At 43.7% G+C, this 60,810-nt stretch overlaps 1 protein-coding gene across 1 annotated transcript; it reads left to right on the plus strand.

Annotated features, from left to right (window-relative positions):
- Positions 1-10,138: 10,138 nt before the first annotated feature.
- Positions 10,139-46,720, plus strand: CTSO (cathepsin O). Its single transcript, XM_044300162.1, has 8 exons — positions 10,139-10,420; positions 12,413-12,518; positions 24,086-24,225; positions 28,188-28,355; positions 28,505-28,626; positions 41,367-41,530; positions 42,611-42,703; positions 45,617-46,720. The coding sequence occupies exons 1-8, from the start codon at positions 10,178-10,180 to the stop codon at positions 45,649-45,651; spliced, it is 1,071 nt and encodes a 356-aa protein (XP_044156097.1). The 5' UTR covers positions 10,139-10,177; the 3' UTR covers positions 45,652-46,720.
- Positions 46,721-60,810: the final 14,090 nt, after the last annotated feature.

A 60,810-nucleotide genomic window follows, 5' to 3' on the forward strand; every position in this document is an offset into this window, starting at 1 on the left:
AATGGCCGGACTGGAAGGGGGGAGAAAGGGGGGCCCCTAAGGGTAGGCCCACATGACGGGGGGTTTGGTTAGGGAGCCCAGGGAGATTAGGATTGGGGTAGCAGGGGGTGGGGTGGATGCAGGGGGGGTCGTATTGGTGGGTTTGAGCAGGAGGGGAGGGGCGTAGGGGTTAAATAGAGTAGGGGGAAAGTGGACGGTAGCCATTTTGGTTACCTGAGAAAGCTCCCTCTCACCCTCCCTTTTAAGTTTGGCTGGGGGGGGCGAGGCGATGTGTGCGTGTGGAGAAGAGAGCGGTCTTGTCACAGTGGCGTTGGCGGTGGGGGGTCCTTGGAGTTGGTTACGGTGGAGCTGGAGGACATTGGGAGGGCCCCCACGGTTGGGGCTGGACTCCCATGGTGGCCCAGCTGTTGAGGGGGGGCCATTCTGTGGTGCTTCCGAGCTGGGGGTCACGGCTGGAGGCAAAATGGCTCACCCCGGGTCAGCAGCTGGGGGGTTTTGGGGCTCCAAGGACCTCCCCCGTTAGGAGGAGTCATTGTTGGGAATTTTCATGGTTTATGTTATGTTGTATTTATATTAATAAACGGCTGCTGTGGCCAATATATTCCAACAGGTGTCTGAGTCTTTTTGGGGATGGTTGGGTATATTGGTATATGTTGTGGGCTGAACAGGTGAGAACAGGTGGTGGTAGTAGGGGCGAACAAAATATAACCAATACCCCCGTCATGCGGCTCCCAAGGAGTCACGGCCATAAACATGGTAGTGACACTTCTATGCTTTGGGTCGTTGTCTTGTTGCAACACCCATCTTCTGTTGAGCTTCAGCTGGTGGACAGATGGCCTTAAAGGGACACTGACAGGCCTTCTGAACATAATTAGCTCTTTATATGCCCCCCTAGGTCTTATAATAAGTTTCCAATTCATATAAGTATTATCCCTCTGCGCATTGTAAAACGTTAAAAATAATCTTTATAATCACCTGTCCTTTCTGCCCAAGGGGCGTTCTTTGTGCTGCATTTGTGCCCAGCCGCGTCCCAACTGCCGGATCCTTAGACAAGCCCATCTCATTAGTATTCACTTCGCTGTGCGGTATTTTCCTGTCCCCGACGATGGAACTCTATGCCGGAAGACAAGAACGCAGGTGTGAAAGAGCCCTAAGTCTTTAGCTGACACTCTAGGATTCTTTTTCACCTCATTGAGCAGTCTGCACTGTGCTCTTGCAGTCATCTTTACAGGACAGTCACTCCTAGGGAGAGCAGCAGCAGGGCTGAACTTTCTCCATTTATACACAATTTGTCTCACCGTGGACTGATGAACAGCAAGGCTTTAGGAGATACTTTTATAACCCTTTCCAGCTTTATGCAAGTCAACAATTCTTAATAGTAGGTCTTCTAAGAGCTCTTTTGTGCGAGGCATCATTTACATCAGGCAATACTTCTTGTGAAAAGCAAACCCAGAACTGGTGTGTGTTTTTTATAGGGCAGGGCAGCTGTAACCAACACCTCCAATCTCATCTCATTGATTGGACTCCAATTGGCTGACACCTCACTCCAATTAGCTCTTGGAGATGTCATTAGTCTAGGGGTTCACATACTTTTTCCACCTGCACTGTGAATGTTTACATGGTGTGTTCAATAAAAACATGGTAACATTTAATTATTTGTGTGTTATAAGTTTAAGCAGACTGTGATTGTCTATTGTTGTGACTTAGATGAAGATCAGATCACATTTAATGATCAATTTGTGCAGAAATCCATAACATTCCAAAGGGTTCACATACTTTTTCTTGCAACTGTATGAATTTAAAGGGGTTGTCCACTTAATTTATATTGATGACCTTTCCTCAGGATAGGTCATCAATATCAGATCGGCGGGGGTCCGTCTCCCAGCACCCCCCTGCCGATCGGCTATTTTAAGAGAAGACTGCCTTTATGCAAGTGCTGCCTTCTCTTTATTGTTTACCTGCTCGCTGTCGCAACCAGCCACGTGATACCCCCAGTATGTGGTGACGTCATCAGGTACTTCTGCAGGTCTTTTTCAATCAGGAGAAAAAGAATGGATGAAGTGAGCATTTTTTTTTCTGTTCTTTCTAAGACAACTCCAGCCACCATTTTAGGAAAAATGATTCATTACCATGAAGCTCAAGGAAATTCAGCTTCATTTACAATGACATTTTTCCTAAAATTTGGACCAAATTCCAATTTGAATGCTTCGCTCAAGACTAACTATGACATCCAGGGCGGTCCACAACTTGTCCCCTCAACACATCTGTGACCTGACCTCTCGATAGCTTCCCACACACAGTCTCTACTCTTCTCTTATCTCCTCTTCTCACAGTCGCCTCCAAGATACCACACTCTGGAACTCTTTACCCCAACACATCAGACTCTCACCTACAGTGGAAAGTGGAAACCTTTTAAAGAAACCTGACAAACCTACAACCTATAGTAACCCTGCTGCCGCTATACCGCCATCTGACCAGCTTTACCCTTACCCACTGTATACTTCCCATATTCCTTGTAGATTGTAAGCCCTCGCGGGCAGGGCCCTCTCTCCTTCTGTATCAGTTTGTAACTCGTCTTGTTCATGTTTAGTGCAATTGTCTGTATTATGTATGGAAACCCCTTTTCATATGTACAGCGCCATGGAATGAATTAATAATAATACTTTTACAAATCTTAGTCTACTTTCAGATATGTTAAATGTGATGTAAATTTGTGATGCAGAACTGTAAAGTACAGACCCCATGCTGGGTATAATGACCTCTGACCCCACGCTGGGTATAATTACCAGATGTAGATTCAGTTACATATTTATTCCCAGAGTTTTTGTACAGTCACTCAGAACTGAGAAAGCTCGTTGGAAGAACGAGTGAAACGTTTTCAAGAAATCTACAGTACATCCAGTTGCCTTGATTCATTCTTTATAGATATACCATGACCTGGATAAATGAGAACCTTCACAGATGTAAAGTACAGAGGAATACATATGAACCCCCTTGACACACAGTGGATATTCTCCCTGCAGATGTGGGGGCATGCTGTGCATCAGCATGCTTATTATGTGCTGGATTTACTGCCACAGACAGCAGCACCCAAAAAGGGGGGGGGGGGGGACTCTGCATGTACTTGATATAAGAGGGGTTGTAGGGGTTAATAATGGAGCACAGAATGACTGCAGAGGTGAGAAAAAGAGTCTCCTTCCACACATAGCCGCCCCTCCAAAGTGACATTGGGAATGGAGAGATGCAGCTGCCAGCAAACATCACGCAAGACTCAAAATAGGGGGCTACATATTTTCAGGTATTTTAGGATACCTATTCCGGTGTAATTTTTATGAATCAATTTATTTGACATTTAAAAATTTCTGTGGTCATTTATCAATCTGGTGTAAAATAGAACTGGCTTAGTTGCCCATAGCAACTAATCAGATTCCACCTTTCAATTTTGACAGATCCTTTGGAAAATGAAAGGTGTTATGGGCAACTAAGCCAGTTCTACTTTACCCCAGTTTGATAAATGACCCCGATTGGTTTCTATGCCAGCCCTACCAAATGTACAGAGGATGCCCTCACAGCGGCAGGCAGAAAAACACAGGGGAAGGTTTATCAAAAATGCTGTAAAAGAAAGTGGTTTAGTCGCCCACAACAACCATCAGATTCCATCTTTCATTTTTAAGAGATCCTTTGGATAATGAAAGGTAGAATCTGATTGGTTGCTGTGGGCGACTAGGCCAGTTTTCCTTTACACCAGTTTTGGTAAAATCTCCCCCACTGAGGCAGATTTACGAAACTGTCTTTGTTATCCATAGCAACTGATCAAAGCACAGTTTATATTTTGCAATCTGCTCTTCAATTTCTCTTTAAGACAGTTTTCATAAATCTGCCCCAATGGAGCAGATTTACTAATTCTATCAATGGCGTGAATGGAGTCCACAAAGTACAGGAGGGCGCACCAGGCATGCGCTGCCGCCCCCCATTCATTTCTATGGGACTGCCAAAAATAGCTGAGCTCGCCGCTCCAAGTATAGGTGCGAGTCCCAGCACCTATCAGACATTGGGAGCATATCCTAGTGATATGCCCACAATGTCCAAGATAGGAATACCCCTTCTAGTTTAAAGGATAACTGTCATATTTTCACTCAAAATTCAATATTCATATATGTTGTTGCTGCTGTGGTGAGAATCCATAATCACTAATTATTGTGTTCACATACCACTTGTTTAATAAGATTCCGTCCATAGCAACCTGCTCCTCACAAGACTTCTTTCTGACTATCTTCTCAAGATGGCCACCGATGCCCTTACCCTGAGGCTAAGACCTCCCTCCCTAACTACCCAGAATAGCGGGAAACTTGTGTGGGACCTTATGCACCCACTGCTAGATAATTATTATCACCTGTACGTGGATAACATTTATACTAGTATCCCCTTGGTACAGTCCCTCGACGCCAGACCCACGTCCGCTTGTGGGACCGTGGGGAACAATCAACACGGCCTCCCTACCAACCCCCTCCAGGTACCTATCCCCAGGGGTGAGACCCGTGCCCTTATCAGTGGAAACCTGTTGCTGGTCAGATATAAGGACAAGAGGGATGTCCTTGTACTGTCCACAATTCACGTTAATGGCATCACCCCTGTCCCTGTGCGAGGTACCGTGGCAACGGTCCTCAAGCCCGATTGTATTGTCGACTACAATCGGTATATGGAGTTTGTATGTTCTCTCTGTGTTTGCGTGTGTTTCGTCCGGGTACTCCGGTTTCCTCCCACACTCCAAAGACATACTGATAGGGACCTCAGATTGTGAGCCCCATTGGGGACAGTTGGATGATAATGTCTGTAAAGCGCTGCGGAATATAGTAGTGCTATATAAGTGCATAAAATAAAAAATAAAAATATGGGAGGAGTTGATCTCTCTGATCAAGTCCTCAAGCCATATAACACCATGCGCAAAACCCGGGCAAGGTACAAAAAAATTGCGGTCTACTTGGTGCAGGTTGCCTTGTACAACTCTTTTGTGCTGTCCCGGAGCGCTGGCAACACAGGGAAATTCCTGCAGTTCTATGAGGCAGTCCTCAAGGCCCTGATCTTTTCTGACCGGGAAAGAGCAGGCTGGAGTACCTTGGGAACTGGAGGGCCCGGATCGTCCTTGGCCAACACTTTCCAGGTGTGGTCCCCCATACTGGAAAGAAGGGACGGTCCCCAAAAAAGTGCAGATTGTGTCACAGGAGCGGGATACGAAAGGACACCATTCCTCAGTGTGACATGTGCCCCGATCATCTGGGCCTCTGCATTGACGGTTGCTTCAGGGAGTACCACACTTCCATGGAGTACTAAATTTATAATCCCCTTCCCCAATTTTAATTCTACTGAGACTTTGGAGACACTTAAACCCCCCAAAAGTTTTTTCAAAAATGATATTCTTTTGTAAAACTAAAATAAATTAAAAAAAGTATACATATTAGGTTTCGCCTTGTCCATAAGAACCTGAACTATAAAAATAACACATGTTTACAGCAACATATGGGGTGTTTCTATAAACTACAGAATCAGGGCAATAAATATTGAGTTTTGTTTGGTTGTTAGGCTACTTTCACACTTGTGTTCGGTGCGGATCCGTCTGTTATTCGCACCTATAATGCAAACGATGGTATCCGTTCAGAACGGATCTGTCTGCATAACAACTTTTTCAGATCCGACAGTATATTCTAACACAGAGGGGTTCCCATGGTGACGAGGACGCTTCAAGTTAGAATATACTAAGAACTGTGTACATAACTGCCCCCTGCTGCCTGGCACCACCCGATCTCTTACAGGGGGCTGTGATCCGCACAATTAACCCCTCAGGTGCCGCACCGAGAGGTTAATTGTGCGGATCTCAGCTCCCTGATCGGGTGCTGCCAGGCAGCAGGGGCCAGACCCCCCTCCCTCCCCAGTATTAAAAGCATTGGTGGCCAGTGTGGCCCCCCCCCTCCCCAGTATCAAAAGCATTGGTGGCCAGTGCGGCCCCCCCTCCCTCCCCAGTATTAAAAGCATTGGTGGCCAGTGCGGCCCCCCCTCCCTCCCTCCCCAGTATTAAAAGCATTAGTGGCAGTGGCCACAGGCTAACAACCCCCCTCACCCCCCCATCGTTGGTACCAGCGGATCTGCATTTCCGATCAGTGTCCCAGTTAATCGCTGGGGCTTCGATCGGTTACCATGGCAGCCATGACGCTACTGCAGTCCTGGCTGCCATGGTTACTTAGCTTATACTTACCTGCGCTGTCTGTGGCCGGTCGGCGCTCCTCCTACTGGTAAGTGACAGGCCTGTGCGATGCGCCGCACAGACCTGTCACTTACAAGTAGGAGGAGCGCCGGCCGCCGAGCAGACAGCGCAGGTAAGTATAAGCTAAGTAACCATGGCAGCCAGGACTGTTAGCCTGTGGCCACTGCCACCAATGCTTTTAATACTGGGGAGGGAGGGAGGGGGGGCCGCACTGGCCACCAATGCTTTTTATACTGGGGAAAGAGGGGGGGCCGCACTGGCCACTAATGCTTTTAATACTGGGGAGGGAGGGGGGGGGGCTGCACTGGCCACCAATGTTTTTTATACGAGGGAGGGAGGGGGGGCCGCACTGGCCACCAATGCTTTTAATACTGGGGAGGGAGGGAGGGGGGTCTGCACTGGCCACCAATGCTTTTAATACTGGGAAGGGAGGAGGGGTTTGGCCCCTGCTACCTGGCAGCCCCCGATCAGGGGGCTGAGATCCGCACAATTAACCCCTCAGGTGCAGCACCTGAGGGGTTAATTATGCGGATCACAAGCCCCCTGTAAGAGATCGGGTGGTGCCAGGCAGCAGGGGGCAGTTATGTACACAGTTCTTAGTATATTCTAACTTGAATGGTCCCCATCACTATGGGAACGCCTCTGTGTTAGAATATACTGTCGGATCTGAATTTCAAGATCTAACTCAAATCCGATGGTATATTCTAACATAGAGGCGTTCCCATGGTGATGGGGACGCTTCAAGTTAAAATATACCATCGGATTGGAGAAAACTCTGATCCGATTGTATATTAATAGGGACTTTACATTGAAAGTCAATGGGGGACGGATCCGTTTGCAATTGCACCATATTGTGTCAACGTCAAACGGATCCATCCCCATTGACTTTCATTGTAAGTCAGGACGGATCCGTTTGGCTCCGCACGGCCAGGCGGACACCAAAACGCTGCAAGCAGCGTTTGGGTGTCCGTCTCCTGAGCGGAATGGAGGCGGAACGGAAGCAAACTGATGCATTCTGAACGGATCCTTATCCATTCAGAATGCATTGGGGATGAACGGAGCCGTTCGGGGCCGCTTGTGAGAGCCGTCAAACGGATCTCACAGGCGAACCCCAAATGCAAATGTGAAAGTAGCATTAACCCTTGCTTTGTTACTGGAAAAAATTGATTAAAATTGAAAATTTGCCCAAAAACTTTAATTCGGAAATTCCATCTCCATTTGCCAATAACTCTTGTGGAACACCTAGAGGGTTAACAAAGTTTGTAAAATCAGTTTTAAATACATTGAGGGTGTAGTTTCTAAAATGGGGTCATTTTTGGGTGGTTTCTATTATGTAAGCATCACAAAGTGACTTCAGACCTGAACTGGTCCTTAAAGAGGACCTTTCACCTGGGAAACAATTGTGAACTAAGTATCATGATCTGTACAGCGGCGCCAGGGGATCTCACTGCACTTACTATTATCCCTGGGCACCACTCCGTTCTCCCACTATGCCCTCTCAGGCTGTGAGCTCTGCGCTGCGATTGGCCAGCGCTACAGCCTGGGAGAAGAAGACGCCCAGGAGAACAAGGGCAATCTCCTCCTACTATAACCAAGTCCCCTAAGTCTCCGCCTACTATAACCAAGTGACCGAAAATACCGGAGGGCATAGCAGGAGAATGGAGCGGCGCCCAGGGATAATAGTAAGTGCAGTGAGATCCCTGGGCGCTGCTGTACAGATCATGACACTTAGTTCAGAATTTTTTGCCAAATGAAAGGTCCTCTTAAGTGGGTTTTGGAAAATTTCTGAAAAATTTCAAGATTTGCTTCTAAACTTCTAAGCCTTGTAACGTCCCGAAAAAATTAAATATCATTCCCAAAATGATCCAAACATGAAGTAGACATATGGGGAATGTAAAGTCATAACTATTTTGGAGGTATTACTATGTATTATAGAAGTAGAGAAATAGAAACTTGGAAATTTCCTAATTTTTCCAAATTTTTGGTAAATTTTGTATTTTTTTATAAATAAAACAAATGTTGACTCTATTTCACCAGTGTCATGAAGTACAATATGTGACGAAAAAACAATCTCAGAACGGCCTGGGTAAGTCAAAGCGTTTTAAAGTTATCACCACATAAAGTGACACTGGTCAGATTTGCAAAAAATGGCCTGGTCCTTAAAGAGGACCTTTCACCGATTATGACACTGTGAACTAAGTATACAGACATGGAGAGCGGCGCCCGGCGATCTCACTGCACTTACTATTATCCCTGGGCGCCGCTCCGTTCTTCCGCTATGCCCTCCGGTATCTCCGGCCACTAAGTTATAGTAGGCAGAGATTTCAGTCACTAAGTTATGGTAGGCGGAGTCTGCCCTTGTTCTGCTGTAGCGCTGGCCAATCGCAGCGCAGAGCTCACAGCCTGGGAGGTTATTTTCTCCCAGGCTGTGAGCTCTGCAATGCGATTGGCCAGCGCTACAGAAGAACAAGGGCAGACTCCGCCTACCATAACTTTGTGACCGGAGATACCGCAGGGCATAGCAGGAGAACAGAGCGGCGCCCAGGGAGAATAGTAAGTGCAGTGAGATCCCCGGACGCCGCTCTCCATGTCTGTATTCTTAGTTCACAATGTCAGGATTGGTGAAAGGTCCTCTTTAAGGACCAGGCCATTCATTTTTGCAAATCTGACCAGTGTCACTTTAAGTGGTGATAACTTTAAAACGCTTTAACTTATCCAGGCCATTCTGAGAATAAAAAAATCGAAACTAACTATACAGACTTGGAAAGCGGATCTCCCTGCACTTACTGTTATACCTGGGCCCTGCTCCGTTCTCCCGGTATAGCCTCCGGTATCTTCATAGTTAGGCTCCACCCAGTGGAACCTGCCGGCGTCTCCTTCTCCCATGCTGCAGTGCTGGGCAATCGCAGCGCTCCGCTCATAGCCTGAGAAGTTTTTTTTTCTCTCAGGCTATGAGCTGAGCGCTGTGATTGGCCAGCGCTACAGCATGGGAGAAGGAGCTGAAAATAGGAAGATACCGGAGGCTATACTGGGAGAACAGAGCGGCGCCCAGGGATAACAGTAAGTGCAGGGAGATCCCTGGGCGCCGCTCTACATGTCTCTATAGTTAGTTTAGATGTTTTATTGTAGTGAGAGGTCCTCTTTAATCTTTTAGACAGGCAGTCTACACATATGACAGCTTTATCAGATGTTCTGAGCCACTAGGGTAATTATGGCACACGTTAAGACTCCCTACACCTAGCCCTTCTGCTGCCTGAGGCGAAAACTGAAATGCCCCCCCCCCCATGCTAATTTCTTAACTTCTTAACCTAACCACTTTGCCCCAATGAAAGCACTTATTCCCCATGGCCCTTTCGCTGCCCCCCTCTTGCCCCTACCTGGTGCTGCCTGAGGTGATCGCCTCACCTGGCCTCATTGGTGGTGCACCCCTGCCTGAGGGAATGTTTTAAGGAAACTAGAGTACAAAAGTTGCACATTTTAAGTGCCGTTTTGTACCAAAATTTGTGACTTTTTGACATTTTATGCCACCCTCACTTTTGAAAAACGGATCGGAAAGCAGCACGTTTAGGTATGAGGATCTATTTAATCCCTCATCCATCAATGTAACTTTTTCAAATATCCAGTAGGTGGATGGCATAGAAAAATGGGAGTAGTGTTTCTGCACAGAAGTATTAGGTTTCTAGATGCAACACATGTATGTGACTTTTGATAAAGTTGGTTGAGCTTTAAAGCAAAACTGCAAACAGTCCAGTCATGGTAAATGGCCGCACTGTCTACCCTGTTTGTGCTACAGCGGTGAACGGGTGCCTGCAGTGACGCTGGTCTACCACAAGGTGGCGCTCAAGCTTCTCTTACTGAGACAAGGAAATACAGCAAGCGGTCAGTCACTTCCTGTGTGCTCGGGCCGTGCGGAGCGGCATGCTGTGGCTGGGTGTCCTGTGCCTTGTGTGTGTCGGCTCCTCGCCGCCTGTGTGTGCCGGGGAGAAGCAGCAGCCTCCATGTAACGCAGGCAGCACCATGTGCAATGGGAGTAGCAGCGGCGCCCCCGCCATTCCTCCCATGGCAGACTCCTTTTCCTCTTTCCTTTTCTTTATGGAGAAATGGGGCAGGAAGTACCCGGCGGGCAGTCTGCCGTCTCAGGAGAGATACCAAGTGTTCCTGGTACTAGTGCATGTCTGTCTTGTGTCTGTTGTCCGCTGGCCAGTCGTGTGGGGCAGGGGGCACGGTGTCTGCATGTGGGTCACACTCATCAACACCTGGCAAGTTGCCCCCTTCCTGACCAGACGCATGGTAGTTTATTTTTAGTACATATGCCTTCGAAAAGCCATAACCTTTAAGGATACTTTCACACTAGAGTTTATACTGGATCCGGCAGGGTTCAGCAAAAACGCTTCCGTTACTGATAATACAACCGTCTGCGTCCGTTATGAACGAATCCGGTTGTATTATCTTGGACATAGCAAAGACGGATCCGTCATGAACTCCATTGAAAGTCAATGGGGGACGGATCCGTTTTCTATTGTGTCAGATTGTGTCAAACAGATTCGCCCCCATTGACTTGCATTGGGGGTCATGACTGATCTGTTTTTCACAGAACGGAAAGCTAAATACAACGTGTTGCGTTTTTCTCTCCGGTCTGCGAACGCAACTAAACTGAACGGAACGCATTTTGGAGCATTCAGTTCTGTTCAGTTCAGTTTTGTCCCCATTGACAATGAATGGTGACAAAACTGAAGCAGTAATTTTTTTCCGGTATTGAGACCCTATGATAGAATTCAATACCGGAAAGCTTTAACACTAGTATTCTAATTTAAGTTTTTATTTTTGTGTCATTAAATAAATTTATTTAGTCGTTTTTATCTTAGTTTTTTTTTTTTTTTTTTTTTTTTTTTATACCATGGAAAGTGTAAAAAATAAAATAAAAAATAGGGAAAAATAACATTTTCACATTTTATCCATATTATACGCCGGGAATTGTATGGTGCGGACTGCTGCGGTGGGCCCACTCCATACGCGGCGGACAGAGAACTGTGATCATGCCGAACACAGTCATTTAACTCTTAAGATGCCACGTTGAAAAGCGATTGCAGCATCTGTGAGGTTAGGCAGAAGATGTCGCTCGATCTGCCTTCAGAAATCGCAGGGCTCCGATCAGTTACAATGACAGCCTAGGGCAGTGATGGCCAACCTCCGGCACTCCAGCTGTGGTGAAACTACGACTCCCAGCATGCTCTATTCATTTCTATAGAGTTCTGAGAACAGCCAAGGGTGAGTGGGACAAGGGATCAAAAGATCCCAGATTCTAGTTTAAAAAGAAAAAAATTAAAAGTTGAAATCACCCCTCTTTCCCACTTTTGCTTATATAAATAATAAATAAAAAAAAACATATCTGGTATTGCCGTGTCTGAACAATTAAAATAAACATTTCCTGCGCGGTGAACATCGTAACAGAGAAAATAAAAAACACGATTAGCAATTTTCTTCTTTTCTTTTCCTACTAAAAAAAAAATTAATAACTGATCAAAAAGTCATAAATACCCCAAAAATGGTTCTAATAAAAATTACATTTTGTTCTGCAAAAAACAAGCCCTCATACAGCTCTGTAGACCGAAACATAAAAAAGTTATGGCGGTCAAAAAATGGCGATGCAAAGAAGAAAGAAAAATTCAATTTTTTTTTTTTAAAGTAATTTTTAGCGCACGTTAAACACCTTAATGTCAAAACCCCAAAAACCTTAGCATAATTTTCTTTCAATTTTACCCCACAAAGATTTTTTTTTTTCCATTTTCCAAGACATAGCAAATTAAATGGTGCCATTAAAAAATGCTTCTTGTCCCCCCCCCTCAAAAAAAAAAAAAAAAGCCATCACATGGCTACGTGAATGTAAAAGATAAAAAAAAAAGTCATGGCTATTGGAATATGAGAAGGAAAAATAAAAAATGGAAAATAGGCTCAGTCCTTAAGGGGTTAAAGACTCTACCTGTAACTTATCAGGTTGAAAGCCAACTGAATCTAAGATGTAAGCCATTGCTGATTGGTCCGTCTTACTTAAAATTATTCTAAATGATATTATATTATAATATTCTTTTTCTGATGCTCAGTGAGGATGATGAGGTTACACTGCTTCATGTGCTGTCACTTTTTCTTTTCCAGAAAAGCCTGGAGCGGCACAGGTTTCTGAACAGTGACGCACGGAACACCAGTGATGCACATTATGGAATAAATCAATTTTCTGATTTGTCAGTTGAAGAATTTACCAGTAAGTTAACATCAATTATCCACCAATCTGTTATTGATGACCTATTCAGACCTCTGGATAGGTCATCAATATTAATACCTGGATAACCCCTTTAAATGAGTGCATTTCACTAACATCAGAAGCAACGCAGAGACACCAATAGCACGGCATGTGGGTGAATGCCATGATGGCAGAAGGGAAGCGGTCAAATTCCAAGGTATCGAATATGTTAAACGACCTCAATGAGGAGGTCATGTGGATTTAACTTTGCTACGAAAGGAGGCACAATGGAACTTTAGGCTGCAAATGTTGAAACCGATGGGCCTGAATGATGCCATCTCTTATACCTGCTTTATTTGATCATCATCTCCTTGTATCAAGTAAAGTACCGTCTAACCGCTATACCACTATACCGGGAACCATCTTGGGCCCTATCATTCTAAATGTGGCTGCATTATGGTTTCATATTATCAGAAATGTGGCTGCTTTAGTACACAGTAATTACGCATATACAGCAAGTAGACAATAATGTTTGCCCCTGGCAACAAAATATAGATTTAATATTCATGTCTGATACATGAGAGCATGCCTACAATGATAGAGGGTAATCATTGATGGAAGTTCAATGTCCATCCTAAGCTGCTATCTATTTAAAATACTGTAACTTATGCATATACAGCAAGTGGACAATGTGGGGTGTCCTTGGCAACAAAATACCAGTTTGATGTGACTACTAGCATTCATGTTTGATGCATGAGACCAAGTCTGAAGAATTAAAGGGAATCATCTTGGATAACTCAATATCCATCTTGGACTGCTTTCTTAAAAGGCACCCATGCGACGAGCTGAGCCCTATTATGTTGGCAATATATCCTAACCTTAACTCACATGCAGGGACTGTTGTCAAAATGATGTGCCCTTTACCCGTAGAGGACCCGTGCCGTACATGCGCGGCGCAGATGTCCGTGACTTAAGGACCAGCGCCGTACATGTACTGCGCTGTGATTGGGCGGGTGCAGGAGATGCGCCCGCCCGATTCACAGCAGGGGTCCGGCAGTCACTGATAGCCGGATCCCTATTGCATGCGCCAGCATCTGTGAAATCACCGATGCAGACGCATTAACCCTTGATGTGCCGCGGTCAGCGCTGACTGCGGCACATTCGATGTCCTTTCGGGTATTGGAAATGCCATTGAGTCCCCGTGATGCTGGGGACCCGATGGCATGGAAGGCAGCCCAATGCCTTCTGTGAGAGCATGTGAGATCCAGCCCCCTGGATCTCACAAGTAGGAAGCTGTAAGTGTAATACACTTACAGCCAATGCATGCCAATACAGAAGTAAATAAACCATTTTTGGTCACAGTGCAACACCAAGCGATCAAAGAGGCGTATATCCCTCAAAATAGTACCAATCTAACAGTCACCTCATCCCACAAAAAAAAATGAGCTCCTACCTAAGACAATTGGCCAAAAAAATAAAAAATATGGCTCAGAATATGGAAACACTAAAACCTCTCTTTTTTTTTTTTGTTTCAAAAATGCTATTATTGTGTAAAACTTAAGTAAATAAAAATGTTTTTTTATACGTATTAGGTATTGCCGCGTCGGTAACAACCTGCTCTATAAAAATACCACATGACCTAACCCCTCATGTGACCACCATAAAAAGTGTCAAAAAAGCAATTTTTCCCTTTCGCCCATGACAGCACCCTTGAGAGACCGCCTCCATCCAGGACAGGAAACAGGAACTTTCGTGGAGAGCTCATAAGGAGGAGCATGGCCCCGAGACCACCAGTTCCTGTTTCCTGTCCTAGACAGAGGACGGTTCGTGGAGAGAGGAAAAGAAAAGCTAGGCTGCAGGGCCCCGGAGGAATTGTTCTAAAGTGGGGTTACCTGTTCCGGCATAAGTCTCCTCTAGGAGCCGCCGGCCGGAGTCTGGTGTCTGCTGCTGGGGTCTGGCTTACGCTGCGCTGGCGATACTCTGCAGTCCCGGGCTCACCGAGAGGTGCGTTCGGCACGCCGGTCCTGCCCGACAGTGCTCAGGCGGGCCGGGGCCTTCTTCTTTGCCGCGCGCAGGGGGAACTAAAATCTCGCGATGCCAGCGAGATCCGGGTCTCGGTAGAGACTTCCGGTTTTTGGAACGCACGCAGCGTGCGTTCCGGAAGTAGGAAGAGCCTTCTCCTACTTAGGCCGCAGAGGATTTCCAGCAGGACCCGACCGAGGAGATCGGACCCACAGGCGCACGGTCAGCAGCAGCCCAGCCAGCCAGCCAGCCTTACAGGAAGCCAGATTTCCTTTGGATCCGGGGAGTCACTCTCTATCCCACAGCAGTATGGAGGAGGAGAGTGCCCTACGCGCCGATCAACAGGAGGGTCATGAGATCAGACCGGTACTCCTGGTGGGGTAAGGGGGATCATTCCCCACCATTTATTTCATTTTTTAAGCTAAATCTCCTTTCCCTCTTGTTTCTTCCTGCATTTAGACTACAAAAGAGGGCCCTAGAAAGGCAATTTCAAAGACCAGAGGGAAGGAGTGTGCCGTCTGTAAAAAGAAACTGGCCCCCTCTTGGTTGAAAAAGCTATGCCAAAGTTGTATTGAGAAACTAGTGGAGGAGGAGTCCCCATCCCTTCTACAGAGTATTAGGGAGATGGTAAAGACGGAGGTCTCGGATTCCCTGAAAGATTTCAAAAAGAGCTTTCCCGCTGTAGCCTCTACCTCCCTGGGAACCAGATCAAGCACGGCTAATAGATCTGACTCAGATCCTTTAGAGGAAAGCGATACGGGAGAAATCCTAGATAGCCCAGACTCGTCCCAGGATGAAGAATCCACGGGCAGGCCACTTTTTTCCCCCGATGATACGGAAGCTTTACTAAAAGCAGTTAGTGCGACTATGAAAGTAGACGAACCCAAAGACCCAAGATCCGTTCAGGATATCATGTTTGGTGATCTCGGGCAGAAAAAATCTAGAGTATTTCCCGTTAACGAGAATATAAAGTTTTTAATACAGAGGGAATGGAAAAGACCCGATAAAAAGTTTTTTGTGCCAAAAAATGTAAAAAGGAAATATCCCTTTGACGAGGCAGACTCAGTAAACTGGGACAGACCCCCTAAATTGGATGCACCTGTTGCAAAAATTTCAAAAAAATCGGCCCTTCCGTTCGAGGACTTAGGTTCTCTTAAAGACCCTATGGATAAGCGAGCAGAGGTTTACTTGAAAAAAGTTTGGGAGACCTCAGCCCAAGCATTCAAACCAAATATTGCCGCCACATCCACTGCTAGGTCTCTGAAATTATGGCTAGAGGAGTTAGAATCTCACATTCAGAACAAGACCCCGAGAGATCAATTGTTAACCGTTTTCCCCACTCTACTTAAAGCAGTAGACTTTATTTCTGATGCATCAGCCGATGCTTTAAAATTAAATGCTAGGTCAGCTGCTCTTTCAAATTCAGCCAGACGAGCTATTTGGCTAAAAGGTTGGTCGGGAGACACGGGATCTAAAAATAAGCTTTGTGCAATTCCTTGTCAGGGCGATTATCTTTTTGGATCCGTCTTAGACGACCTTTTGGATAAAGCCTCGGACAATAAAAAAGGATTCCCTGTCTCCAGACCCCCGAAAAAACAACGTTTTTTTCGCAAAAACAAGAAAGATTTTTTTAGGGGGCAGAGGAAAGACTTCAGAGCTGACAACAAGAATAGGAAAAGCAAGGGGTTTCTCTTCAGTTCCCAATCCTCCTCAACCTCTAAACCATCACAGCAATGACGGTTTCTCTCCCGTGGGGGGCAGACTTTCTCTCTTCCTCTACGCCTGGGAGAAAATCTCCTCAAGTCCCTGGATTTTAGGCGTTATAAAGGAGGGGTTTGGTCTAGAGTTTGTCTCCCGCCCACCGGACAGATTCAAAATCACGAATTTTCTAGGAAACCCGGGGAAAAATCTAGCCTTACAACAAGAGATTGTATCCCTACTTCGGAAAAATGTTCTAATTCCGGTGCCGGAGGCAGAGAAGGGCGAGGGTTTTTACTCCTCCCTTTTTCTGGTCCCCAAACCGGATGGAACATTCAGAACTATTATAAATCTAAAGGATTTAAATCAATTCCTCTCTTACAAAAAATTCAGAATGGAGTCGATCCAATCAGTCATAAAACATCTATTCAGGGGCTGCTTCATGGCTACGATAGACGTAAGAGATGCGTACTACCACATTCCCATTCGCGGTTTCTATAGGAGGTCACATCCAGCACTTACAATACACAGCCCTTCCCTTTGGGATTTCTCAAGCTCCCAGACTTTTCACGAAAGTCATGGCAGAAGTCATGGCTCATGTAAGGGAAAAAGACATTTTACTAATACCTTACTTAGACGATCTCCTGGTGGTAGCAGAGTCAAAATCCATTCTAGAAGCGCACCTCAAAAAAGTAGTGCAGATCCTAGAAGACCTCGGCTGGCAAATAAACGGAGAAAAATCCCATTTAATTCCTTCCCAAGTTTGCATCTTTTTAGGGATGATGCTGGACTCAAAGAAACTACTCTGTATTCTACCCCAGGACAAGATTCAGAGATTAATACAACAGGTTCAGTCCCTGATATCGGCAGAGAACCCTACTATCAGACAAGCAATGGCGGTCTTGGGCAGAATGACCTCAACCATACCAGCGGTCAGTTGGAGCCATCTTCACTCCAGACCCCTACAGTGGCAAATTCTGAAGGAGTGGCAGGGCTCCCTCCGCCCATTAGATACACCTTTCACACTCACCCCCCAAGTGATCCAGTCCCTTCACTGGTGGCTGAACCCCGTAAACCTGTCCCAGGGGCTCCCTTGGTTCCAACAAGACTTTGTTACCCTTACCACCGACGCAAGTCCTTCCGGGTGGGGGGCCTGTTGCCAAGGGTACTTAAGACAAGGTGTTTGGGAAAGAGAGCAGAGTCTAGACTCCCAAAACATGAGGGAACTGAGGGCGGTCTTTTTCGCCTTAAAAGAGTTTCTTCCTTTACTACAGGGAAAGTCTATAAAAGTTTTTTCAGACAACGCCACAGTGGTCTCCTATCTGAACAAACAAGGAGGAACCAGATCAGAAAATCTTATGCGGTTAACAACGGATATCTTTTCCCTTATAATTCCTTCTGTGCCGTCCCTTATGGCAATACATCTAAAAGGTTCAGAAAACAAAGTGGCAGATTTCTTAAGTCGAAATACACTAGACCAGGGGGAATGGTGTCTGAACCAAATGGTGTTCGATCAAATAATTCGACTTTGGGGTCGTCCTCATCTGGACTTGTTCGCCACCAGAGAAAACAGAAAGTGTCATCGTTTCTTTTCCCTCAGCACGAGAGATTCACCAACAGGGATAGATGCCTTCTCCCTTCCCTGGCCGAACCAGCTCCTCTACGCCTTTCCTCCATTAAGGCTTCTTCCAAGATTCTTACAGAAGCTGAGACAAGAAAGAACAACAGTGATCTTAATTGCTCCTTTCTGGCCCAGAAGAACCTGGTTCACCTGGTTGAGGAAGCTATCCTTGACGGACCCTTGGATTCTCCCGGAGTGGCAAGATCTTCTATCCCAAGGACCAGTCAATCATCCGAGTGTGAAGCAGCTACACCTAACAGCATGGCTCTTGAGGGGGAAATCCTAGAAAGTAGAGGACTCTCCAAGAGCGTAGTTTCCACTTTACTATCCTGCAGAAAGGATGTCACCTCCTCTATTTATCTCAGGATTTGGAACACCTTCCAGAAGTTTGCCAAGGATCCAGTGAATCCTTTAAATCCCCCACCTATGTGTAGGATTTTAGATTTTTTGCAAGCTGGACATGAAAAAAATTTGAGGCCAAGTACTCTTAGAGTACAGGTATCCGCTTTGAGTGCGTTCTTTGATTCTCCCATCGCTAGCCACCCGTGGGTCCGAAGATTCTTTAAAGCCATCAGCAGGCTTAGGCCTATACCTGGACCTTCAATTCCCCCCTGGGACCTCAACTTGGTCCTTACTAGCCTCACAGAACCTCCCTTTGAGCCACTTAAACAGTTACCTATAAAGATTTTGTCTTTCAAAACAGCGTTTCTTGTGGCAATTACCTCAGCAAGGAGGGTTGGTGAGATTTCAGCCTTCTCTACCTCGCCTCCGTACACTAACATCTTAGATGATAGGGTTCTCATTAAACCAGACCCTTCCTTCTTACCGAAAGTGGTTTCTATGTTTCATAGAACGCAGGACATTATCCTTCCTTCCCTGTGCCAAGATCCGAGAAATGAAAAAGAGGAAAAACTGCACTGTTTAGATGTAAAAAGATGCCTATCTCATTATCTGGAGGTTACTAGTCAGTGGAGGAAAACCTCAAAACTCTTCATTCAGTTTAGTAGGAAAAATAAGGGCCTCCCAGCCTCTTCTAAAACCCTTTCCAGATGGATCGTAAGAGCCATTAATTTGGCCTATTCTTCAGCTGGAAAGGCGCCCCCGGGGGGCTTTGGTGCTTATTCTACAAGATCAGTCTCCACCACTTGGGCAGAAAGGGCTGACGCTACCCTAGAACAAATTTGTAGAGCAGCCACATGGCAGTCGCCTAGCACCTTCTTCCGTCACTACAGATTGGACCTAGGCAATAGAGAACAGCTAGCCTTCGGTAGGAAAGTCCTCCAGGCGGTAGTCCCACCCTAAGAAATAAAGGGATTTCTATTCTAATCGTCTCTCAAGGGTGCTGTCATGGGCGAAAGGGAAATTTAAGATTACACTTACCGGTAATCACTTTTCCATAAGCCCATGACAGCACCCGGGTTTATTCCCACCCTGATATTCATATAAAAAAAAAAAAATATATATATAGGAAAAAAAAAAATATATATAAATATATATATACAAAAAAAAAAAAAAAAAGAGAAGAGTGTGGTCTAGGACAAGTTCTTGCGATTAACTGGTGGTCTCGGGGCCATGCTCCTCCTTATGAGCTCTCCACGAAAGTTCCTGTTTCCTGTCCTGGATGGAGGCGGTCTCTCAAGGGTGCTGTCATGGGCTTATGGAAAAGTGATTACCGGTAAGTGTAATCTTAAATTTTGGGTCACTTTACATCACAAAGGGTTTAACATCAAAAAGTCATATGCACCCCAAAATAGTGCCAATCAAACCATCATCTCATCCTGTAAAAATCATACCCTAAGGCCTCATGCACACAATCGTTCCATTTTTTGCGGTCCGCAAACCGCGGATCCGCAAAAAAACGGAAGAATAGGACATGTTATATTTTTTTTTTGCAGTGCTACGGAACAGATGAATGTTGTTTGGAGCAATCCTAGATGCCATGGACAGAGGAACAAGAACTGACATTTAAACAAAAGCATTACACTAGAAAAAAAACAAAAAAACATTGCACTAGAAGGCATTACTATTCACAGTTCACAGCATATATATAGCAAGAGCAAAGTAGGAAGCGCTTGTGAGTATATATACACACTGATTCAGACACCACTGCAGACAAGAGGTCATCATGGGTTCATGAATGCAGCAGTCACTTTCAGTCTGGTAGTTTTTATCCTAGGAAGGGGCAATAATCTCAGAGCATTTAGGAGACTGATTGCTTTGGGGTAAAAGCTGTTCTTCAGCCTGCGGGCATGTAGGGCTCTAAGACGCCTATGCACCCTATAATAGTACAAATCAAACCATCATCTCATCCCGAAAAAAAATTATCCCCTACACAAGACAGTCGCCCAAAAAATAAATAAAACTACGGCTTTCAGAATGTGGAGACACTATTTTTCCAAATTCATATTTGGTATTGTCGCGTCGGTAACAACCTGCTTTATAAAAATGCCACATGATCTAACCTGTCAGATGACTGCTGTAAATAGCAAAAAATAAAAACTGTGTCAAAACAGCTATTTCTTGTTACCTTGCCTCACAAAAAGTGTAATATAGAGCAACCAAAAGTCATATGTACCCTAAAATAAAACTGCCACCTTATCCCGTAGTTTCCAAAATGGGGTCACTTTTTTGGAGTTTCTACTCTAGTGGTGCATCAGGGGGGCTTCAAAAGGGGACATGGTGTAAAAAAAAAAACAGCCCATCAAAATCTGCCTTCCAAAAACCGTATGGCGTTTCTTTCCTTCTGCGCCCTGCCGTCTGCCCGTACAGCAGTTTATGACCACATGTGGGGTGTTTTTGTAAACTACAGAATCAGGGCCATAAATATTGAGTTTTGTTTGGCTGTTTACCCTTGCTTTGTAACTGGAAAAAAATTATAAAATTTTGAAATTTCATCTCTATTTTCCATTAATTCGTGTGGTACACCCAAAGGCTTAACAAAGTTTATTAAATAAGTTTTGTATATCATGAGGGGTGTAATTTCTAAAATGGGGTCATTTTTTGGTGGTTTCTATTCTGTAAGCCTCACAAACTGACTTCAGACCTGAACTGGTCCTTAAAAAGTAGGTTTTGGAAATTTTCTGAAAAATGTCAAGATTTGCTTCTAAACTTCTAAGCCTTCTAACGTCCCCAAAATTCAAAATGGCATTCACAAAATGATCTAAACATGAAGTAGACATATGGGGAATGTAAAGTAATAACTATTTTTGGAGGTATTACTATCTAGTATAAAAGTAAATAAATCAAAATTTGCAAATTTTTTTTTGTGTAAATTTGGCATGAAAAAAATAAAATTTATATTTATATTATTTTTTTTACTCAATTTTACCACTATCATGAAGTACAATATGTGACAAGAAAACATGGTGAAAATGGCAGGGTCCTGAAGGGGTTAATAAAGACAAGCTACCTATGTATCTAGGGCGAAATGTCACTAACAATAAAAATGAATATAGAGTTATAACATGTTGGATCCGGAATGGACAGATCTCCATCCATATGTGGAAACACTCAGTGATGCTATAAGTTCCCCCGATACCATAGTGTAGGGCTGTATCTCGCATAATGCTGGCGGCGAGCGGTGGGAGTTGACAAGTGACGCGCCCCCAATGGGATTGGCTTGAGCGGTGGCTGCACCTGCGGAGGCAGAGCTTGGGGCCATTTAATGCCGGTGTTTGAGCGGCTGGGCACAGCCGTCGCAGTGCCAGTATTTGCACTACTGCACTCCACTATGTGCTGTGATTCTATTCCACATGCTACCAGCATCTACTCTTAGACCTTGAACCTGCTCCTAATGAACTGCGGTTTTAAACCTGCATAGAAACGTGTTGAGCGGGGTAGATTGATATAGAGACAGCCAGCAGAGGTGTCGGGTACCAGCACTTTGCTTTAGCGCACCCATATTAAAGGAGGGTTCTTACTCTTTGTATGTGCAGTCTTAGGGAAGGCTTCCTGAGATATTGCATATAGTAGCCAGCCTGTCCAGACTATTAGGCAGACTACTTTATGTGGCAGAGGTGTCACTGCCGTATAATATTCAACTACAGTGGCGCTATCCATTGGGGTACTATAGTTAGAGGGGCTTATTGTATTCTTATTTATGGAGTAACAACAACTTTGAGAATTTAGGTGGGGTCTAACATCCATATTGACTCCCCTTCCCTCAACTATAGTGCACCTTCTAGTCTGACTAGATATATATACCCATTGAGTTTTTGAGCTCCTCATTTTAGTAAGGAAATACAATAAAGAATTGTTATTTTATATTAGCGTTCCATTCAGGCTTGATATTATGCAACACCATGAGGAGGCCTTCACATGGGAACGTCACAATGGTCCTACTCCTAGGATTATGGTATTGAGTGGCATTATGTATGGTAGCCGGACCCTCTAGTCTTCATTTCTGGTATTCTAACAGCTCGGCGTTACATTGATTTGGTTGTGGAACCTGTGGTCTAGCCATTTTTCAACAGTACAACGCCAGGCCACTGTTGCTTGTGCTAATGTGAGCAGCCTTCATGGCCTAAATGTGCGACCATGGCCTGTAGCTTCTCCCATCGAGCACAACTGTAACATTATTGGTAAGCAATTGCAATGGGAGCTGCCAGCAGAAGATATTGATTATTTGCGTGCCAAAGTGCATTCAGCCTGGCAGAACATTCTTCTGACCAACCTTATTGATAGCATGGCAAGGCTTGTGGCACACAAGAAGGCAGAGTTGTGCTTGAGGCATCTGCCTCTTAATTAACTTAGGTGCATCTCACACCAGTTCAGGAAGATCAAGACTGGCGGATGGATACACCAGTCTTGATAAATGTCCCTCAATGTTTGCATTTTTTATAATTTGCAAATCATTAGCCCCTTCCGGACCGCAATCCGTGCAGATCAGAACCTGAAATCACAGTGTCCTCGTGCCCCCCCCCCCCGATCTGTGCAGGCCCCCCTCCATCTGTGCCCCATCTTGTGTCCACAGACAGTGCCCCTCCTTGAGTCCGCCCCTCCATTCCTCCTGCTGGCCATGCCCCCTGTTCGGTCTGCCCCCCTGCTGTGTTTGATGGCGGCGGCTCCATTCCTGAGCCGCCGCCATCATCAGAGTGTCAGCTCTATGCTGACACTCTGCTGTAACCCCATAGAGGCGCTCGGCACCCATAGCTTTCTATTGGGCATGCGCCAGATCTCGGAAGGTCGGGGACTGCAGAAGCCGCCCAGCTAAGTGAATATTGATGAGCTGGGCGACGCTTCAAAAACGGCGGTTGGGCTGATGCTGGCTGGGCGCAAGAGAAGCTGAAAACCCAGAACAGCGATTAGTTCAGGTTATAAAACGTGAGTTAACTGTATACATAATGTGGACAGGGGGGATACTTATGTTTTTAATGCACATTAGAAGACCTGTGCATGGATATGTACAGCTAATTATGGTTATTGGGCCCTGGTCAGTGTCCCTTTAAAGGGGTTACCCAGTCATTTTTATTTATTTGCAAAAAATTTGGTAAAATAATAAATCTAATGCTTCCCATATCTATCCGCCGGCCTGTTCTGATGTTTCCCAGGTCCCCTGCCAGTCTATGTACTTTGTGGTTTCTCTTAACAAGAACATATGACCAGCCAATGCCATCTTTAAAGGCTATGTACACCTTTGGGGGCAATTTTTATTATTATTGCATTGTACTTATTTTGAGCTAGAAATTTAACAATATGGAATCCTTTTTTCTGTACAGAGCTGACATGCTCTACTAGTTGCCTGTGGATTCTTTGTCTTTTCTGTCAGCTTGTAATCTGAGCAGCTGACAGGCTCCTTATCTTTGCTCTCTGACATTATAAACACCCATTATAGCTCAGTTCTTATCTTACTGATAAGAATGTGGCCTAAATAAGTGTTTATTACCTCTTAGTAGTTTAGAGATGAGGGTTATTAGATGACTGCAGAAAGTGAAAGTACCAGTCACACAGTTAGAAAAACAGTTAACCCTTTGTGACAGAATGGCTCAAATGTTTTAATAAAGGTCAATTGAAAATATGATTTTTAGCCCAAAATGAGTAGAATGCAATAAACAAAAATTGCCTCCAAAGGTGTACATAGCCTTTAACTATTGTACACCACTGTGAGCATTTTTATTTTTTAAATGAAGTGGCAGAACCCCTTTCAACACGTGCAATACACTTCTGTTGTTTATAGATATTTACTGTATAATTTGATTTCTGCAGTTTTATATTTAATGAAATTATTACTTATTTTATTATTGTGCAGATACCTATCTGAGGAGTCACCCTCCCAGGAATAAGGATTATTATGTGCCTAAAAAGAAAGCCTTTGGAGAAAAGTCTTTGCCTTTGCAGTTTGACTGGAGAGATAAAAATCTGGTGACAGGAGTGAAAAATCAGCTGGATGTAAGTTGCATAGAGAATAAAAGGGGTTGATAGGTTGTCAATATCTAAAACCTCTTTAACCCCTTCTACCCCGGGCCAGTTTTCGCTCTTGGGCCCAGGCCATTTTTTGCAAATCTGACATGTCACTTTATTTGGTAATAGCTTTGGAACGCTTTTACTTATCCAAGCCATTCTGAGATTGTTTTTTCGTGACACATTGTACTTCATGATAGTCATAAATTTGAGTCAATATATTTCACCTTTATTTGTGAAAGAATCCCAAATTTACCAAATTTTCCAATTTCAATTTCTCTACTTTTATAATAGATAGTGATAGTTATTAATATAATAGTTATTACTTTTCATTTCCCATGTGTCTACTTCATGTTTGGCTCATATTGAAAATGACATTTTACTTTTTGGGGATGTTAGAAGTTTAGAAGCAAATCTTCACATTTTTTTACGGTGTTCCCCTGAAGGGTTAGGTCATGTCATATTTTTATAGAGCTGCTTGTTATGGACTTAGCGATAGCTAATATGTATTATTTTTATTTTTTTGTCATGTATTTCACTTTAGCACAATAATAGCAGTTTTGAAGCAAAAAAATTAGCTATAGTATAAAAGCTATAGTTTATTTTTGGGCGATTATCTTAGGTAGGGGCTCAATTTTTGCGGGATGAGGTGACTGTTTGATTGATACCATTTTGTGGGACATACACCTTTTTGACTGTGATGGCCAGTTCGCTCGCGAACATATGCGGGCTGCCATCTTTTTTTCACAAGTCCGACGAGCACAGGTAAGCCCTTGTCTGTGCCGCGAGCTGGTCTGGAAAAAAATTTGGTCACCGGGAGCAGGCAGTTCCGAGAACAGCCCGATGAAGGCCCCCGGTGGCTGTTCTCAGAACTGCCTGCTCTGGGTGACCGCACTTGTTTTCAGATCGGTAAGGGCTTACCTGTGCCTCGCCGGACTTGTGAAAAAAGATGGCAGCCCGCATATGTTCGCAGGTGAACAATGCGAACTGGCCATCACTGCTTTTTGATCGCTTGGTGTTGCACTTTTTGTGATGTAAGGTGACAAAAATGGCTTTTTTTTTTTTTTTTTTACAGTTTTTATTTTATGGCGTTTATCGGACAGTGTGGATCAGATATATTTATAGAGCCGGTGATTACGGACGCGGCGATACCTAATGTGTGCTGTTTTTTATTATAAAATAAGGAGAGAGGGGCATTTTTTATTTTTTTTTTATTTTTTTACGTTATTAATTTTATTACTTTATTTTATTAAAAACACTTTTTTTTTTACTTTTTTTTTTCTTTACTTTATTTCTGATGTTCACTTTTGGTGGTCTGATCCCCTCTGCAATGCATTACAATACATCTGTATAGTAATGCATTGCCTGTTCGTGTACTACAGTGAGTAGTACACAAACAGGTTGCCTAGGAGACCCAGCCTGAGGCTGGATCTCCTGGGCACCCGTAGAAGGCAGGTCCCAATGCCGTGCAAGGCACTGGGCAGCCTCTGCACGGCATCGGGCTGCCTTCTGACACATCGAGTCCCCGCCACAGCAGCGCGGGGACTTGATGCACTCCCTCACCCGACACAAACTCCTTCTATGTCGTGATCAGCGCGGAATACGGCATAGAAGGGGTTAATCCGCTGGCATCAGCTTTTACAGTAGGGGCCCGGCTACCAGGGACTGCCGGGCCCCTGCAGTGATCGCGCGCCCGATCACCATGACGTACTATTACGTCAAATTGCGGGAACACAGTGGCTTCCATGACGTAACAGTACGTCATGTGTCGGGAAGGGGTTAAGGAATATTTATGGTATTTTAGTAAGATGTTGAAACTTTGTTGATGTACATCTAAAGCACTACCCCATATAACCAGATTTATATGTCCTGCATAACTTATCTTTCATCACAGATTCACAGGCTTTTGCCGTGGCCCACTTTATAGGGAAACAGTCTGCAGCATTTTCCTGTACTATTGAAAAAAATTGTATGCCCATGCATAACCAGCTTGATGGTGGTCAAAAGTGCACTCCTTTGGACTCCCATCAGGTGAATGTGGTCCTAAAGAAATGTTAACGTATATGCTAACATTATATGCTTCTAGCATATAAACTGAACGTAGTGCACAAGCACTAATAGAAACCAGCAAAATGTGTCGCTCTTTTGTTCTGTTTTTCTTAGAGAACTGCTGTGTGGTTGTTTTCTCCATTCCATTTCAGGTCTTGTGCACTGAAATATAGTTGTGTTCTTTCTTACCTTTCTTCTTGGCTGGAGATATTGCAAGATGAGTGATACAAGATGAACAGCTTTGAAAGAAAAACTTTTCTGCCGGGCAGTGTGAGTAATACAAAAGATTATTATTATTTTCTTTTTCAAAGCTGCTCATCTTGCACCACTCATCTTGGACTATCTCCATCCAAGAGGAAAGGTAAGGTGGACACATCTGTAGTTTGAAATAATAAGGAAATTTACAAAGCAGAGCTGAACTAACCCTAATCTTTAAAGATAGACCATCAGTATCTTATTGGTTAGGGGTCTGATACCTGCACCCCTGTAGATCAGCTGTTCCTGAGTAACCCCTGTGCCAGAACTAAACAGCTTCATGTAGAGATGAACGAACCACTCGAGATTCGTTTCGGGTTCGGTTCCCCGAATTTAAAAAAAAGTTTGGACCTGAATCTGTTCAGGCCAAACTGAAGTTTCTCCAATTGCCCTGAAATTTGTGTATAACCCCCTCTAGGCTTTTAGGACTCATATTTTCGTTTATTTTTTATTACTTCTTTTTCCCTCCCCAAGCTGTGGAACACAATGACTGCAATAGTAAATGATGTCTGAGTGACACTGACATACATAGCTATGGGTAAACGCACATTTGACAGCGTTAACATACAGCTTGTTTAATAACTTACCTCGCCAGCACATGTGTTATGCCTTTTCATATTCCAAAGCTTCCAAAAATTGTTGCTTATCAGATGCAGATAAAGTTTTAACACACACGGATTGAAGACCAATCCGTTCAAAAATGATGCCTTGACAGGGTCAGAATGTCTGCGGGTATGACACGCACAAGTGCTTATTGTCAAGAAAAAGTGGCTTGTTATGAACAAGGCCAAAAAAATTCTCCCTTTTAATTGGGAGCAGCAGCAGTGCAGTATGGATGTGGAAAGAGTACGGTACGGCTGTAGTGCCATATAGCAGCCCCGGAGCAAAATAGCATGGAACATACAAGGCTGTCTATGGGTAGTAGTAGTCGCAGCCGCTGTACAGATCGTGATGGTTGGAAGGTGGCATGATACAGGCCTCAGCAGCAGCCATACAGAAGGTGATAGTGGGTAGGTGCAGTATTGGCATGATGCAGACAGCAGTAGCAGCTCTACAGAACGTGATGGTAGGCAGACGGACAGGAACAGTGGCAAGATGTGGCACCGCCAGCAAGGTTAGGTCTAATCATCAGAATCTGCCGGAGGAGTGTGAAAATCCTCCTGAATCTAGGCTTGGTTCATTCTGACAAAAGTGATGTTTTGGCACGATTTTCTAGTCCTGCTTGAATTCAAGGGGGCAGCGGCCCCCTTCCCTACCCCTTCGCTGTGACTGACAGCCAGCAGTTTGGCTGGCTTTGCTGAACTCCCTGCATAAGCGCTGTCAGTCACAGCAAAGGGGCAGGAAAGGGGGCCGCTGCCCTCTTGACTTCAAGCATGACTAGAAGATTGTGCTGGCAGGGGAGAAAAGAACGTTTTCTGAGCTTTTGCCGCATCTGCCTTCAGGAAGAATATGATCGTCAGAAACACTGCTGGCGGCTTGGGATGGTTTTTAGAGATGACAGATTCCCTTTAATGAATTACCAATATATCCATTTAGTCAAAGTAAATAGTCACTGGTAGCTTATCAATAAAATATACTAATATGTACCGTTATATGAATGATTCTGAGTTATTTCATCTAACACTTGTTTCCATGTTTCTTTTTAGTGTGGTGCCTGTTGGGCCTTCAGTATAGTTGGTGCTATAGAGTCTGCTAACGCCATCAGTGGAAATCCACTTGAGGACCTCAGCGTACAGCAGGTCATTGACTGTTCATACTTGGACAGAGGCTGCAATGGTGGATCCACAGACAGCGCTCTGAAATGGCTGAATCAGGTTGTTACATTTTACATTCAGAATTTCGTTATTAACTATACATCAGGTGCATGCTATACAGCGAATATGAATGAGAAATCCAGTTTCCATTTTAGTGCTGATGGTTCCTTCTGTTTTCTTTTGAAAAAAACTATCAACAATTGTTTTAGACTCATACAAAGCTTTTGAGGTCTTCTGAATACCCATTTAAAGCAAGAACTGGAACATGCCATTATTTTCCTCCGACAGAACATGGGGTTTCCATAAATGGATATGAAGCTTATGATTTCAGGTAAATCGTGTTAGTGGATCTGAATGTTCAGACATGGCATGTTTGTCATGCAAATTTTTTTTTTAGATTCTGCATAGGAGAAGAGGTCATCAATAGAAACAGTAGACAAACCCTTTGAAGGGAACCAGTCTCCATAAAATGCATTGAATCTGCAGGTAGCATGTTATAGAACAGGAGATGCTGAGCAGATTGATATGTAATTTAAAAGGAACTGATTTAGTATAAATTATAATTTGCTCATTTAAGCCCTTCAGGACTAGGAGATTTTCCGATTTTGCATTTTCATATTTTACTCCCAGCCATACCGGAGCCATAACTGTTTTATTTTTCTGTTCACATAGCCGTATGGCGGCTTGTTTTTGCGGGGCAAGTTGTACTTTTTAATGGCACCATTTACATTACATACAATGTAGTGAGAATCAAGGCAGAAGTCAGCAACTTCCAGCACTCCATCTGTTGTGAAACCACAACTCCCAGCATGCACACTTGCTCAGTTGTTCTTGGAACTCTCACAGAAGTAAATGGAGCATGCTGGGAACTGTAATTTCTAAACAGCTGGAGATTGGTGATCCCTGTACTAAGGATTAGTCAGCTCAGTTGTCTATGATAATGAAAATTACAGATATAGCATCTTCAACTCTGGGATTGTGCCAGTGTATGCTTGACAGGTGGCACAAACCCACTGGGTGGAAGTAAATGATTTTCAGAGTTGTTCTAATCATGGCCTGGAGACAGCCCTGTAAAGTAATCCTGTACAGATGGGAACATGAGCCAAACAATAATCTGTCCCTAACTGCATTCATGAAGTTCCTGTGTGTGACTGTGAATAGGCGTGATGTTTTTTTAATGAAATTCAGCTTATATATTATGTGTGGCATGTAGAGAGATATAATATATATACACTGCTCACAAACAGGGATTTTTGGCTTGTGGGTGAAATTTCAGGATGAACCTAAAATGCACTCTAACCTTTACAGGTGAACTTAACTTTTGATTGCACATGTCCAGCTGTTCAATGTTTCAGTTTTGCACAACTTGCTGTTCTCTAACAAGGAGCTTAGGCTACTTTCACACTAGCGTTTTTTGCGGATCCGTCATGGATCTGCAAAAACGCTTCCGTTACAATAATACAACCGCATGCATCCGTCATGAATTTATCCGATTGTATTTTGTCTTCTATAGCCATGGCGGATCCGTCTTGAACATCATTGAAAGTCAATGGGGGAAGGATAAGTTTTCTATTGTGTCAGACAAAACAGATCTGTCCCCATTGACTTACGTTGTGTGTCAGGATGGATCTGTCTTGCTCCGCACACCACATCGCGGACGAAAAAACGCTGCTTGCAGCATTTTTCTGTCCTCGATGGGGATGCAACCAAACGGAATGCATTTTGGTGCATTCAGTTTTGTCCCCATTGACAATAAATAGGGACAAAACTGAAACTTTTCCTTCCGCTATTGAGACCCTATGATGGATCTCAATAGCGGAATTGAAAACGCTAGTGTGAAAGTGCCCTTAACGGAAAAATTCATAAAAGGTGTTTGATCCATGAATCGCCCAATACATTTTCTGGTTCAATCAGAATTGGTATTTAAAGAATTCTCCTCATCCTGCTGTTCACATTTTGACATCATGAGACCAAGACGACACCTAACAATTGATCAACAGTACCTCGCCATTGCGAGGCTTCAAGAAGGATGTTCACTGAGCTTAGAGTGTTACAGAGTGTCATCAGCAGGTTGCAACAGAGATAAAGAGGGACAGGAATAGTCACAGAAAGGCATAGATGTGGACATCCTTTGGCCACATCCCACACTGATGACCGCTTCATTGTGAACAATGCCCTGCGGAACCGGATGATGAATGCCACTCAACTCCAAGCACATTTAAGCAAGGTGAGAGGCACCCAAGTGTCACGTTAGACCATTCGACACCCTTTTACATCAGTGTGGTCTGTGTGCTAAAGAACCTGCAAAGGTACCTGACCACGCCACCAAGCACAGACGCCATCGTCTTTCATGTGCCAGGGAGCATCTACGCTGTACGAGGGACCAGTGTGCCTCAGTGCTGTTCACTGATGAAAGTGGATTCATGCTGAGCAGAAATTATGGCCACCAACAATGTTGGAGACGTCAAGGAGAGTGCTATGCATCATCCACTGTTGTCACCAGACAAGCCTTTGTTGGTGGTGGTGGTGGTGTTACAGTGCGGGCAGGTGTGTCTAGTCAATACAGAACTGCGCTACACTTTATGAATGGTACAGTGACAAGCCCATACTACTTCAATAACATTATTAATCCAGTCATTGTGCCTCTGCATGAACAACACAGGCCTAATTTCATCTTCATGATTGACAATGCGCCAGCTCATCAAGGTTGCATTATTAGGGAACGGCTGCTGGAGACTGAGGTACCTCAGATGGAGTGGCCTACACTTTCTTCAAACCTGAATCCTATTGAAAACCTATGGGATCAGCTGAGTCGCCATGTAGAGGCTCGTAACTCTGTACTCCAGAGCCTTAATGACCAGAGGGCCACCCTTTAAAAAGAGTGCGATGCCATTCCTCAGAAGACAATAAGTAGACTTGTTAACAGGATGAGATATCAATGTCAAGCTGTTATTGATGTTCAAGGCATCACAAGTTATTGAGACATTGACATTTTTTGTGGTGGTATACCCATCACTGTTGTTGGCTTTTGTTTCAATAAATTGTTTCAGATGAGGAAATCACCATTGTATGCTTCTACTTAAATGCCCTACTTTCATGATATAACATCACTGAAAGCCAAGTATCCCTAACTTTTTGTGAGGTGTGTATGTACACAGAAGGCTGTCAACTATTGTGTATGGCTTGAGTTATCGGGCCTCTCACTGTGTCTTCTAGTATAGTGCATATGCACCCCCCAAATAAATAAGTGTTTGCAGAACAATGTAGAAGAATACAGCATATGACACTGCGGCACTATATTGGAAAAGTTGTCAGCCACTGTAGTGAAAGTGAGGCAAAGCTCTCAACTGTAATTTATATGGAGCAGCCACATTGGAAATAGACCGATCCAGTGGCATCACATCATAACCACTATGAGTTGTGACATCATAGCTCCCCCCTTCCCCTCAATTTCTATAAAGTCCAGTGTATGGGGAGGGAGGGGAAATTCTGCTGGCGCAAAGGAAGGAAGAGAGCATCAATAACAGAGGAGTCCAAGAGCAGAAGCAGAAGAGTGGTGTCTGCAGAAGAAGAGCGGTGGTGGCAGCAGTAGTGACAGACCATAACAGGGAAGATGAGAACAGTAGTGAGAGAGAGAGACAAATAGCTCACCTACCTGGAAGAGAACAGGTCAGAGCTATTAGAGAAAAGTCTCCATCCATCCAGAAGAAAGCATAGCCTGTAGACATTATCCTATGAAAGGCCCCATCCTTGAGAGAAAGGACTGATGCCACAGTTGAGCTATAAAACTGTATGTAGGCTAACAATAGCCTATACATGAGATATATAAACGGGCTGTTTACAGGCAGAAGGGTTACACAGTAAAAGAATACTTTATTAGTGAGCTGGAGCGTAATTGGCCTCAGATTATTTAAAAAAAAAAAAAAACGTTTGCAGGCTGAAAACTGCCCCTCCAAACAAGTGGACAATCGATTCTAAAGTAAGTTGCATGCAACAGTTAAAGGGCAGTAATCCAACATATTTGTTAAAGGGCCAGCTGCATTTAGCCAGGATTTGGGGAGTACTATCTCTTGTGCAGAGAACACCTTAATCGATGTGAGGAGACTTATAGGCCATACGTTCTCCTCTGGAATTCTGGGAAGAAAGGGATTCAAATCAGCTCTTAACAAGCTTTGCCTCTAATGCCACCAGATGTAAGGCAGCTATCCTATAAGTCAGTGTTCGAACCTTTAACCCCTTAGTGACCACCCATACGTGTTTTTACGGCGGTCACTAAGGGGCCTTAGGCTGGCCCGCCGCTTTTTTACGGCAGCCCAGTCTAAGCGCTGCATGGGTCCCCGACACTCACATGAGAGCCGCTGCCCTGCTCTAACAGTCTGGACCGGCAGAAGTGCCGATTCGGACTGTTTAACACTACATGCGGCGGGCAATGGTGCCTGCTGCATGTAAAGTGCTGACAGAGGGAGCGGACTCCTTCTGTCTCCCGTCGGCACCCCGCAAATGCGATTGCGGCGTGCCGGTGTGTGTGAAGGCTGGCAGGGCTCTGATATAGACCCCAGACCAGCCTTCAGTAATTTCCAGCAGGCTGCGCCTCTCTGGCGCAGCCTGCTGGTCAATGTTAGAATAGCATTGCCATTAAAATACAATGCTCAGGGATTGCCAACCTGCGGCTCTCCAGCTGTTGTAAAACTACAATTCCCACCATGCCCTGCTGTAGGCTGATAGGTGTAGGCAGTCTTTGCATGCTGGGAGTTGTAGTTTTGCAACAGCTGGAGAGCCGCAGGTTGGCCATCCCTGCACTATAGGTATAATGCATTGCATTTTAAAAGCAATCAAAATACTATCTGTTACAGTCCCCATGAGGGGCAAGCACCCTGAAACAGCAGTCTGCAGATGAGGTGCTGGCTTATTTAATATCCGAGTCATGTCTCAAGGCCTATTTAAAAGGTCAAACATTGACTTATAGGATAGCTGCCTTACATCTGGTGGCATTAGAGGCAGAGCTTGTTAAGAGCTTATTTGCATTCCTTTCTTCAGCGAAAGCCAGGGATATCTGCTATTACTGTACTCCAGGGAAAGCAACTGCCAGCTATTCTGTACTAATTGCCATTAAGAAAAGCAATTACTAACTATAATGTAGCATTTTCCATCAGAGGAACAAAGTCCCAGCTAAGTATGCCAGTTGCTTCAAGGAAAGGGAGTTCCTATAGTAGTGCGTCAAGTTCGTCAAATATTATTATGGTCAGCTACAGCATTTTATGGAGAAAGGGAGTTTTAGCAGAGGAATCCACTTGGTAGTGTTACTGACCCAGCGAATTGTGGATTGTAAAAGAGGAGAGAATATTTAAAAGAAGAAAAACTGCTACAAGAGAACATACAGTACAGACCAAAAGTTTGGACACACCTTCTCATTCAAAGAGTTTTCTTTATTTTCATGACTATGAAAATTGTAGATTTACTCTGAAGCCATCAAAACTATGAATTAACACATGTGGAATTATATAGATAACAAAAAAGTGTGAAACAACTGAAAATATGTAATATTCTAGGTTCTTCAAAGTAGACACCTTTTGCTTTGATTACTGCTTTGCACACTCTTGGCATTCTCTTGATGAGCTTCAAGAGGTAGTCACCTGAAATGGTCTTCCAACAGTCTTGAAAGAAGTCCCTAGAGATGCTTAGCACTTGTTGGCCCTTTTGCCTTCACTCTGCGGTCCAACTCACCCCAAACCATCTCGATTGGGTTCAGGTCCGGTGACTGTGGAGGCCAGGTCATCTGGCGCAGCACCCCATCACTCTCCTTCATGGTCAAATAGCCCTTACACAGCCTGGAGGTGTGTTTGGGGTCATTGTCCTGTTGAAAAATAAATGATGGCCCAACTAAACGCAAACCGGATGGAATAGCATGCCGCTGCAAGATGCTGTGGTAACCATGCTGGTTCAGTATGCCTTCAATTTTGAATAAATCCCCAACAGTGTCACCAGCAAAGCACCATCACACCTCCTCCTCCATGCTTCACGGTGGGAACCAGGCATGTAGAGTCCATCAGTTCACATTTTCTGCCTCACACAAAGACACGGTGGTTGGAACCAAAGATCTCAAATTTGGACTCATCAGACCAAAGCACAGATTTCCACTGGTCTAATGTCCATTCCTTGTGTTCTTTAGCCCAAACAAGTCTCTTCTGCTTGTTGCCTGTCCTTAGCAGTGGTTTCCTAGCAGATATTCTACCATGAAGGCCTGATTCACACAGTCTCCTCTTAACAGTTGTTCTAGAGATGTGTCTGCTGCTAGAACTCTGTGTGGCATTGACCTGGTCTCTAATCTGAGCTGCTGTTAACCTGCAATTTCTGAGGCTGGTGACTCAGATGAACTTATCCTCCGCAGCAGAGGTGACTCTTGGTCTTCCTTTCCTGGGACGGTCCGCATGTGAGCCAGTTTCTTTGTAGCGCTTGATGGTTTTTGTGACTGCACTTGGGGACACTGTCAAAGTTTTCCCAATTTTTCGGACTGACTGACCTTCATTTCTTAAAGTAATGATAGCCACTCGTTTTTCTTTACTTAGCTTCTTTTTTCTTGCCATAATACAAATTCTAACAGTCTCGGACTATCAGCTGTGTATCCACCTGACTTCTCCACAACACAACTGATGGTCCCAACCCCATTTATAAGGCAAGAAATGCCACTTATTAAACCTGACAGGGCACACCTGTGAAGTGAAAACCATTTCAGGTGACTACCTCTTGAAGCTCATCAAGAGAATGCCAAGAGTGTGGAAAGCAGTAATCAAAGCAAAAGGTGGCTACTTTGAAGAACCTAGAATATTACATATTTTCAGTTGTTTCACACTTTTTTGTTATCTATATAATTCCACATGTGTTAATTCATAATTTTGATGCCTTCAGTGTGAATCTACAATTTTCATAGTCATGAAAATAAAGAAAACTCTTTGAATGAGAAGGTGTGTCCAAACTTTTGGTCTGTACTGTAGTTTTAAATTAGTGGGGCAAAGGTTTAAAAGTAATATCAGGAAGTATTACTTTACTGAGAGAGTAGTGGATTCATGGAATAGCCTTCCTGCAGAAGTGGTAGCTGCAAATACAGTGGAGGAGTTTAAGCATGCATGGGATAGGCATAAGGCCATCCTTCATATAAGATAGGGCCAGGGACTATCCATAGTATTCAGTATATTGGGCAGACTAGATGGGCCAAATGGTTCTTATCTGCCGACACATTCTATGTTTCTATTTAAACTATATGTACGGATGTAGTAGAGTTACCACTCATGATTTATGAGACGTGTTACAATTGCTTTTCAATGGCTTATGTCTCAAGATAACGCAATGAGTTAACAGCTTGAGTGCTAACCCTGCTACATCTGTAGATATACCGGTATAGGAAGTACTTACAGTGAGGAGTTAAATACGCTCAGGTGGGAATAAGATTATTTATTCATGATGGTTCCTTGCTGAGATCTGATGAGTGCTTCATGGTCTAGATTGCAGAGGTAGCATAATATAAAAACTGATAAACTCCTGAATTACCACCTGGGATTATATATAGTTTATGGATGACAATTGTCCATCTACAGAATTTTTTAGTTATGATTCTAAGGCTGAAAAAACTGGTGGCTAGGGATATGGTATTTCTCTGTTTGTTTATTTTGAGCATCCGCTGTTAGTGTCAGGTGGGATGGGAGAAAAAGTACAACAGGCAGAATCCTACATTTTGAGTCCTATCAGAATTTACACTTTATTCTCAAATATCCTGTTTCAGCTCTATATCACAGAGCTCATTTATGAAGTGTTACTGAGTAGAAGGTTTATGAAAAGAAAGAAAAAGATCATTTGTTTTCAGATGAAGAGATGAAAGCCATTGGTTACCAATAAATTCCAAAGCTGATTTGATTTGTTTTAGTTGGAGTCGATGCACCTTTCCTTATGGTGGACATATAAAGACTTACTCTTACATCTTTGTAATTACCTTTCCTACGAATACCTTAAATTTACACCATGGACTTTTTAATTTTACCCATGTATGAGTAAATCTCTTAGAATGCTTTCACATGTGCCGTCTTGACCTTGAAGCCAATGTTAGAAGTGGATTGTGAAGGGACAGGAATTAGAAGTTAGTTTTTAGTTAAACCTTTCCTGTTTTTTTTTTTCTCTTAAAACTGTATAAAGAGTACCTGTGAAAGAACCCTAAAAGGGATGTCAGATGATTAATAAGTTTTTTGCAAAATGCTCACATAAATTCAAGATTTTTAAATTTTAATGCTCAGAGAAAATGTTCCTGTGTATAGATATTGTTACATTTGATTCCCCTCTCAGAATATTCAGCTAACTCAGCATAGAGAAGTTCTTCATAAGCATTTACATGATTACTTTACTTTCAATGCTGGTTCGGATTTGTCTGTGTCAACTCTATGCGAAACCCATAAAGTGGTCTTGAGGGGTTACTGTATCACTTTGGGTTCTGGGTTTAAGATGGACTTAACTCCTAAGATGTCTTAGGGTGAGCTAACAGTGTCTTGACACGTCTTTGACATCCATCCCCCCTAAATGGAACCTCAAATGTATTATTGGTGTTAAGGGTTATATGAAAGCATTAAAAAGGTTGTCTGAGCTAATTAAATATCTCAAACAACTGTTACAATGTAAAATAAAAACATAACAAAAAAAAATTATATACTCGTTTCTCCAGCGCTGTTCTCTGTGGTGCTCATCTGTTACTCCCACCGATGTTTGTTTTCTAGGCACGTCACTGTACATGTCACTGTCTACTGTGATGTGCAGAGTGACTTGCCTGGATTCAGCACCTCACTGCTACAATCAATCAGTGTCTTCACTTGTAGACCGCTGAGGACAGTGATTGGCTGCAGCGGTGATGTGCCACTGCTGGAAATCGAATAGCAGCAGGAGTACCAGAGGAGCGGCGAAAACAGTGCTGAAGAAATTTTAGAGTTATGAATGTTTATTTTTAATTATTTTTTCATTTTAGGACATTGGTGGGGGGTTTCTTAAAGGGGTTCTGCACTTTCATTTAACTGATCTATCCTCTGGATAGATCATCAGCTTCTGATCGGCGGGGGTCCGACACCCAGGACCCCCGCTGATCAGCTGTTTGAGAAGGCAGCCGCGCTCCAGCAGCGCCGCGGCCTTCTCACTGTTTACCGCCGGGCCGCCGGCCCACTGACGTCACGACTAGTATCAACTAGCGTAGGCGGGGCTAAGCGCTGTTCACTTGAATGGAGCTTAGCCGCGCCCACGCTAGTTGATACTAGTCGTGACGTCAGTGGACCAGCGGCCCGGCGGTAAACAGTGAGAAGGCCGCAGCGCTGCTGGAGCGCCGCTGCCTTCTCAAACAAATGATCGGCGGGGGTCCCGGGTGCCGGAACCCGGCCGATCAGAAGCTGATGATCTATCCAGAGGATAGATCATCAGTTTAATGAAAGTGCAGAACCCCTTTAAATTTTTAATTATCAGACAATCCTTTAACCGATCTGGCAAAGCACCTCAGAGATCATGCTGAACATATTGTTTCTCATGTCATAAGATGTAAAGTTGGATGCTCGGTCTATGACCCCACTTCTGTTTTAGGTGTTATCCATGAATATTATGTACTTCTTGCCAAATACTCTGCCATTCCTCCCGTCTGAGAGGGATAAGGTGTGAACCTCTTTATTAGAATCTTGCAAACTCCCCACGTAATCAAGGGAGTTGCCTGCTTCCCCATAACACCTATTTTCATTTACAAAATAACTAATGTTCTTAGAGGAGTTCTCCGGGAATGCTGTAAAATGGTCACTAGCAACCCAACCTAGAATCTGAATAGAATTGCTCACTTTATTACACTGCGCTGTGTACAGTACAGTGGTGAGTGACTGTCAGGATGCACAGCCTAACAGCATATCTGTCACGGCCATGGTTATGGTCGTGACTCCTGAACTGCAAGCTGTTGCCTGCGGTTTGGTTTGGTTGTTCAACCACAGGTGAGGGCCGCTAGTGTGCTGCCTTACTTGTGGTTGCCGCGGGCAACAAGTCATTTGGTATTGTCGCAGTATTGCAGCCTGAGCTAGCGCTAGGCAGCTTGCGGCAATGTTCATGCGGTTGCACCTAGCAACCTCTCTGTTAGGTGTGTGTGTATGTATGCACTTTGTATGTCTGGTGTGCACTAGAAGTTTATGTTTGGTGAGCACTGTGACACTTCCCTTCACTGTGGCTGCCCGTGGCAACGTTTGGATGTGTACATGTGGTGGCAGTGTCTCGGCCTTCTGGCTGACTCCCAGGACATGGTTGCCACGAATGTCGTTTCCTGCGGTAACAGCTGCAGTGTGATGTTCATTTGGAACACTTCCCCTTTAAGTGGTTTCACTTCCCTGGTTAGTGTTGGAAGGGTTAATTCCCTCTCCTGGGTGTGGGTGTGACTACTTGGGCCTATAAAGCCTCAGTGAATAGTGCAGTTCAGAGGGGTACTTCAGCAATGGTTAGCTGGAGCATCCTCCTGTGTATTCCATCTGCCAGTGGGGGCCACCCTTGTGGTCATAAGTTTATGTGATGTTCAGTTGATGTTTTCCTTTGTTATTTGGTGCAGCTATGGATCTGGGTTCCTGTGTGTGGATGTGTGTGTGCTGAGTTCATTTTGTATTGTGTGGACATCAGCTTGCCAGCACAGGGATCCAGTCAGCAAGGCTGTGGCAGGTGGCTGGAACTAGTGCAGTTCACCTGCCATATCCATAGGCCTGTTTGTGTTCCCCTCTTCCTTGCAGCTTGGCCAGTGAGACTCCTGTTCCTCCGTATCCAGAAGGAACAGGTCGTCTTACCCTACTCCTAGTTTAGGGATCCGAGGTTCCTGAGCATGGGCCCTCCTACCTTCAAGGTCGGCCCATGCAGCTAGGAGTTAGGGTCGGATTAGGGATGCGTTAGGAGGTGACCTGCTCCCTAATTCTGTCGTCCTGGCCGAGCAGCCATTAACATCTTCTGGCATCACACGGCTGAGGGTTTTCCCCATCCTCAGCCGTGACAATATCTCCCACAGTCTTTATTACTATCTCTTGTACAGCAGGAACTCGTCTCTACAATAGATAGAACTCATGCAATCCTCTGTGAGATATGCTGTCATGGATAAGAAGCCTGACAGGAATAGAGAGCAGGATCGCCTCCCTTTTCCTGTCAGGCTGCTCAGCCATGACTGTCACTTACCACTGTACTGTATGGAGCACAGTGTAATAAAGTGAGGCCTCTCATTCCCCTCACAGCTTGGCAACTGGAAGCAACCCACATATTCACATTTTAAGGCAATTTGCTAGCGGACATTTTAAAGAATTCCCAGGGAATCTGCTATTTATATTATTTAGTATTTTTTATGTCTTTTTGGAGATTCCATTATTCCTTCTTCTATGCTGCATTCTTTTATAACCTTGGTGCCTAAATCAAGAAAGGACCATTCAGTTTCCAAGAATTATAGGCCAATTGCCCTTCTAAACTCTGATTTAAAGGTCTTTGCTAAGATTTTGGCTAATTGCTTGAATCTTTATTGTCCCACCCTTATTCATAAAGACCAAGCAGACTTTGTTCTGTCTCAGCAAAGTGGAGGCAGTGCTAGAAGACATTATTCATGGATCAAACTGTCCTTTTCAGCTCAAATACTGAAAAAGTTTGTGAAGGCTTCCAGGCCTGCCATAGTAAGCTGTTAAGCCATGATTACACAAGTGCTTAGTAGGAAGTAAGAAGAATCTCCAAAGACTGCAGTAGTATACTCTTGCAGTCTATGGTATTAGTGGTAGAACAATTGCATGTTTAAGTCTCCTATAAGGACTTTAAGCGGTTGTCCACTTTTTTTTATATTGATGACTTATCCCCTGTGTCGGGAGTCTGCCCCCTGCCAATCAATCAGCTGTTTGAAGAGAAAGCAGTGCTCGTATGAGCACTGCATTCTCGAAATAGTTTATCTGCTCGCTGTTGCAACCGCAGCGGGGTGCAGGTGGAATTACAACTAAGCCATCCCATTTACTTCAGTTGGACGGCTCCTTCCTATTCACTTACGAGCACTGTCTTCTCTTGAAACTGCTGATCGACAGGGATGTATGTCCCCTCACCTATCTGATACTGATGACCGGAGGATAGGTCATCAATGTAAAATAATAAACATTTCTAATCACCCCCTTTTCCCAATTTTACATCTTAAAAAAAATTACTGTCCAAACTATTAAAATATAGTAAAAAAGTATTACTTTTACCCTGTAAATGTTATAACCGGTGGGGGAAAAAAAATGGTCAAATTCTTTTTTGGTCATATTGCACCCTGAAAAAAATGTTATAAAGAATGATGAAGAATTGTATGTACCCCACTGGCGTGCCCCACAAAAAAACAAGCCCTCACATAGCTCTATATAAAAAAAAAGTATGGGTGGCAGAATATGCTGATGTAAACATTATTTTTCAGGGTTTCATTTTTTAAAAGTAGGAAAATATAATATTAATATTTAACTTTGGTATTGTTCTGGTTGTACAGATCGCATAATAATGTCATGTTATCATTCGTAGTAGAAGGCTGTCAAAACAAAACCATATAACCAATGGCAGGATAGTTAGTTTTTTTTTGCATTTCATCAATCAATGAATTCATTTCCATTTTTTGATTCAAGATTAGATAAGCAGTGCCATTAAAAAGGACAACTTATGCCACAAAAACAAGCAATATGACTATATGAATGGAAAAGTAAAAAAAAAAAGTTGTGGCTCTTGGAAGACGGGAAGTAAAAAATGAAAATGCAGAAATGTCTGGTGCTGAAGTTTTTAATGGTTTTGATGGTATACAAATTCAAGATCTCTGGACCTGTGGCTGTCCAGCTGTTACAACACTACAACTCCCAGCAACACCTATAACTTCACAGTTGTAGTTTTTTAACAGCTTCAGAGCCGTGTGTTGGAGAACTGTGCCCTACATTATTAGAAGTTCATTTTGTGCAGTATAGTAGAAATTTCCAATTCTTTAATCATGGAGATCACCCTAATAACCATGCTTTAGAAATATGTTTTTGTGTTAATCAATGGCATATCTTCCTTTAGTAACTATGAAGAGGAAATGATGAAGCTGTTGATAAGTGTTGGCCCACTGGCGGTCATAGTTGATGCAGTGAGCTGGCAGGATTATCTGGGAGGTATAATTCAGCATCACTGTTCCAGTGGACACTCCAATCACGCTGTCCTAGTGGTTGGTTTTGATAAAACAGGTATGATAGACGCACATCTGTTCTACTGTCACTTTCATAAACTAACTTAGGGTACTTTCACACTAGCGTTTTTCTTTTCCGGCACTGAGTTCCATCATAGGGGCTCAGTACCGGAAAATAACTGATCAATTTCATCCCCATGTATTCTGAATGGAGAGAAATCCGTTCAGGATGCATCAGGATGTCTTCAGTTCAGTCACTGAATGGCGTTTTGGACGGAGGAAATACCGTAACATGCTGCGGTATTATCTCCGTCCAAAATTCCGGATCAGTTGCCAGAATGTATTGAAATGTATTAGTGCCAGATCCGGCATTAAAAATACCTCAACACCGGATCCGTAAAAATGTGAAAAAAATATATAACTAATCAGTTTCTCCGGATGACATACGGAGAGACGGATCCATTCTTGCAATGCATTTGTAAGACTGATCCGCATCCGGATCCGTCTACAAATGCTGTCTGTTTGCATGCAGATTGCCATTCCGGCGACTTAACTGCTTGCCGGATCGCTCTGCCGCAAGTGTGAAAGTAGCCTTAGGCTGAGTTCACACCAGTTATTTGATCAGTTATTGTGAGCCAATACCAGTAGTGAAGCCTACACAGAGATAAGGTATAATGAAAAGATATCCACCTATTATGTGTTTTTTTTGACCCGCGCCTAGTTTTGGCTCACAATAACTGACCAAATAACTGAAATGTGAACTCAGCCTTAGTGTTACATGCACACAAACGTATTTTGTTTCTGTGTCCGTTCTGTTTTTTTGGGGGTTTTTTTGCGGACAGGATGCGGACCCATTCATTTCAGTATGTCCATTTGGTAGCCCCGCAAAAAAAATAGAACATGTCCTATTCTTGTCCGTTTTAGGCATTGTTACAATGGATCCGCAAAAAAAAGAAAACGGATGGCATACGGATGTAATCCGTTTTTTTTTTTTTTTTTTTTTTACGGATACGCAAATTGCAGACTGCAAAACACATACAATTGAGTGCATGTAGCCTTAGAGGGTGATGACCTATTTTCAGGATCAGTGTGTTTTGCACATTTATTTTTTCTTTCCATAATTTTGTCTTGTTTACAGGTGACACCCCTTACTGGATAGTGAAGAATTCTTGGGGTACATCTTGGGGTGTAGATGGATATGTACATGTTAAAATGGGGGAAAATGTGTGCGGTGAGTTTTATTTTCATAACTAATTATATTAACAACAAAAATTTTGCTTAATGGAGAGTCACAAAAAGAGGGCCTGATTTTATTTTTATTTTTCTCTAGAAACAGTATTGCAAATTATTGTCTGGTATTGCAGTGTACCTTAGCCTATTAATGAGGAATGATGGATATACAGGTCCTTCTAAAAAAATTAGCATATTGTGATAAAGTTCATTATTTTCTGTAATGTACTGATAAACATTAGACTTTCATATATTTTAGATTCATTACACACCAACTGAAGCAGTTCAAGCCTTTTATTGTTTTAATATTGATGATTTTGGCATACAGCTCATGAAAACCCAAAATTCCTATCTCAAAAAATTAGCATATCATGAAAAGGTTCTCTAAACGAGCTATTAACCTAATCATCTGAATCAACTAATTAACTCTAAACACCTGCAAAAGATTCCTGAGGCTTTTAAAAACTCCCAGCCTGGTTCATTACTCAAAACCGCAATCATGGGTAAGACTGCCGACCTGACTGCTGTCCAGAAGGCCATCATTGACACCCTCAAGCAAGAGGGTAAGACACAGAAAGAAATTTCTGAACGAATAGGCTGTTCCCAGAGTGCTGTATCAAGGCACCTCAGTGGGAAGTCTGTGGGAAGGAAAAAGTGTGGCAGAAAACGCTGCACAACGAGAAGAGGTGACCAGACCCTGAGGAAGATTGTGGAGAAGGACCGATTCCAGACCTTGGGGGACCTGCGGAAGCAGTGGACTGAGTCTGGAGTAGAAACATCCAGAGCCACCGTGTACAGGCGTGTGCAGGAAATGGGCTACAGGTGCCGCATTCCCCAGGTCAAGCCACTTTTGAACCAGAAACAGCGGCAGAAGCGCCTGACATGGGCTACAGAGAAGCAGCACTGGACTGTTGCATGTCATTCAGAAATCAAGGTGCCAGAGTCTGGAGAAAGACTGGGGAGAGGGAAATGCCAAAATGCCTGAAGTCCATTGTCAAGTACCCACAGTCAGTGATGGTGTGGGGTGCCATGTCAGCTGCTGGTGTTGGTCCACTGTGTTTTATCAAGGGCAGGGTCAATGCAGCTAGCTATCAGGAGATTTTGGAGCACTTCATGCTTCCATCTGCTGAAAAGCTTTATGGAGATGAAGATTTCATTTTTCAGCACGACCTGGCACCTGCTCACAGTGCCAAAACCACTGGTAAATGGTTTACTGACCATGGTATTACTGTGCTCAATTGGCCTGCCAACTCTCCTGACCTGAACCCCATAGAGAATCTGTGGGATATTGGGAAGAGAAAGTTGAGAGACGCAAGACCCAACACTCTGGATGAGCTTAAGGCCGCTATCGAAGCATCCTGGGCCTCCATAACACCTCAGCAGTGCCACAGGCTGATTGCCTCCATGCCACGCCGCATTGAAGCAGTCATTTCTGCAAAAGGATTCCCGACCAAGTATTGAGTGCATAACTGAACATAATTATTTGAAGGTTGACTTTTTTTGTATTAAAAACACTTTTCTTTTATTGGTCGGATGAAATATGCTAATTTTTTGAGATAGGAAATTTGGGTTTTCATGAGCTGTATGCCAAAATCATCAATATTAAAACAATAAAAGGCTTGAACTACTTCAGTTGGTGTGTAGTGAATCTAAAATATATGAAAGTCTAATGTTTATCAGTACATTACAGAAAATAATGAACTTTATCACAATATGCTAATTTTTTTAGAAGGACCTGTATACGTCATAATCAGGTGTTAGATCTCATGGGCACTGCCCAGTGTCCACACAAGATTATGGCAGGAGCTCAGCTGTAATACATTTAATTAAATTAAGAAATTTGATTGATTTTATTATTTTTTTAATGCTAGACGCATCAGGTAGTTATGCACCAGAACAGCAGCTGCAGGTGCCCTAAATTCAACTGTATTGCCACCGCACTCCGGTATTGTTAGCCCCGCCCACTTCTGTTGTCACTGACTGCTTGTGCTTGTGTTGGACCTGCCTACTTGTGGTGCCCTGCCCTTCTGTCAGTTTGGACTTGCCTACAACATGGGGCTTTTTTAACTTTTTTTCCCGGGCCACTATATAACAATGGCGAGATTGCTGTTTTGATTGCAAAAGGAGCTGCAAGGGCAGTACTAGAGTTGGATTTATGTGAATTTTTGTAAGTACAATAATGCTTAGTTCTGAGAGGTGGAAGTCACATTACTTCACTATTGGAGGCTGGTGTCCCCACTGCTTTCTACTGCAGAGAGCGTTCTATGTGAGAAGAATCTGGACATCAGTAACATGGAGTTTCCAGTTTCCAGTAGCAATCTGTGATGCACAGAAATGCAATCTGATCCTGGAATGATGATCATTTATGCAGATACTTTGAAAAGTTCTCAGCTGAGGGTGTTGACCTGGTATCTTAAAGGGGTTGTTTAACTTTTAGATATTGACCTCTCTTCTGGACAGGTCATCAATATCAGATCAGTGGGGGTCTGATACCTGCCACCCCCACTGATCAGCTGTTTTCAGCAGACACTGGAGCCTTCTCACTGCGTCTCTGCCCACGGCTGATCGGTGGAGGTGCCAGGTGTCGGACCCCCACCAATCTAATCTTAATGACCGTATACATAGCAAGGTTATCAATATCCAAAAGCTGGACAACCCCTTTAGGTGTAGCTCTCAGATTGCACTAGTTGACTTTTGTATTTTAAGACTGGTTCGAAACCTGCCCAACTTTAGTGATTGTACTGCGCCTGAGAACTTCCATTGTTTCAAATACCTCCGGTGTAGCTTTTTTTTTTAGATACACTAATCACTAAAATTTAGATATTACTAATCTGAATCATTTGTTTAGTTGTCTTGGAATTCATATTGGTTAGAACAATTAACATTCTCGTTCTTCTTCTTACACTTTTTCCAGGAATAGCAGACTTTGTGACCTTCCCAGTGATGTGACGTAGATGAAAACCAGGAAAAACACAAATCCATTAAACAGATGCAGTTTTTCTTGTTGGCAACATTGAATGGCATGAGCAATGTCTTGGGTGTCCCTCAAAAGTTTGCCTCCTACAGGACATCCAGACAATTGCAAGTTAAATATCAAGATACTGTATATATAGACTTGAGATGAACTTCGCAGATCATCAGAAATATAGATTAAGTTCTGTAAGGAATGTGAAGCTTTCTCACAAATGTCCAATGGCAACCAGCGATCTGACACTGAGGAAATGTTTCAGTGGCCTGTGGAATTAAAACATTGGATGCTGTGGGATTTTAACAGTCTTGCTGTTACACAGTGAACAAAAGGGAAGCATGTACACATACTTTGAATGTTTATTACAGCAAGATGAAGCCAGGTCTTTTATACACACTATATATTAGATAGTACTTGGAGTGATCAGCAATTAATTGTCTTTTGTGGACCAAAAGCAGACTGATATAACTAAATATTACTTCTGTTTTATATATAGAATTTCAAATTTTTTAAAGACTCTATATTATGACTATTACAAACTGAGCTCTGTCTCAAAAGGAAAATATAATGCAATATAAATCTCTCATACATAAATAACAGGTATATCAACATAATAAACTCTTATGGCCCCATAGACTTTATGCTGTTGTTGGCCAAACCTGATTTTTACTTTGTGACAAACCCAGACCATTAAAACCACCTGTCTAATATTGTGTAGGCCTGCTTGTGCCACCAAACCAGCTCATACCCATCGAAATATGACAGCACAATATCTCTGAAGGTGTCACGTGGTTTCAAGATATTAGCAGGAGATCCGAGATTACGAGGTGGACCCTAAATGGGCCAGACTTGTTATTACAGGACATCTCAGTTGGGATTATAAACTGGGGAATTTAGAGTGGTTTATTCACCCATGTCACAGCAATATTTCACCTCTGTCATAGTAACATAGTAACATAGTACATAAGGCCGAAAAAAGACATTTGTCCATCCAGTTCGGCCTGTTATCCCGCAAGTTGATCCAGAGGAAGACCCCTCTCTAGTAGCTATAGCCTGTCCATGGCCCTCTTGAATTCCTTTATTGTACTCACCATCACCACCTCCTCAGGCAGAGAGTTCCATATTCTCACTGCTCTTACCGTAAAGAATCCTTTTCTATGTTTGTGTACAAACCTTCTTTCCTCCAGGCGCAGAGGATGTCCCCTCGTCACAGTCACAGTCCTGGGGATAAATAGCTGATGGGATAGATCTCTGTACTGACCCTTGATATATTTATACATATTAATTAGATCTCCCCTCAGTCGTCTTTTTTCTAAAGTGAATAACTCTAATTTTGATAATCTTTCAGGGTACTGTAGTTGCCCCATTCCAGTTATTACTTTAGTTGCCCTCCTCTGGACCTTCTCCAGCTCTGCTATGTCTGCCTTGTTTACAGGAGCCCAGAACTGTACACAGTACTCCATGTGTGGTCTGACTAGCGATTTGTAAAGTGGTAGGACTATGTTCTTATCACGGGAATCTATGCCCCCTTCTGATGCAACCCATTATCTTGTTGGCCTTGGCAGCAGCTGCCTGACACTGGTTTTTGCAGCTTAGTTTGCTGTTTATTAAAATTCCTAGATCCTTTTCCATGTCAGTGTTACTGAGTGTTTTACCATTTAGTATGTACGGTTGACTTGCATTTTTCCTTCCCATGTGCATAACTTTACATTTATCAGTGTTAAACCCCATCTGCCACTTATCTGCCCAAGCCTCCAGTCTATCCAGATTCCTCTGTAGTAGTATACTGTCCTCATCAGTGTAAATTACTTTACACAGTTTAGTGTCATCTGCGAAAATTGATACTTTACTATGCAAGCCTTCTACGAGATCATTAATAAATATATTGAAGAGAATAGGGCCCAATACTGACCCCTGAGGTACCCCACTAGTGACAGTGACCCAATCTGAGTGTGTACCGTTAATAACCACCCTCTGTTTTCTATCACTGAGCCAGTTACTTACGCACATACAGATGTTTTCTCCCAGTCCGATCATTCTCATTTTATATACTAACCTTTTATGTGGTACAGTGTCAAATGCTTTGGAGAAGTCCAGATATACGACATCCATTGATTCGCCGCTGTCAAGTCTAGAACTTACCTCCTCATAGAAACTGATTAAATTAGTCTGACATGACCGATCCCTCACGAAGCCATGCTGATATGGCGTTATTTGCTTATTTCTGTTGAGATGCTCTAATATAGCATCTCTCAGAAAACCTTCAAACAGTTTACCCACAACAGATGTTAAACTTACCGGCCTATAGTTTCCAGGGTCTGTTTTTGGCCCCTTTTTGAATATTGGCACCACATATGCCATGCGCCAATCCTGTGGGACATTCCCTGTCAGTATAGAGTCTGCAAATATCAGAAATTAGGGTCTGGCTATGACATTACTTAATTCCTTTAGGATACGGGGGTGTATGTCATCCGGTCCTGGCGATTTGTCTATTTTAATCTTTTTAAGTCGCTGATGTACTTCTTCCTGGGTCAGACAGGACACTTTTAATGGGGAATTTATTTTTGCATTCTGCATGTCATCTGACAATTTATTTTCCTCAGTGAATACATTGGAGAAAAAAATATTTAACAGCTTTGCTTTCTCCTCATCGCTCTCTGCGACTTCCCCCTCATTACTCTTTAAAGGGCCGACACCTTCAGATTTATACTTTTTAACATTTATATAATTGAAGAACATTTTAGGGTTAGTTTTACTCTCTTTGGCAATTAATCTCTCGGTCTCTAGTTTGGCCGCTTTTATTTGTTTTTTACATGTTCTATTTTTTTCCTTATAGTTTTTCAGTGCTTCCGTGCTCCCCTCCTGTTTCAGTGAATGATATGCTTTCTTTTTGTCATTTATTGCTTTCGTTACAGTTCTATTTATCCACATTGGTTTCTTTTTATTCCTTAACCTTTTATTACCATACGGTATGTACCTCTCACAATGAGATTTTAGGATGTTTAGAGGGAAATTACTGTAGAGTCAAGTGGTGAAGACACAACAGGCTCAGAACTGATAGACATAGTGACACAATGGAAGAATATATCCCAAAAAGGGGCTTGCATGTGTTTTTGTGTCTAGAAAAAAAAAAATCCTTTATAGGGAGAGGAATTACCAGTAGAAAGAGGGAGGTGCTCATGCCGCTCTACAGAGCACTAGTGAGACCTCATTTGGAGTATTGTGCTCAGTACTGGAGACCATATCTCCGGAAGGATATTGATACTTTGGAGAGAGTTCAGAGAAGAGCTACTAAACTAGTACATGGATTGCAGGATAAAACTTACCAGGAAAGATTAAAGGACCTTAACATGTATAGCTTGGAAGAAAGACGAGACAGAGGGGATATGATAGAAACTTTTAAATACATAAAGGGAATCAACAAGTTAAAAGAGGAGAGAATATTTAAAAGAAGAAAAACTGCTACAAGAGGACGTAGTTTTAAATTAGAGGGGCAAAGGTTTAAAAGTAATATCAGGAAGTATTACTTTACTGAGAGAGTAGTGGATGCATGGAATAGCCTTCCTGCAGAAGTGGTAGCTGCAAATACAGTGAAGGAGTTTAAGCATGCATGGGATAGGCATAAGGCCATCCTTCATATAAGATAGGGCCAGGGGCTATCCATAGTATTCAGTATATTGGGCAGACTAGATGGGCCAAATGGTTCTTATCTGCCGACACATTCTATGTTTACTGTTTAGGCTACTTTCACACTCGGGTTTGGTGCGGATCCTTCATGGATCTGCACAGACGGATCCGTTCACATTATACAACCATCTGCATCCATTTAGAACGGAGCAGTTTGTATTATCTGTAACATAGCCAAGACAGATCCGTGTTGAACACCATTGAAAGTCAATGGAGGACGGATCCGTTTTCGATTGTGTCAGTGAAAACAATTTCTTCAGACGGACACCAAAATGCTGCAATCAGCGTTTTTGTGTCCTGCCTCCAAAGCGGAATGGAGACGGAACGGAGGCAAACTGATGCATTCTGAGCGGATTATTTTCCATTCAGAATGCATTAGGGCAAAACTGATCCGTTTTGGACCACTTGTGAGACAAACAGAAAGCCAAAACGCCAGTGTGAAAGTAGCCTTAGGCAAAAGCACAAAATAAATTCTGCTCAGCTAAGCACTAACTGTATAGAACAGTCCTAGCGTCTGTTTACATAGTTTGTTAGGATGCAGGGTCATAACAAGTGCCTTTACATTGTTAGTTTAGTCGCTTGTCCCCTATACTGCATGCATGTTGTTGGCAGCACATCCCCTGTCAACACTGGGAAATGTACTGCTGACAAACAATAGTTTTTGCATACAACGTGATGGTGAGGTACTTAGGCAGCCTGATTGACCTTGTAGGTATATCAGCAAAGATTGCCTCAGACACACAGCCAAACATTAACTAACTTTGAAATGTCTGCGCCTAAAACATCAAAATATGAAAAATATATTCTCTTGGGGTCCATGCACACGTCCGCATAATAATGGGTCTGCATCCGTTCCGCAATTTTGTGGAACGGGTGCGGACCCATTCATTTCAATTGGGCCGCAAAAAAAAAGGACAGCACACTGCACTTGCATTCCGCAGCCCCGCAAAAAAATAGAGCATGTTCTATTCTTGTCCACAGACACGGACAAGAATAGGCATTTCTATAGGCATTAATTTATACTGAAAAAAAAAACATTTCCCGAACTCGGGTTCGGTTCCAAGTGGTACCTTCGAACTGAACCCGAGTTTGGGAAATGTTTTTTTTACAGTATAAACAATTTCTTTCAAAGGTGATTTTTATTAGGGTTTTTTTTTTCAATGTAAATTTACATTTAAAACATTGAAGTATGTTTATGTAAATACAAGCAATAAAGAATAATTTGTTAACATTTCCAGTTACATCAAAGTATTGGTAGTATGGTTTGAATGTAGCAAGAACTTAAAAAAAATATATCAATTTTGACTGTGAAATAATAGCAGTCAGTTGCCTGCACGCGTGTGTGTTTCAGGCCCTGCTAGTGCATAGTGTCACCAGCGCAACTCATATCTGGTGTCACGGTAGCTTGCATTTAAAAAAAAACAAAAACTTTTTTGACTGTAATATAATAGCAGTCAGTTGCCTGCACGCGTGTGTGTTTCAGGCCCTGCAAGTGCATAGTGTCACCTGCGCAACTCATATCTGGTGTCACAGTAGATTATATAAAAAAAAAAAACTATTTTGACTGTAATAGATTGAATAGCAGTTATTTGTCTGCAAGCGTGTGTCAGGCCTACAGCGTCTACTCTGCCAACTTCTGCCATTGCACAGTGCCACTCATATCTGGTGTCACAGTAGCTTGCACGCATAATACAACTAAACTAATCTAAAAAAAAAATGACAGGCCAAGGCAGGCCACCCCGCAGAGGCCGTCATGGTCATGGTGCTGTGATTCCCTTTGGCCCTAGAATAATGCCCAGTGTTCAGAGGCCACGTACCCTGAACTCAATAAGTTCTGAGGACATAGTTGACTGGCTAACACAGGACAGCCAATCTTCTACAGCTGCCACTCGGAACCTTGACGTACCATCCTCCTCCAGCTCAGCTTCGGGCACACCACAGCTGCTTCACTTGATCTGTCAGAGGAGTTATTTACACATCAGTTGGAAGAAATGAGTGATGCGCAACCATTATTGCCAGAGGATGTAGATAACAGGGATATGTCTCAGTCAGGCAGCATTAGACAGATGGACGTACGGTGTGATGATGATGATGATGTTGTACCCGCTGCTGCTTCCTTTGCTGAGTTGTCGGATACAAGTGAAGCAGTTGATGATGACGATGTGGATGTCACGTGGGTGCCCGCTCGAAAAGAAGAACAACAGGGGGAAAGTTCATATGGGGAGACAGAGAGGAGGAGGAGACGAGTTGGAAGCAGGGGGAGGTCGTCGCAAGGAGCTAGTGGCACAGTCAGACAGCATGTATCGGCACCCGTGGTCAGCCAGACAGCATGCCAATCAACGCATACTGTTGCCACCACCAGAATGCTGTTATTGCAAAGCTCAGCAGTGTGGCATTTTTTGGGTATGTCTGCCTCTGATAACAGCGATGCCATTTGCAACCTGTGCCAAAAGAAACTGAGTCGTGGGAAGTCCAACACCCACCTAGGTACAACTGCTTTGCAAAGGCACATGATCTCACATCACAAATGCCTATGGGATCAACACATGAGTACAAGCAGCACACAAACTCAAAGCCACCATCCTCCTACTGGTCCAGCAGCTTCAGCTACGTCAACCACTGCTGTCCTCCTTGCCCCCTCTCAACCACCCGCCACTCCGCCTTGAGCAGTTCCTGCTCATCTGCCCACAGTCAGGTGTCTGTCAAGGACATGTTTGAGCGTAAGAAGCCAATGTCCTAGAGTCACCCCCTTGCCCGGCGTCTGACAGCTGGCTTGTCGGAACTCTTAGCCCGCCAACTTTTACCATACAAGCTGGTGGAGTCTGAGGCCTTCAAAAAATTTGTAGCTATTGGGACACCGCAGTGGAAGGTACCCGGACAAAATTTCTTTGCACAAAAGGCAATCCCCAACCTGTACTCTATTGTGCAAAAGGAAGTCATGGCATGTCTGGCACACAGTGTTGGGGCAAGGATCCATCTGACCACTGATACCTGGTCTGCAAAGCACGGTCAGGGCAGGTATATCACCTGGGTAAACCTGCTGATGGCTGCCAAGCATGGGATGCGTGGCTCTGCAGAGGAGTCGGTGACACCGCCACGACTTGTAGGCAGGCCTGCTGCCACCTCCTCTACTCCTCCTACTCCATCCTCTTCGCTAACCTCCTCGTCTGAGTCCTCTTCTGTTGCTGCGTCTTGCTCCACATCAACTGCACCCCCCAGCTCCCCAGGGGCTATTCCACATCCCGGATACGACAGTGTCACGCCGTCTTGGGGTCGACTTGCCTGAAAGCAGAGAGTCACACTGGACCAGCATTCTTGAACGCACAGGTGGATCAGTGGCTGACTCCGCACCAACTGGAGATCGGCAAAGTGGTGTGTGACAACTGAAGCAATTTGTTGGCGGCATTGAATTTGGGCAAGTTGACACATGTGCCGTGCATGGCACATGTGTGTAATCTGGTCATACAACGCTTTGTGCATAAGTACCCAGGCTTACAGGACATTCTCAAGCAGGCCAGGAAGGTGTGTGGCCATTTAAGGCGTTTCTACACAGCCATGGCACACTTTTCAGACATTCAGCGGCGAAACAACATGCCAGTGAGGCACTTGATTTGCGACAGTCCGACACGTTGGAATTCAACACTCCTAATGTTCGACCGCCTGATGGCAAGAAAAAGCCGTCAACGAATATTTGTATGACCGGAGTGCTAAGACAGCCTCTGCGGAGCTGGGAATTTTTTTGCCACGTTACTGGATGCTCATGTGCAATGCCTGTAGGCTCATGCGTCCTTTTGAGGAGGTGACAAACCTAGTCAGTCGCACCAAAGGCACAATCAGCGACATCATCCCATTTGTTTTCTTCCTGGAGCGTGCCCTGCGAAGAGTGCTGGATCAGGCCGTAGATGAGCAGGAAGAGTTGTAGTCACCATCATCACCACCAGAAACAGCCTTATCAGCATCGCTTGCTGGACCTGCGGCAACGCTGGAAGAGGAGTCTGAGGAAGTGGAGTCAGAAAAAGAATGTGGCTTTGAGGAGGAGGAAGACCAACACAACAGGCATCCCATCCCAGGGTGCTCGTCACCTATCTGGTACCCATGGTGTACGTGGCTGGGGGGAAGAACAGACCTTCAGTGAGGACGAGGAACGGGACATGAGGAGCTCGGCATCCAACCTTGTGCAAATGGGGTCTTTCATGCAATCGTGCCTGTTGAGGGACCCTTGTATAAAAAGGCTGAAGGAGAACGACCTGTACTGGGTGGCCTTGCTACTAGACCCCCCGGTATAAGCAGAAACTGCCTGAAATGTTACCAGAAGTCGGAAAGGATGCAGCAGTTCCAAAATAAATTAAAAAGTATGCTTTACACAGCTTATAAGGGTAATGTCACAGCACGACTGGAATCTAACAGGGGAAGAGGTGAAAGTAATCCTACCACAATGACGCCGGCAAGGATAGGACGCTTTACAGACGTGTTGTTGATAGAGGACAAGCAGAGCTTTTAAAGTCCTACGCATCGATACAGCACTTCGGGGTCCACCCTCAGAGAACGACTCGACCGACAGGTAGCAGACTACCTCGCCTTAACTGCAGATATCGACACTCTGAGGAGCGATGAACCCCTTGACTACTGGGTGTGCAGGCTTGACCTGTGGCCTGAGCTATCCCAATTTGCAATAGAACTTCTGGCCTGCCCCGCTTCAAGTGTCCTGTCAGAAAGGACCTTCAGTGCAGCAGGAGGTATTGTCACTGAGAAGAGAAGTCGCCTAGGTCAAAAAATTCTAGATTACCTCACCTTTATTAAGATGAATGAGGGATGGATACCGAAGGGACTGACAGTGGGCGATACATTCGACTAAAAAAGGCCTGATGAGATGAGCTGCCTTGGGCTAAAAATGGTCCACACTCTGCTGTATTTTGCCGGATGATTTGCGTGACTTATCCGCTACCAACTAGGGTTCAAGCCGCAATGTTTTAGGGCACTTTCCGCCTGGGAAACATACATTTTTCTGGCCACTGCTGCAACAGCAGCTGCAACAATACCTGATTTTTCAGGCATGTGTACATGCCTAATTTTTCTGGCCTCTGGTTCTGCATTGTGGCTGCAAAATACAAACCGTGTGCTCCACTCACCGGAAATAGCAGAAATGGGATGCGCATCTCAGCCCTATAAAGAAGGTGATATTTTAAATATGCACAGCGCATCTATCTTCAGGACATCCACCACTACACAAGCTCCTCTGGCCATCAATACAGCCATCTAATGTATACATCAGCCTTCCTGCCATCCACACCACCTATGTCACCATGGGATATGTAAGAGGTCTTTTGACTGCAATCAAGTTCTTTATGTGATATTGGGGTAACGATATTCACTGAATTCAGTATCTTTTTTTATCCAAATCTGCCAGCAATATCTAGAGACATTACGTTTTGGATTATTATTTTGGTGATATCAACTGCATAAGTATGAATCTGATATATATATGCACCTAGTGTAACACTTCACATTATCTAAGTATTCCCATGTAAACAGATTTGGTGAATAAGTACTTGGTTGAGCATTATATACTATCAAAGTGCCTTACTATGTATCAATAGTAGATGTATGTATCAGTAGTAGTCATGTTGTTTAAATTATATATAACCAATAGAAATAATATATGGTCACACTGCAATAAACTATGTATAACTAATAGAAGGACAGGGCCACTGGTGAACAATTTGGTCTGTGAAGTTGAGGCCAATAAGTGCTTTACTCTATGTCAGTGACATTTGGACATATCGTATAAACTATATGTAACCTATAGACTGACTAGGCCTCGGGTGAACCAGTTGGCTATAGAACCAAGACAACTTGTGAATGACGTGGCTGATGGAGCTATTGGCTAGTTGAACTACCTATACCCAGTTTTGGGTGTATATCGATTTTTCATCTTGCACATCTAAGACTTATAGTTATTCCGTGTTGTATTTTGTTTCTTTACCCATTATCTCTCCCCTGATGAACCTTTACCTCGGGAAACACGTTGGAAGGTTTTAGGGTCATATGAGGGAGAGTTAGGGCAGGTACGAGACCACAGGCCATCCACCATCAGGGTGTTCCTGTGGGTTGAGGCACTAGTGAGGGTCCTCGTAGAGATAGCGTGGTCCCTCACGTGTCGACTTTATCAAGCCTTCACATCAGATTTAATCAAGGTGATAAAAAGATATGATGTTATAAAAATATTTAAGTGGGATTTGGAATAAACCAGAAATAGACTACACTGCTTTGTAAGGTGGCCCGGATGGGTGCTCTCAGCCCACAGATTCACCCAATCTATAAGCTGCAACAATATTTCAAAAGAAGGGCTGGGCACTCACTATATATGGAGTATGTGGTACTTTATTAGATAAAAATGCTATAATACTGATAAAATAAGCAATAACAATAATACTGATAAAAATATACTGCAATCAACAAATAGGTCTGGCCGGACTAAATAGTACCTTCACAGTAAAAACAATTAATTAATAAAACCAGAGTTCCAACAAAATGCAATGGTTATCCTTAAATCCAATGTCCAAAAATTTTGCATCAATAGACACAAGTCCAAAATTTCGTATAAATGATCATATGAAAAGAGTGGTATTATATTCAAGATATTCGATCCAATGTCCAAACATCTACATATAATCGTAGGTTATCTGAATTTTTGTATATTGATTAGTCTGTATAAGGACCAAGTTGCAACATCAAGAGAAAGGACTCTCTGCCGATTATATTCGTCGCAAAACGCTTCCATCTATGGTTATGTTGTTTACTCACAAAAAAGATGTCTGCAGGCGGATCCAATTGACAGTCCGCAGCGTCCCGCGTGGTGATCCAGATGCGATCCTCCGCTACTGCTTTATGCACGTGAGTATCGATTTTATTTGTGGAAATAGTAATGTGCGACTTCCCTCAGCAGTTTTCAAGGAATTTCGACAGCTGAAGTCCTTTACTTTAACAAGCTTTCACTTACTAGCGCCAGTACTTTCTTTCACAGTCCACAGCTCCACAAATGCATGTGATATGTCCTCAATAAGTTTTCTCCAGAGGAATTCAGAGCTGTAGAAGTTGGTGGTCCTTATGTTGAATGAGGGGGTCCAGTACCAAACGCGTTTTGGGGCTCTTAGTGGCCCCTTCCTCAGTGGTCAACCACTGAGTCTGATGAGTCTCGATTTCTGTTGAGACATTCAAATGGTAGAGTCCGAATTTGGCGTAAACAGAATGAGAACATGTATCCATCATGCCTTGTTACCACTGTGCAGGCTGGTGGTGGTGGTGTAATGGTGTGGGGGATGTTTTCTGGGCACACTTTAGGCCAATTTGGCCCAATTGGCCATCGTTTAAATGCCACGGGCTACCTGAGCATTGTTTCTGACCATGTCCATCCCTTCATGACCACCATGTACCCATCCTCTGATGGCTACTTCCAGCAGGATAATGGACCATGTCACAAAGCTCGAATCATTTCAAATTGGTTTCTTGAACATGACAATCAGTTCACTGTACTAAAATGGCCCCCACAGTCACCAGATCTCAACCCAATAGAGCATCTTTGGGATGTGTTGAAACGGGAGCTTCGTGCCCTGGATGTGCATCCCTCAAATCTTCATCAACTGCAAGATGCTATCCAAACAATATGGGCCAACAATTCTAAAGAATGCTATCAGCACCTTGTTGAATCAATGCCACATAGAATTAAGGCAGTTCTGAAGGCAAAAGGGGGTCCAACACCGTATTAGTATGGTGTTCCTAATAATTCTTTAGGTGAGTGTATATACTGCAAGAATTGACAATTATCTCATATGCATATCCTCGGATAGGTTAATTAGTGACCACCCTTTGCCTTCAAAAAAGCTGTTTTTGAAGGAACTCTGCAGTGCGATTCTTCCAAACATCTCGGAGAACTAACAACAGATCTACTGTGAATGCTTAATTCCTCAAATCCTTCTGCCTCTTCATATAATTCCAGATAGACTCAATGAGGTTGAGTTCACAGTTCTATGAGGCTATATCATTGCTTCCATGACTCCTCCCTTGTTCCAAAAATATTGATGCTTACATCTTGTTGAACCGCTGGCACATTAGCAGTCAATTTATACATTGAATTAGTGTGCCTCAGTATTAAAGTGTGGTGTAATATATCGCTGTCTGCATCTTGTTGAACTGCTGGCACATTCACAGTATATCTGTTACATTAATAATACAGTTACTGTACATTATGGCAACAAACAGTTGCCTGGGCCCTCCAAATGCACAGGCAGTGGCAACAATGTTGCTGTAGACGGCACAAGTATCAGCAGAAGAAGGGGTGGTGGTAGCAGCATCTGCCCAGAGCTGCCACTGTCATCCAGCGGTCGTCTTTTAACCAACAATCCAGCTGTACTAGAATGGCTAACTAGCTCTTCAACATCATCTCAGGTGACAAGAGATAAAGACAGCCAGGAATCAGTGGGTTCCTCTGACACCAAGGTTAGTTGGCATGGCCCAGAACCTGCCTATAGCTTTTACTGCTCCTTCTGCTAGCCAGCTCTGCTCTGCTTTTTAGCAAGGATAAGCTTTATTAGGACAGTTAGCAGTTACAGGCCAACAAAGACTTGGAGAAGAGGCCCGCAACAGACTTGGCGTGCACCTACCAATAATGACATTCGGGTGAGAGCACATGTTGCAAGAGGTTAGGGATGTGCGTAAGAGACATGTGATTAAATTAGTGAGGAAAAATTGATCTAGATAAAGACGTAGCCGATTGCACATGGGGGCCGGGTAAAGAGGGAGCCTCATCATCAAGAGTCGAGAATGGCAGCATACCCGTGAGACAGCAGGGTGGAAGCAGTGAAAGATCTGTAGCCAAATGCAGGAGGGGTACACCCACCGTCTACCACCCAGGAGACTACCTGTAAGGAACCCACTTGCAGTTCAGAGTTTCATAAAAGCAGGGGCAGGCAGGCATGCAGTTGTGGAGGAAGAATGCCACAATTGTCGATGTGGGGATTTTTTAGCAAGTCTCTGGGGGACGTTAGTGTGGCAGTATGCAGGATGTATGGGAAGAAGGTGAGGCGCGGCCCGGGTGCTAAACTTGGCACGATGGCCCTGCATGAACACAAGGCACTTCACCATAAAATTGTGTGGAAAATCCATGGCACACATTTAGTGTTACAGCCTGATGCAGCAACCGCTGCATCTCTCACCGACCAGCACCCCCTGTCCAGCAGTCAGGGCTCGACAATGTCAGCAGAAGGAAGCTGTTGTTTCATCCTATTGACTTCAATGTTGTCTATTGCTCCTGATATCATGAGATATTAGTGATTGATGCACTAAGTATTGTTGTGAGAACTTGCCAGTACAGGCCCCAAAAATTAGCCAATAGGCATTCACCTGACAGCACACAACTTCGTAGGATTCTATGGCTTGAGGGACATTAGGCGGTCACAGGATAAAAATGTAACTGTCAGCCAGTACAGGCCACAAAAATTAGGCATTCAACGGACATAAAAGGCCTTTTATGCCGCTGTATTTACCTAAGACAGGGACCATGATTCGTTCTGGGTGGTGGCGGATATTTGTGGGCTGTCATGAGGAAATTCAATCAAACGTGGTCGACTCGTAACATGTGTTAAATTCCGCCAAGATCGATGGCTCATTCATTTTTAGAAATGTGAGGTAGTCCACACTGTGGTGAGGTAGGCAACTGCGCTTATCGGTCACGATCCCCCTTGCTGCGCCGAACGTCCTTTCGGACAGGACACTGGATGAGGGGCAAGCCAAGAATTCCATGGCAAATTGTGCCAGCTCTGGCCACAGGTCAAGCCTGCACACCCAGTAGTCCAGGGGTTCATCACTTCTCAGAGCATCCACTCTGTGTTAACACAATGTAGTCGGACACCTGTCGGTCTAGGCGTTCTCTGAGGCTGGATCCAGAGGAAGACTTCGATCGGTTGGCTGCAAGAATGATCTCATATGCGAAGTGACCAACACATCTTCAAACCGCCCTCTTCTTGCATGCACTGTTGGATTGGTACAGGGGGTGTGTGGTACTGGCAATGGTGGTGGGTGATGTGAATGGTTGGGGTGGTGCATTCCGTGATGGGTGTTAGTGGGGGGGGCTTCAGTCTGATTTTGGTGGTGTGTGTGTAGGTGCAAGTGGAAGGGCTTCAGTCTGATTGTGGTGGTGTGTGTGTTGTTCTCTCTGGTTTTCCTGCTCAATCTTGATCTTACTATTTTTGGGACCCGCACTTGGGTTCGGTTATTTGGTCCAGGCCTTGGGTCCAATTTTGGGATCCCATTTTGGGTGTTCTTCATTGTATGATGATAGATTTCTCAATCTTTTTTCATGGTTTGGCATTTTGTATGAGTTCTCATTTGTGGTTTGTTTTTTTGGTTATTTGGGGTCTAGTGTGTCCTATTTGCTGTTTTGGTGGTGGTGGGGTGGCGGCCCCGTATCGAGTGGCGGTAGAGGTGCTGGTAAGCAGCCGGACGCCTACCGCGAGTCGAACGGGGGCAGCCACTCCTGGGGGGGGGGGGGTGGTTTATAGGAACCCGAATAGTTCGAAATCGGCGTTTAGGCCTCCCGGTATGATTGTATTGAACTCAAATATGAATTTTGATTTGATTCGGGACATCTTGGCTACGTGGTTTCCTCCTCTCCAATCTGGTTTTACTTTTTCCAATGCTGCAAACGATAATCCTGATGGGTCTTGGTTGTGGTGTGTTTTAAAGTGTTTGGATAGTGAGTGGGTTTCGAAACCTTTTTTGATATTGTTTATATGCTCTGATATTAGTTTTTTTAGGGTTCTTTTTGTTCTGCCGATGTATTGTTTTTTTACAGGGACAGGTGATGATGTAGATTAAGTTTGTGCTGCTGCAAGTGAGAAATTCCTTTATTTCATGTTCTAGTGTTGTGGTGGTGGCCTGTACTTTCTCAGTTTTTTTTTCTTGAATGAAGTGATTTTGCAGTTAGGGCATTGGTTGCACCTATAGAATCCTTTGAGTTTTTGCCATGTGTTTATTGTGAAGTTTTGTTTTTTCTGTTGTGTTTTAACGGAGGGCGCAATTTTTAGACCTAAATTTGGGGCTCTTGTGTATATGATGTGTGGTTTTATGGAGATGGAGGGGCCTATCATTTTATCTTTTTTGATCATTTTTTCAATATTTTTATGTTGTGTACTGAAAGGTAATATCAGTTTTGGGGTTTCGTTTGTTTGTGTTTTCATTTTTGTTAGCGGGGTTCTCGTTAAAGAAGGAGGTTCTATTTTGTTTTCTTACCTTTGTGAGTGATGTCTCAATGTTGGTTGGGGGGTATTCTTTTTCGATAAATTGTGCCTTTAGGGTCTGAGCCTCTTTCTCAAATGTGTCGTCTTTAGTACAGTTGCGTCTCAGGCGTCTGAATTGGCTCTCTGGTATGTTGTTGAGCCATCTAGGAAGATGGCAGC

Source organism: Bufo gargarizans, chromosome 1 (genome assembly GCF_014858855.1).
Source record: "Bufo gargarizans isolate SCDJY-AF-19 chromosome 1, ASM1485885v1, whole genome shotgun sequence".
NCBI classification, from domain to species: domain Eukaryota; kingdom Metazoa; phylum Chordata; class Amphibia; order Anura; family Bufonidae; genus Bufo; species Bufo gargarizans.

What these genes read in the sequence shown, in the direction of transcription:
- CTSO (XM_044300162.1), top strand. Translation starts at nt 10,178, where the DNA reads ATGCTGTGGCTGGGTGTCCTGTGCCTTGTGTGTGTCGGCTCCTCGCCG. An exon ending in GGTTGGTTTTGATAAAACAG is followed by an intron (nt 41,531 to 42,610) that starts GTATGATAGACG and finishes TCTTGTTTACAG; the next exon opens with GTGACACCCCTTACTGGATA. An exon ending in AATGGGGGAAAATGTGTGCG is followed by an intron (nt 42,704 to 45,616) that starts GTGAGTTTTATT and finishes CACTTTTTCCAG; the next exon opens with GAATAGCAGACTTTGTGACC.